Here is a 65,478-nt window from a genome sequence, read left to right on the forward strand (position 1 = left end):
AGGAGAAAAGATTAGAGGAAGAAAAGAGGAAGCTAGAGAGAAGGAAACGTGAAAAAGAAGCCAAGCAGGAGTTAGCAAAAAGGCAGGAAGAAGAGAGACTAGAGAAAGAAAGGGAGTAAGAGAAGAAAAGACTAGAAGATGAGAAGAGATTGAAGGAGGAAATCAGACAGATTGCAGAAGGCAACACAGAAGATAAACCAGAAAGTAGAATTGTTGAACTTGTCGGTGATAAAAAGAATATTTCTATAAAACTTCCTGAGTGCCAGAGTGAACAGATCCAAATAGTAACAAAGGTTACAATTGCGACATCTTATTATACCAAGACCAAGAATGGATACACTCTAAAAAGATGATTAATTGACTCTCACTATCCGGAGAAAAGACCAAAAGTTGCAAAGTAATTTGTTGTCATGTATTTTGTATGATCTTTATGTATTTTATGATGTTTAAGAATACTTTTATGTACATGAATATTCATGTATTGCTATATATTGATATTTAATGCTATTATAATATAGTCACTGGGACAGTGACTTTATTTGGCTGGGGGTAGTGTGAAGGAAACCCCTTTTCGTGAAAAGAAAGATCTAATCTTCAAAATAAAGATTTAGATTTCCCCATATTCCATTTTTTTAATATTGAGCTTTGTTTGTTTACATCACGTAACTGAACGCCAGTATAGTCATTGAATGCCGGCGATCAGCTGTTTTTACTACGTGAACTGTGACCTGAATTAATCTGAAACTGGATAATTTAAGCAGGTTTTAAATAAAGAGCAAGCTGCGCATCTCAATAAACATGCCTGTGTTTTAGATTTATACCTAGTATCTGGGCATTCTGAATATATTTTTGTCATGAAAATCAATGTGAGCGCGAAGTGCGAGCAGAAAACATTTGAAATTCCGATCTGAAAAGTGGTCAATTTAAGCACTGTGCAGGAAAATTGTGAAGTGGACATTACGGATCGCACTTAATGAATGTTGCGAGCGCGAAGCGCGAGCTGATATTTATTATTATTATTGTTTGACCTAGAACCGGGTAATTCTAAGGACATTTTGTCCTCATATGAAAATGATGACTATCTTCCTATTTCTCTTCCTAAGCACGAGATATTCCATTCTGAAAAAGGGACAATTCAATTATAAGGATTTCATGAAAATTTTATTATTTTATTTATTAATCAAATAAGCCTAATGACAGCTCGAAACTTGTTGATATCAAGGCCTGAAAACTGGACTTTTTAAGCACTTTATTTTATTATGAATAGGATGCATGCATATTTCTAACAATAAATGCGAGCGCAAATCGCGATGTCATATAGAAAAGGAATTTTAAGTAGTTTGTTTCAGAATCACTTATATTATAGAGGTATAATTACTTACTATTTAAAAATGCGAGCACGCAGCGCTGGCTATTAGGTTTTGACAATTGAACCTGAAAAATTGATATTTTTATAATTTTGATATATGGAATACACGAAAGGAATAGCTACTTAACAAATCAAATAATGCGAGCGCGCAGTGTGAGCTGAAAATGTTGATATTGAGACAATAAAACGGACATTTTACAGAGCATTTTTTTAAAATCAATTTGTAAATCAAACAAAATAATGAAAGCTCGATGTCGGAGCTGAAATATGTTTGTATATTAACTTCAAAACTTGATAGTTTAAGCTCCATATCAGCCTATGGAGCAAGAATCGTATATATCTCATCAAACAAGCAATGCGAGCGCGAAGCGCGAGCGAAAATTTGTTATAGTGATATGAAATATTTTTTAAACTTTATTTTCTAAGTCTTCCCCTCACCTTATTTTATTCACTCGTCTTTCTCCTACTTTTCCCCTTCTTTTTTTTCTCATCTACTTTCCCTTCTTTTTTTCTTCCCCCCCCCCCCCTTTTTTTTGCTCCGCCAATAGGGGTCCGGGCCCTCTTGGATCCGCCTATGTAAATTTGATAAGCAAAAAAGAAAAGGTTTTAGAGAAAATAAAGGTCGTTTTGGTGCCCCCAAAAAATAACGAGCAAAAAAAAAGGTTTTAAGACAAGCTGTTGGTCATTTTCCGTACATTTCTCTTATGTTACACACCTACCAGAATCCCCGGGGAGCTGCCTATGGAAAATAATACACACAGCAGCCCCTGGGAAAATCTTGGGGGTTCTTCAGCAAACCCCAGCACATCCGCTATCCAGGGCCATGCCCCCCTTCTCTCTCTCTCTCTCTCTCTCTCCCTCTCTGCGTCAATGAAGGTTCCTTATGTCGATTATCGAAAACATGAGAATCAGAACACGTCAATAGTAAAACTCGGTTTTCTTTCGCAATCAATTTCACGCATAAAATTTGATGGAATGAGAACATTATTTTTGGAATCAATGATTTGGTTACTACAAGGAGCTCCTTGGTTACTACAATCTTCTTGTGCTATTGTTATTCCACGCTACGATAACGAAATGTAAGACAGTTTTAAAGTAACACGTTCACTAAAATTGACAATATAGTCAAACAGTTCTTGTCGAGTTTATTATACACGATTAACATTCAGTTACCCATAAACAATTTTTTTTTTCTTCACAGTTTATTTATTGAGCAGTTGTATAGAAAGTGAGTATAAACGGAAATGATAAATGGCATGATATTGATGTAACGTCCGTTCCAAATGAATTTCCAGTCTCTTTCTACTCAGTATCATACTACCAAAATCATGCATTGGCCCGACGGACGCATAGGCTTACTGCTGTTTCAGGAGTGATTTGATTTTTATTTATTTATTTATTCTCCACTCGTGGGCTGGATGGCCCTCTTCAGCCACAGGCTGTTCTTCAGAGGGTTTTTTGTTTATTAATAAATAATTAGGAGTAACACGCTGAAAACTCAAGCCTAAAGTATAGATTTAGGTATATAATAATTTTATATACAAATAATGTTACAATATTACTATCATTTGAGGGATTACCACTCTGCAAACATTGCTGTCGATTGGATCCCTCGATATTAAAATAGATTATACATTAGACTCCTATATAATAGTTTAGTATGTTGAATATGTATTTTAAATCCTTACAAAGTGTCTTGTCATTGTAGATATTAATTTATAAATATTTAGTGTATATATATTTTTGAGAGGGGTCTAAAAAATTTCGAAGTGAAATAAGAAAGTGAAAAATAAACTCTTCAACTTCCGAACAGTGGGATTATATTGATATTGATCTCAAGCATCAAAACGAAATTTTCAATGTAAAATATAAATTTCAAAGTGATTGAGTTGCTTTCTGTTCATCAGAAATTCCAGTTGTTCATCAGAATCTGCACGCCCATTGAAATGTTGACGGCAAGGCCGGCCGCGAAAGAAAAGGCGCGGGTCGGTTGGGGTACGGCAAACAGATAGGCGAAGCTATGAAGAAAACGGGAGATGACAAAGATACGGTAGTGCCATACGATCCTCGTCAGAGGGGCACCAGAAGACATGGCGTAGAGAAGACCAAGGCCAAAGAATGGGACAATGTTCTCCAAGTCGTTGAGATGACATCTGAAAAGATCAATCGGTTGATATAAGGAGCAGTTGTTCAACAGAGTTCAACAAAAGTTATTCGTCGTGATGTTTTAAGAATAAGAGATTTTGAACATGCATGGGGAAACCTTATTCTCATTAAGTAGTGGCAGCTAGTTGAACTTTCCGATATCATTGTATTAAAAAAAATCTTTCGAAAGGGAGTGATAAAAACAGAAAAAAAAAATTGTGGTGGTTCTACAACCTTTGGCGCCTTTCCTGTGTTTATTATACGATGGCAAAACTATATGCACACGCAACAAAATAAGTTTATTATATAATCTTGATGGACAGAGGCACACCAAACTTAGCTGTAGGGAAGTTACAAATTGATGCAGAAGTTCGAGCCCTGGTCACGTTTTTCGGATGGTGACGTTAAAGGTCGGTCCCAGACGTAAATAATCATATCTGATTGATACACGTCTGACAAAACTCAAATACACACACAAAAAAACTTATCCAAATGTTGTATTCTGTACATGCATTTTGCCTTTGTTTATATGCTTTGTGGAAAGACTTTCTTTGAAAAAAAAATGTTTCCTTAAGCCCCCATCACACTTATTCCGAATCAAGCAGAATTGGCCTGAATGAAAGGACTATTGTTTGACCACCAATTGGTCATTTAAATCTACTTCCAACATCGTTCGAGAATACCCCTCGAATGTTTTGAACATGACCAAAACCTTCGGGACGGCCAAAAGAAATGACAAAAATATTTCGAATGCACTCAGAATGCAGTCAGAATATTTAGAATGCCCCTAGAATGTCCAAGAACGTAGCACGAATTATCAATCTGACTCCATTGCGGTTCATTTTGACTAGTGTATGATGATACACCTGGTCAATTTATTGAATTTCAACTCCAGTTTGATGAATTCATATGTTCCTCCCAAAAATTTCTAGATTCTTTGAATATTTTTTCTTTCCAGCTTCTGCTCGATTCCTGCTGATTCCGAATAAGTGTGACGGGGGTATTACCTTCTTATACGTTCTACGATAGGGTGGTCAAAAATTGGTTTCTTGTCCTTGAGTCCTACAATGTCCTCTTGGTTAGCAAACACCTGTATCAGAAACATTCACATAGTTGACGAAAAACAATGAATGTCCGTCATTAGTTAGCGGATTAACTTAGTCTTGAGGACTCCATGATGATGTTTTATGAATATTTTGACATATACTTCTTCATAAAGTATGTATATGTCAAAATATTGATAAAATATCATCATGGAGTCCTCAAGACTAGGCTTAACTATGATTCAACTTAATCAGAAAGAGGCCTATACCTTCTTCGAGAATTTCAATGTTACACCTTTTAATATTGTTTTGCTGTTTCGATTCACCAACCCCCGATAAAGACTTCATTGTCATGAAGGGCATTTGACGGTAAATTGCAAACTCGTCACTCACCACATGGTCTACCTTCATTTAGTCTAATGCCATTCCGTCCATCAACATTACGTCTAACAACCATTTGGTACAATAACAATTTGGTCCAATCATCACTTCGTCTAATCACCAGTTCGTCTATTACCATTTCGTCTAATAACTAGTTGGTCTAATACCCATTTTCTTCCCTACATTTTGCACAATAACACTTTAGTTTAATTAGACCAAATGGTATGTGGACTGAATGGCTATTGGACCAACTGGTTATTAGACGGAATGGCATTAGACTAAATGAAAGTAGATCATATGGTGAGTGGACGAACTGATGGTAGACCAAATGATTGTAGACGAGTTGGCAATTGGACGAATTGGCTTTAGACGAATTGGAAATAAACCCATTTGACGATACATTCTCTATGTTTTCGAAAGCGTTCTGCGCGTCGCGGTTGAGAAATCCCCTTCTATATATGCGAATTAAGTGATGGGTTCGATTAAAATCCCTTCTATAGAGACCACAATGTGGCACAATTGTTATATAGTATGTATTCAACTTCCTGTTATACTTTCAGTCATTCACCTTCACTTGTTTACAATGTCATCTTCCCAAAGCCCCCATTACCATTTTACTCCTAAACCCTGACCATAAAAGACCAACCCTCAGTGACAGTCAGCTATAACTCCAAGGAACAAGAGTTCTAAGAAGTATGACTCGCACTACCAGCCCCAGTCTCTGCACAGAGCATCACCACACCCCCTATACCAGAGAAAGTTTGATAGACAGTTACATGTAGACCAAACATAGCAAGTCTCACTCCATACCTTGAATTGTTACATCCCAAAACTGATGATATAAATAAGACTTCTTTATTACGAGACACAGACTAGATACTCGGATATACTACAACCACACTCATCCAGATAGACTGACTGACTTACATCAACTATTATACTTCTGAATATTTTTTTCCATCGCCTGTTGTATTTTGATTCTTTGTGAATGTCTACTCAACTATACTCAACTTTGAATAAATGCTTATGATTTGAACTGCAAATAACTTTCTTCAGATGTCATCCTTTATGCACGTTTCTGCTCCCAACTAAATAACCATCGGTCCCGAATACACGGCACAATGTGGACACATGTTTATAGTCAATATGTGTTCCAATCAATGACTGTATTAAAGTGGAGCATCATGCCTACCTCGTAAACTATATGTTCACGTTGTTTTCTTACCAGGTACTGTAAACAAGTTAATAAACAACCCTTACCTTTCGTGTTACACGGACATATCCTGTCATTGGAGACAAAACAACCATTTTCAGCATCACAGCTGAAGCGTAAGTTACAAAGTAGGATAACTCTTCACTCATGGTAGACGCCATTTTGATCTCCAGGTCCCGCCGAAAAAGCTGCACTATGAAGGTTGCAGGTCAAGACACCACAAAGTAATGTGATCTTACTCCCAGTACAAACCATCTATTAATATTACCTCAATGCATGCGTTTCTTAACGGAGAATAGATCAATGCGAAAAACTTTCAAGAACGGGCTTCTTAAAGTGCTAAAGTCCCATTGAGAGTCTTATGGCTCAATGGCTGTTGGACTTTGTTCAAAAGATTGGAAGCTCTTTACAACAAACAGTCGAGGGTTACCGTGTACGTGCCAAAGGGCAATTTGATAGGAATCGGAAGATAGCCCTATGAAAAGGCACGTTCGACAGTTAATTGCGCAAGGTGTATGAAATCGTAATGTAAAAAAAAATTAATAATCATGAAAACACATTCCGCTTTTCTTTTGATATATAGAGCCTATATACAGCCCGGTCAGTCCATTCTTGGGTCTAATATTCACAGCTCAATATTGAAACGTCGTTGGATAGAACAGATATGGTTTATTAAGTCACGGATGACGAAAGAGGTTAATCTGGAAAAACTATAAAGTTGCTATTTTACATTCAGAAGGTTAAATTTTATATAAAATTAACAGATATCTCTTGATATCGGCTCCGAATCATAAGCCCTCTTTGGATTATCTTTTGTAGTTATTCTTGTTGTTTAATACCTGCCTTTTCGTAGACCTACATAGAAAAAAGTCTAAGCCCATTTCGTTCAATATGCATGAACTCTTTATGAACAAATCTTCGATTGACAAAGTGCAATATAAGTAGAAGTCTTGCCCCTGCATTATGCCTGGTTATATCCTCAAAAAATTTCTTGGGAAAAGTAAGAGTGTGGAATGAGTTAAATATTTATAAAGTGAAAACATATATGCGTTTAAACTAGAAGCGGATATCTCTTTTCTGAGTAGCGACAAGAATACTGGTCTGTTTTATCATCCCAACACATTTGCGAGGGAGCGTAGCGATTGATTAAAAAAACTTATCATAAATTATATTATCAACAATATATCTCTGCGTATATATTAATCCATGTAACGAATTAAGATACGACTTGAAATGGCATAGATTAAACAAAACATTGCACTACGAAAAAACAAAAACCTTTGGTTTGATAACTTTTTTGAATAATGAAATAAACCCCTCAAAAAAGTTCTGCAACTCAAGTTTGAAGGATTATGAATTTCTTAGTGTGTCATCCTCATATATGAATATGCATTGGAAAGCATGATTAATCCTCTTTACAATGTGTCATTTGTAATGCTAATGTTATCGAGCATGGAATGCACAGAATTGATAAATAACCAGCAATGTCGTAAATTAAATGTTGCAAATTTGTTGTTTCTAATCGTGAATTTCCATTTTTTTTCGAGGATGGACAGAGTTTGAATTATATTGATGTACTGATGCGTGAAAGTCCACACATGGTGTATTCTCATGGTAACGGATTGAATGTGTTTGGAATAATTTAAAAAAAGTTTACGATGTTGCATGTACAAAAGACGGGAATGTTTGTTTCATGGTTTATGAACGCTTTCACTTCAAGCAAACACTAAATCATGCAAACAGTCGATACACATCTCTTCAACAACACAAACCACTCCTTTCAACCATAATGAAACACTAATGAAAACACTCAAACCTTCACTGTCACCTGCATCCTGGGCAGAATTCTAAAGAAATGGTTAAAACTTAAAAAAAATGCATTTTGCAACATTTCACTTCTGACTTGCCCTTTATTCAGGGTAATTGCACATTTCATTGTTAAGGAGAATAATGAAACTTTCCAATGATACCAGTTTACTTCAGTAACAAAAGATATATCATCCCTCAAACTTCAGTTGCAGAACTTTCTTTGAGGGGTCTAGTTCTAATAGTGAAATTCCATTCAATTTCAGTAAATTTTTAAAACATAACTGCGGTTCCTTTACGCCGTTGATAACATCACCGGGAAACAAATCTGACACACAAATCTCTTGTTTGTTCTATCTTTTAATTATAAGCCACTTCTATCTCACTTTTTGGCGCGTTAATGGACAACGTGCGGTGCTTATATTAGGAGAGCGTTTCATCAACATTTTTTTTTCCAACAAGTTTTTGGATCTGCCAACTTTCTTTGCTTTGATTGTCTGAGAGGCACTGTTACTGTGAGTGGGTAACTGTCCGATAAAACAGGACTTATCAGAAAAAAAACCTTCTAATAACAAGTCCTCCCCTAAAACGATGCCGCCCGTACACAGTTCTCCTCATAACGTAACACATTATGTAACAATCTTTATTTACTTCTTTATCATCATCGTCAACATCATCACCATCATCACCACCATCATCATCATCATCACCTTTATCATTACCATTATCATCACTACCCTGATCATCATAATCATCACCATCATCTCCACCACCATCATTATCACCATTCATCATCATCGTCAATCAATATCACACTACCATAATTATTCATCATCATCATAGTCATCATCATTATCATCAACATCATCATCATCATTCTCATCATTACCATTGTCATCACCAACATCATCATCACATCATCATCATCATTACCATCATCATCTCCAACATCATCACCACCAACATCACCATCATCATTACCATCATCAGCACCATCATCATCAATATCACCATCATCATTACCATCATTACCAACATCATCATCATCACCGACATCATCATTACCAACATCATCATTATCACCAACATCATCATCATTACCATCATCACCAACATCATCATCATCATCAGCAGCACCATCATCAATATCACCATCATCATTACCATCATCACCAACATCACCACATTATCATCACCAACATCATCATCATTACCAACATCATCATCACATCATCATCATCATCACCACCACCGTCATCATCACCATCATCATTTGCACCATCATCATCATCATCACCAACATCATCATCATCATCCTTATTTATTTTACCACCACCACCATCAACACACTAATGCCTCATTACAAATTCAATCGCAACACTATTAACCTCATTCTCAGTCATTTCTTGGCATGTTTTCCCTATGAACACGTAAAATCAGTTTCCTGAATCAAACATTTGGTATTTTCATATCTTAAAGCAAGGGTTACCTCACACGTTTAAAGGGGAATGAAACCTTTGGAACAAGTAAGCTTGTATCGAAACAGAAAAATCAAAGAATAAGAACAAAGGAAGTTTGAGAAAAATCGGACAAATAATGAAAAAGTTATGAGCAGTTGAATATTGCAATCACTAATGCCATGGAGATCCTCCCATTGGCAATGCGACAAGGATGTGTGATGTCACATGTGAACAACTTTCCCTTTGATGGACTATAAAATACCCCCAAAATGTATCTTTTTGCTTTTTCTTATGGTGATAGAAACTCTTTATCCATGATGTATTCTTTGAAAATCTGTATTCCATGCCCTCCAAACGTTTCATTCTCCTTTAAGGAGTGTCAGTTGTCAAATCTTTATGCCATTTAAACAATATTTTATTAAAACTTTTCACATCTCACCTTACTTCTTCATATTACACTTCACTTGTTTTCACTTAAGACAAGGAATATCATGGAATACCATGTAAGAGATTTATTAAGAAAAACATAAAATAAGTTGTCACATAGTTGTCTAAGAATCTGAGGAGATTAAAAGTGTGAACTTTAGGCAAACAAGGGATGAGGGTGGTGTTTCATTCAGCTCTTATATAAATATCTTTCTTCTTTTTGTTGCTTCCTTATATCTAAATTGAACTAAAACTGGTTATGGTAATAATGCATCTCGGAGTAATTTTTTCTGGAGACAACATTGTAAAATTACAAATGCCTATAATTTTTAATAATTATTTTCAAAGGCAATCATACTTATTTGGAAAGGGAAACACTGCCCACATCAGGCACTTATTCCGGTTGTCCTTGTAATACAAACAGGGTTAAGAAACACCACCCCCCCCCCCTCACCACCAACACCACTTAACCCTAAGATGGGGGGGGGGGCTGATTCAGCTCCCCCTCAACATTTTTCACGATAAATCCGCCGCGCAATTTTTTTTTACCGCGTCGCTCGCTGACTTTTTACTGTCAAGTCTCACACAACTTCTGAGACCAAAATTGCGACCCCCGGGTATGCGTTTCCAAACTTACACAACATTTCGTAAGTGCATGCAGACCAAAAATTGCTTAAAACGTGAATATGTGTGAATCCAATGCAAATAGTGTTTTTAACCAAAATTCATAAATTTATCATTATTTTCCTCTTACTGAAAAAACAATTTTTTCAAATCCATTGAAAAAACAATAAAAAACAAAAGTAAAATACAAAGAAATACATAAGAAATTTAGAAAACAATAAAATACATAAGAAAATAAATGCGATTTTGACATTTCTAAAAAGTATATTTGATCAGATTTCTATAAAGAGTCTGTGAACCAAAAATTAATATTTTAGGGGTATTATTTCATTAATTAAAGCAAAGTTTTGATTGTACGCATAAATTAGCCTAATCTATTATCTATGAGATTTTTCGCAGAATTTGATCTTATAGTTTGTAGATTATGCCATGGGTAACGCGCGTGCCAATTTTCGTAGCGACCGTGCGATCAACGGCCGAGATCATAAGGGGGGCTGAATCAGCCCCCCTCCTTCTTAGGCGTCAAAATAGCCCAGTCTATTTAGGGTTAACACTCCTGACACAAAAAGGCAAAACTTTTGTCTTGGTTCTTTGCAAAACAGATCAAGAGGAGGAATTATGAGAATGTGTATAAACTTTCAAGAATTTATAATATTCATATCATCCATATATAAAATTGATTGATTTGATTTGGCAAATCACCATAACATATATACAGTAGCAGTAAAAACAACAGGCTTGTAGAAGATAACCGACAAAAGCTTGAAAGTCGATTTCCTGTGGGGTCCTCAACATGTATAGAATAACAATAATAAACGGTAAAAATAATTAAATAATTCTGAGGTTGACAAAGTCAAGGCATACAAAGTACTGGTGACTTAAAAGTGATTAACATTTTACTAAAGAAAACGGCATTTAATTTTTTTTGTTCCTTTAGTTCATCTCTCCTTCCAGTACTCAGTATTAATAATGATCATAAAACAGGGATATACAGCATCTGTGCATTAATATTCCAATTGTGCATGTGTCCAACGTAAAAACAGCTGGATTGGAATACGAGATTATTTAAACACACCAAACACTGAAAGAATATTGAACATAATCAGACATACCAGGGACTCAGTTTTAAGCGGAGTGAGAGCGATCACTTGCTACCGCTCACCTTAATCCATTTCAGGAAGCGAATTTGATTTTTTTTTTGTGACATAAAATGATAAATTATGCAGAAATGCATAAAAACTAGAAATCAAACATCATATATACTTTTGTATTGTTTGTTCAACATTTTACCTCCATGTATAATCTATATTCTGGCATTACTTAACCTGCATGTAGAACGAGTGTCAGTCAATGATCGTACTGTTAGAATCAACCTTGAAAACCTCATTCTCAGTCAAGGTTTTATAAATAACACACACAATTACATTTAAGCAATAACACACAATTAAAATGAGATGAATAACACTTATATTCAGGGCATCTGATTTTTTCGGTCTCCTTTGTGGGTTGTAACTCAGTGTACATTCCTCCATCAATTTTGTAATCGGACAAAAAAAGGCTCTCTTCAAAGAAGAGCTTTTTGCGGTGCCCCCCTACCACTCCCCTTAAAACTTTTAGGAGAGCTATTTATTGCTCCCCCCCCCATAATCATAAAACTGAGTCCCTGACATACAGCAAGACAGTTGTGGCATCTGTAAGTTTTGTTTTGTTTCATATAAAGCACAATATGGGCAGGAGAGAAATGAGGAAGCTGATCACACACTATTATTTCTGCATATCAACAGATATATACATTTTTCTGGGCATGGTATGTAACAGTACTGGATACTTGCTTTATCCTAACTGCCAGTGTTGCGTGCAAAGCTGGAAAGCCACGGCCTGACATTCCGACGTCACGGACAAGGCCACATATTTGACCTCAAGGCTGACCTTGAAGACCACAATACTGACATCTGCGGATATGAGTGCAACACATGATCCAGCATAAGGCAAGCTTTATCAAAGCATCAGAGACTAACATTTCACAGAGGCCACAGAAAGCATGGATAATCTGCAGCACAACAATGAGATGCGGGCATCTTCAGCTTACTGCGCTATGACCAGCCTTCCTCTTCGTACCCTTCCCCCTCCCCTTCCTTTACCCCTCCCATCCTCCTTGCCTCCATCGTCACTCCCCCACCTCATCAGGAATCTTAGGACCACTGTCCGGGGAAACAAGGACAGCTTCAGCTTACTGCGTTATGACTGGCCTTCCTCTTCGCACCCTTCCCCCTCCCCTTCCCCCTTCCTTTACCCCTACCATCCTCCTTGCCTCCATCGTCACTCCCCGCCTCGTTAGGAATCTTAGGACCGCTGTCCGGGGAAACGAGGCCATCGCTGATCTTATAGTAGACTATGGTAGAATCGGAATCGGTAATTGCCAGAGTTAGTGCCCTCTTTGCCTGATGTTCTTCGGGAATGACTGCCTTTGATGGGGTCTTCAGGGAACTTTGAAGGTTGCAATGCTCGGTGTCTATGGCAGCAAGAAAATTTCTCAAACTGCAACAATGGAGGTCAAAGATAGAGGGAAAAAAAGAATGGAATAAAACTTTTACAGAAAAAAAAACGGATTTGACTTCGGACATCTATCAGTATTTTGAAGGAATCAACAAGAACAAATACACACAATTGACTTTGAGAAGTATGATGGAACTGTAATAAGGACCAAAAGTGAACATAATACTAATAGTAGATGAAAATTGATAATACACAAACACGTACATGTAGTAAACAAAGAAACATTGAACATAGAAATATAAATTCATTCAACAAGACAACCACGATTATTATAAGAAAATGATTATTAAAATAAAATTTTCAACAATTTATTACTTTATCTTTAAAATGAGTTTGCCTATTTCTGTTCATAATTATCTTTTTCAATTCAGACTATATCTTGCCTGCATGCCTTCTGACCTTCACGTATGCATCACTAATCATTTTATTGTTGTACACAACAATTAGTTTTCCAAAATTTAAGCATCCTTTTTTTTTGTTACATTGTAATTCCATGCTCTGCATGTATAACATAAAGAAATTATGTATTTGTATCGATTTTATAGACTCAATGGCTTTTGAAATAAAAGTTGAGATTAAAGTACCTTGCTGGAGAGAGTGAAGACTTGGCTTGAAGAGGCAAGACTGTCGTGAAGTCATCTTTCTTATTGGCTTTACCAGTGATGTACGCCATACGCAAAGACCAGCATGGGTGGATCTCCATGTGCCACCAGTTCTTTCCTTAAAAAAAATAAAATGAGACAGTAAATTTAGCACTAAAAATGCCAAAAATAGTAAATTTGGGGAATTATGTATTAGTATTAGTAAATGTAATTTGAAAATCAAAGACATTTGTTTGAATATCTTCTGTAAGAAGATATGTAAATGTAATTTGAAAAAAAATACAAAATACAAATACAAAATACAAAATACAGAATTTTTTAAAAAGGATTTCTATGAGGAAATTGCCATGTTATAAATTAATAAAATAACATGGCAATTTCCTCATAGAAATCCTAGTAGTTTTTTTCTGTATTTTGCATGTTTTGTTACAATTAGTGCAAAAGGGTAGGGTATCTAAGAGAAAATTTAAATGAAAAGGGATTTTGGACTATATTAAGTGCTACATACATCATATACAAAACAAAAATGGCAGATTATGCAAAGATGACAGCCTCTTCAAAACACAAGATCAATTTCACATTGAATTATGAAATTCATGTTCATTTCATATGATTTTCATAAATTTCTGAGGACGAGATGGTAAAACACAATGTTGACAATTTGCTTCAATAGTTGAAAACCAAAAAATGAATAACCAGGCAAGGTTTCAGTAAATCAAAATTCAAAGTATGAAAGAATCACTGTTCTTCTCCATACTTTAAAAAAAAGTTGGAGTAAATGATAAAAAAACAAAACAAGACATCACAGTTGGACGTTTCACCATCATTCCACAATGTGCATATGGCAGAGTGCACACATCATATCTCAGCGAATGAATTTGAAGTATGTCTATAAATGTTTGTGGATAACGTTTGATCAATTTTGGCAATTTTAGATACATGTACATGGACTTACATACCATTCAAAGCTTAGATAAGTTTTTCCAGATTTTTTTTTAATATTGTGGGTTTCGAGGAAGAAGGTCACAAATTGATTGAATTTGGTTAATAATTCATTCTTTTATTTCCACATTTCGTACAAAAAAATACAGAAAGGTAGTTACCTTCACAAAGATCCAGATAGACCAAAAGTGCTGAAATTATTTGTGAGGAATCATCAAAGCCCCAAGACAGCATCTCATGGTACTGCAGATGGAAAATTGGACAGATACAATACATGTATACAAATAATGAATGTTTATGAGTGCAATGGACAGAATACTTCATGAGGTGAAAGATAAAACAAATCATTCAACGAGGCGTAGACGAAATGAATGGATCATTCATTTCATCTTTCACCGAATGAAGTATTCTGTCCATAGCACAAATGAAAAGAACATTCATTATTTGGTTTATATGACGCCTAAAAATAGATTATTTTTCATATGAAATTTATTAATTTCGATGCAAAATATGCTCGGTCAGTTGAATGTCGCGTACATACAACATGCGCGCTGCAAACACCTTACTTGTAGTGCCTGCAGCGGTGTGCGCGTGCAATGGACAAAATAGTATGGATCCAAAATTGCACAGTTGATGACGTCATTGTAAAATGGACTGAATGATCGATATCAAACAACCAATCAAATGACAAGGATCTATCTAGGTGTCATATAATATAAAAATAAAACTGCATTTTAAAAAAAAAAGGTATACTAGTAACTCCCTCTTGATTTTTTTTCAGGGTGTACAAACAATTAGTATAGACTCTACTCCATTTCTAATAAAGGAGTTTATAAAATCTACTGAAGGAGAATTTAATTAGATTAAAGACAAATGTGTAGCATCTTATGTAATTTTCAATGTACTGATGTCATATTTAGGCCTTCTCTTTGATCAGCTAAGATAACCAAGAGTGCTTGATTGATCAAGACTCCAACATATTTTGTTTGTTTTATTGGCTGAAACCTCCTGAAGAATCAGTGCCAACTCAGGTCTCAGCAGTTGCTGAACCCAAGTCCGAGAGTAGAGCATGAAATTCCGACATTTTTGTAGTAATTTGTTGTTTTATGTGTTGAAAAGGCTTGAACTTGGCAGTTTTTTTAGTGTTCTTTCTCCAACTTTACTTTTTAAAAACAAAATTTTTGAAACTGATCAATTATAGAATTGCTGGTATATGATCGAGATTTATCAAGACATCTACAGAGTAAAATGCATCATTATTTCTCCTCCAAGAACAAAATTTTAAAAAAGTGTAAAGAAACAAAACAAGTGGAACACCGTTGGCAGTCTTGCCTGCACTATGAAATTCAATGTACAGCAGAATGGCCAACTTTGAAAACTAAGAAGCAAGATGAATATTTACATTGTATTTCACAAAAAAAAAATCATATGATGATAAAAGACGAAGTTTATTACCCTAAATGAACTTTGACCTCTGACCTGGAACTTGCGCAAATGATAACAAAGTGATCCTGATTACAGGTTGTGTCCCAGTTTCACCATTTACTTTCAAAGTTATAACATTTCAAAAGCTATTAAACTTAGGCCCTACTTTAAAGTTTGATTTCAACCCTCCATTTGGCCACCACTAGTACCAAATATTTGTTCAGTTTGGGTGACTGTCGCAAAAGGAACTCTTTACCAGTGCTGACCGGATAGGCAACAATAGCACACTTTCGGGGTGGCGCATTTGTAGAAAGTTCTGATACACAAATGCACATAATAATGTGAATGAACTGTATAGTGATTCTTTTTTTTCTCTATTTCATTATGAACTTTTTGAGTGAAATTAGGCCTAACCGCCAACGTAGCCTGGAAAAAAGTAAAATACTTGCATCGGCCGATAAATATCATGATATTGTCCTTGACCAAGTTTAATTATGTGCTTGACAGGATAACCTGGTAAGGATTCATGTCTTTCAATGGCAATGGTGTATTGAGTCAATTTTGAAGGAGCTAGATATGGCAGATTAGGTAATGTGTATTAAAAAGTTGTGAGCGAGCGAAGCGAGCAAGCAAAAACTTCAATTTTTATGAGAATATCCAATTTTGTGACAGATTTTGACATAATATTCAGAAAATAATATCATATTTCACTGCCCATCTGTATGGCACTGTTTAAAGGCACCATAACCTTTGTAGCACAAAATGAAAGGATTTGAAAAAAAAACACATGCTCTTCCATACTCCGGTTGAAAAAAAAATATTGTTTTTGCTTGAAGAAGGAATATTCAAAGCTAATAGAGAACATATTAAAAAGAAACAGAACAATTCAAGCAAATAAATAGATTTGAAAATGAATTTTGACCACATAATTTGAAAATTATGGCAAAGATAATGAAAAGGTGAAGAGGAAGTCTGCTGATTAGCAAGAAGTCCAATCATCATGTTTATCATTTTATGCCATTTTGGCGCAAGCCTCATTTTCATCCCCAGACAAAAACATTCCGTGTTCGCTCAAGCATGAACGAAACAGATTTTTTTAATGGCATTTGAAAGATAAGACTTCAGAAGTTCAGAGAACCTATCAACACCAAAATATAGACATCATAATTTGAAACAAACATTTTATACTATAGACTTCAAATCTGTTCCGTTTTTTTTATACGCACTGTATTTCAATTTAGTTTTTTCATGCTAAGTTAGGCTTTTCACACAGAAATGACAGAGGAAGCAAACTTCGCGAGTCGCGACAACATTCGTGTCGATCTAGATTCTAGATAAACTGGTTCAGTCAACTTCAGTGGTTGTTTTTTTCCTAGTTTTTGACATTGCTTCCAAGGGCTTACCGGTACATAACCCAGGGAGCTCCGGCCCGCTTTGTGGGCCTGAGCCCAGGAGTCGACCGCGCAAAACGAGGGAGACACTGGACTGGGGTAGATTGGGGTCTCAATACTAATCTTAATAATAGTGTGGAAACAGAAATTATGCACGTACCACGATTATATGGATGAAGGTCTATCATGAGTAACACACAAATCCTGACATCGAGGCACAGACTGGAACCTCAAAAAAACGAAATATATGGCAGGGGGTCCTAAAGCTGCGCGGGTCCTAAAGCTACGCACCACTCAGTTTTTATGGCAAATGCGCACTCTGTGTGTGGAACTGTGACTGCAGAGTGACGAACGATTCCTATTTAATTTTTTCTACAGAGGCTGCAGTAAATCTCTAATTTAATGCAGAGAAACCAATAACTGTTTGGAATTTTGGAGTTATATTCGCTTAAATTTCATTTTTTCCTATAATAATATGAATATATTTTAGAAATTGAGGCACAGGAAATACTATTTTTTTGCATGATAAATCGAGTGCGTAGCTTTAGGACCCCTTCTACATCGGGTGGCGAAATCAAGAGGTGTTCGGAAAACATGGCGGGATTTTCGTATTAGTGAGTTTTGCGATATTTTCTTCTTGGTTAATGATCTTTAGAATGTTTGCCACAAATTAGTGAAAGATATTTGTTGAAATATTAAAATTGGGATAGTTTTTATTGTTTGAAAACAAAGTGCGTAGCTTTAGGTCCCCCCATCATACATGTAGCCTCGGTCTCGATCGGCCATTTTGTTTTGAATTTTGAAAGGAGAGGTATCGCGACAGAACTTTTCGTTTTTTTAGGTTAATACTTCCAGTCTGTGCCTCGATGTCAGGATTTGTGTGTCACGATAGACCTTCATCCATATAATTGTGGTAAGTGCATAATTTCTGTTTCCACATTTTATTAAGATTACTATTGAGACCCCAGTGTCTCCCTCGTTTTGCACGGTCGGCTCCTGGGCTCCAGCCCGCTTCGCCACTTGTTCACTGCAACCACCCTGCCTGTGGGGAATCTACAGGTTGGACTATGGCATGCCAATGCTGTACACTACAGAGCACACACTTTAAAAAATGATTAAAATATCACTTTTGTGACCAAAATTACTAATTTCCACACAGTTGCAAACTTGCAATTCATTTTTCATTTGTAACTTGGAAATAATTTTTGTATTCACTAGAGCACTCAAAAACTTGAATTTTGGGCATATTTTTGTATACGCCCTCTATTGGTGGAAAATAATATGGCAAGAAATTTTGCATTTTTTTATCTCTATTTTTAATTAAAGGAAAATGAAAGGATAGATTTATTATCTGGTCATAAACTGATTACATTTCACTGATTAAAATAAAATTAAAATGAGGCAGAACGGTTTCCTATTTCCCATGATATGCCAAGTCAAATTTATCAATATTTTGATTTTGAAAGACCCGTGGAGATCGCCATTTTGCTCATCCTCCCTATATCTCTGTGGGGGGGTTGTGACGTCAGCGACGTACAACTCGGTGTCCGACCTCGGCACTCGCCTTTGATTGCTAGCATAAAATACATGGGCCAGAGTGGATCTGGCTGCCGAAAATAGGTCAGTAAGGGGCACAAAATGCAGCTTTTGCCAAATTCCTGATCCGCAGAAGAGGCCAGAAATCTCTTTAAAAATGATTGGCTGCACTAAAGGTGGAAAAAAACTACAATTCTTCCAAATTCAAGAGGAATGATGTTGTTCGTAGCGAGCATTTTACTGATTTCTTCGGCCGAGTATTGGGGCTCGAAGTCGTAGGCTCTCAGGCCTTCTAACTAAGTTCTATTTCAATACAAACGTCCGATAATACTTAAATCGATGGTAACAAATAATAAACAACGTTAGATATAATGAAATATAGCACAATTAACAATTTAACGATATTCAAACGGGATAAACAACCAAACTTCCAACATAAAAGTCAACACGATCACTCGGTTCAGGGGCCGGCGGTCGGCACTCAAGTGTTCATTACATGCTGCCGCGCACAGAAAAATCAAGCCATGGAAGTCGTGTGTTGTGGACACCAGAAGGAAGATCCCAGCACGCGCGATCCACTAGATAGAAATCCACTGAAAAATGCGGTTCACGGTGCTAGCTATATACTAACCTCGCAATACGTGTGATGAGTGGGTGGCTGCACTGTCTACGAACAAATTTAGCTTTGTCAAATTTGCCAATTTGGATATCGTAAATACATGTGTAAACATTTTCATCAAAACTCATCAATTTGTGTTTTAAACCATGAAATAATTTTAATAGCTTTTTGATAATTATTTAAAGTGTTTTATGTGTATATTATATTCATATCTTGTAAAAAAGTATCTATATTATGCAAACTCGGGGTTGGTTTCAGCCTGTGACTAGCTGCACATGGAAGTTAGTACCGAGAGCAGTTGTACGTCGCTGACGTCACGATTTTGAATGAACCTCGCAACAATGGCGATCTCCATTTAGTCAAGAGACTTTGAACGTGAAGAAGCCCAACTTTGAAGAGGTGGTACTCCACTCTGGGAAATCGGATTTGGGTATAAGTGGATTCATTTTTATTATCATTTACTTATCAATGATATTATGTGGTATTACATTTTGGGTTTCATTCTCCTTTAAGAAAAAAATAATTTAAAGAATCAAATTTAGGCCTACTTAAGAAATAAGGCCTTTAACTAAGGGCCAAGACCCAAGTTGTATGACGAATAGGTGTAATGGAAACTGTCAGTGTAAAAAAATAAAGCATTTGTCCCAAAGAAAAAGAGAAAATAAGCCAAACATTGCCATCCTTATTTTGCCACACATCGAGATATAACTGAGAACAAGGTTATATCATAACCTTGTTCAACCTTGAATGAGTGCGCTTCGCGTGCCAGAGCTCCATGGGCCTGGGTTAACCGGTACGTACTAACATAGAAAGAAAGGTGTGGGGCTGTTGACGTTGTGAATTTTATCACGACCAGAGAAATATACAACAACCCCAGTGAATAGTTGCACGTACGGATTCATAAAACGTATTGTCTGATTTGTTACCTTAGGATGATCTGAAAACCAAGAAAAGCGGTCAACTGTCACAGCTGTAGTTCCGGAATTTTGACCAGAATCCATTATTCGTTCTTGCCTCTTGGTTTTCGGAGTGACCGTGGTAGGTCTCGAAATATCTCGCACACAATATCAATAGCTCTCGATTCCCGCGAGATTTCACTTGTTATGTTAATTAGCCAAACTCTTTGACCAATCAGAGCCTGAATTGATGATGTCATATAATAATATGCACATGTTGATGTAAACACAGACATGTGTCATTCTAAATTTAGAAATGCATGGAGAGTTGCACTTGCTCTCCGATGTCGCAATACAAGGAAGACAAATTCCTGAATATATAAAGTTAAACCAATATTCACAGCAGCATTCAGTATTCCAACCGGCTGCAAGCCAAACAGGCATAAAGCCTTCTCGAAAAGGATTTTTCTTCTACTAGTGAGAAAAAAATATTGAGAATGGTTGCTGAAGCAGGAGAAATACAGGTGGAAAGTTTCCCCAAAGCCATCACTGGGAAACCACCTTCGAAATGTGCTGAAAAACTTACTGCCAAAAAAGCGGTGGTGTTGGCTCGCAAATCCAGTAGGAGAAATAAATCTCAGACTAAACCAAATCTAACGAATTCAGACAATGATACTGACATCGACAGTGACAAGAAGGAGAAAAAAAGGAAGAAATTTCAACCAGCTCCATGGTTGTGTGAAAACATGGGCGTTCAATCGGCAGCCCCAATTCGTTCCTTTTTGGATGACGCAATTGCCTTTATGGAAGGGAAAGAGCAGCCAAGTGAGGGCTGTTACAACAGGTATGATGAATCAGGATTTAACTTTGACGAGTATGAACGTGTCATGTTCCATCCAGTGAGATTAAAAAGGAAAACATGTTTAATGCACCGAGTGAAGACTAATCCCAAGATTAAGAATTATGCTACAAAATGCAAATTACAAGACAAGGTAATTGTGCAAGGGAAGAAGGTTGTGATTAATAATGGTGTGATGTCTCGACTTAGTGCACAGGATGAGGAGATCACAATAATCAAAGAACGACGAAATGACAGGACTTCTCGGAAGCTCGATCGCCTTGGTATACCAAGATACAGTGAATGGGTGCCAAAGGAGTCACAGACGGCTGAAAATGCATCGACGGCAAAAACGAAGCCAAATTACACCCGCGCAAAAAGGCCACGAAGGGGAATTCAAGTTGCCTTTCGGAAACCTCGCTGGACCCCAGAGCAGAAGGAGCAGCGAGTTTACATCCCACACGAGTTCGAGCTCGTGACCGCTCAAGTGGACCACGATGACCCCGATGAAGCGAATCTCTTGTGCTTCCTCCTTGACCTACAGCATCGAGAGATGACACCCGAGGACTACGACATGCTCCTCCAACTCGACGACAAGATCGCGCCGAAGACCATCGAAGGCGCCAAGCTGGCCTCCCTCCGAACCGTGACCGTGGTCGATGTCGCGACCGACGGCCCAGGCAAGGGTATTCCCTGGGAAGATTCGCAGTGTGCGGTCTGCATGGAACCGTATGAACAGAACCAAACAGTTAAATTCTTGCCGTGTGAACACTTCTTCCATTCGAACTGTATTGAGATGTGGCTGAATAACAGTGGTAATACCTGCCCATTGGACGGACTAGAACTATGACTATTGCATAACATAATACTCTACCTATAATACAGGCCTACACACATAATAATGATCTTTAGATATTTTAGCCAATCTTTATTGGTGGGAAAGTTCATAATATGATTGTGGGAAATGATTTTGAAAAGGATGTATTTTTCTTACTAGAAAATGAAACTCTTCAAAAAGCCATTATAGTTGTAATTATAAATGATATCAAAATTTACCCATGTCTTCTTATCAAGAAGTAACTGAACAAAAATCATTATATCATTATTTTCCGTATTTATTATCAAATTACGTATGTAATATCGGCAATTGTTATCAACTTGGGATAAAGGGGTTCTCATTAACAGTTAATGTGAAGTCAGTTTTTTTTTTTATATTGACAAAAATGAACGTCTACATACAGTACTATGTGTAAATACAGTGCCAGGTTTGAAAGTGCTTAGACAACATTGAAGGTGCTTTTGTAGATTGAATAATTGGTATTTAGAAGATCGAACCATATTCATAAACAAAATCTATAAAGCGTATCTGAACAACTCGTAGACCTAAAGTTTCAAAGCTCACGGCATGCACTGCTAACTTATTGTGCAATAAAACTAAATATGTGGATGTTTAAACATTGTATTGTCGGTGATGTAGGAGCCAAAATTGGTTGATTTTCCTCATTTTATATTACCTGTTCTCGTTTTACCCTATTACCCAAGATATTTTCTAAGAAATGTACAAAAATCTGTTTGAAATAACTACTTTATCACTCTTTGTTATCCAATATTTGAATAGAGTTCCAGAATAATTCTCTACTGCATGTAACAAAAAATAGAACAATTCTTTTATGCCTCCCTCTTGTGGCAATAAGCACTAAAATTTGAAAAATAAAAAGCAATATAAGACATTACACACAGTTTGAATGCATATTGGTTTTGTATTGAATTATGAAATCTGATATTTTACGGTCGTGCGATCATATTCGTTGTCATTACAAAGTTGTGAAAGGCGGTACGGATATTTATAAACGGATGTTTATGTGCGGAGCGGGATGGGGCAGATGTGGGTGAGGAAGGGGGTTTAGAAAAAAATGAGGAGATGGCAGCAGAAGAGAAAGAGTGGGAGAAAGACAGAGATAAGGAGAGTCGATCGATAGAGGGAGAGAGAGACGAGAGAAGGATAAGAGATGCAAGTGTATATCAAACTGCAAATTTGTCGAACAGCGACAAAAAACTATATCTCTGAAAGTTTAAGTCATTATTAATGATACCTTGATCATGTTGAATTCATTTCTAGCAGTATGCATCACTGAACAAATATTATGGTGCATGGTCCTCGAACAATCAATTTATCAGCAAAAAACTGATATATTGTATTTTGTCTTTTAATTTAAATTAAGTATTCTTATTATCACTGATTTGATATTTTTCTTAGATACATAATATTTGTGTTTTTTTCAAAACATCCCATTATATTTTCAGACTTATACGCACATACATAATACATACAATAATGGGCCTAATTACCAGTATATGATATAGGAAACAAGACTAAAACATAGAGAGGGGAGAGAGGAGAGATCGGGGGAGAAAATCATTTCAAGAGAAAACGTTCTGACGTATATAGGACCTTACTCGCCTTCTGTTTCCCACTCATCCGATTCCGACCCTTTTTAAAATTCCAATAGGCCTATATCGAGACAGGGTGGGGGAGTTGGGGAATAGGAGAGAGACGTAAAGAGAGGTGCTCTATTTCAATGCAACATGTGGCATTTGTAAATCTATAAGCATAATGCGTAAATTGAGGGAGATGAAGTCGCGTCGTTTGGGATTGCATAGGCCTAGATGTGAGCCGTATGGCTGGTGTAATGTTTTTTCGTTGAAACGATATGATATTTATTTATTGATTGATTATAAAGCGATCCGTTATCTTCAATGTACAGGGCGTATCAGACCCCCCCCCCCCCCCCCATCCGCTCTGAAATGCCTCTTTTGGAGTAGATAGTATAAAACTTCCATATATCGTAATAACAACGGACTGAGCCTTCTCTGTGTATGCTCCCCTCTACAACCCTACGTGACGAGGGGCAAATAAGCTTCCAGCTTTATGTCTCTACATCCAAGTAAATCCAAGTAAGTAAGTAAGTAAGTAAAAGAACTCCTCGATCCACTCACGTGTGAAGCCATATATACTGCCAGGAAGACAGGGCCCTGATTTCAAATAGGGGGTGCTGGTGTTTTTTTTTTCAGGAAATTGTCGTCAGAAAAAAAAAGAAAAGCCCCCGCCCCCTTCCAAAAAAGGGAGTAATTATTTCCTTCTTTGGGAGTAATAACAATAACCTTTTTTTTTCTTGTCAACTTAATTTTCAGGGGGTGCTACCTTTGGTAAATAGCATATACGCAGCATCCCTCAACCTGCAGGGCCATGCATGAAAATAACAATTAATTAATTAAACCTACATTATATACCCTTCAATAATAAGAAGAAAAAAAACCAAAGAAGATTATGACGTCTATAAATGACTGGCCTTTACATGTACAGTCCAAACTTAAACGTTATAAATTACTTACTGTTAGCAAAACGGAGATTAAAGTTTTCTTCAGAAATTGTTCTCTCCGTTTAAATATGATGTCGCATACCATCATTAGACCATGTAGACAGAATGCATTAATAGGATGTTCTAGGAACTCTTTGAAAGGAATGAACATAATAATAAAGGGGGCGTGGCGAAATAGATTGAAATACATAGGTCCTATTGCTTCTCGATGTTGCAACCGCTTGTCCTTTTCGCACGTGTTTTTTAACAATGTTGAGACAGGACTTTTTGGAAACACGATCGAAGAGATGTTGGTGATTGCGAAAGAACAATAATGACTCGATCCGCGCGCCGTCTTCTTCTCCTCGTAATTTCTTTTCCAAGCAGTCAAAATGTATTATGTTGAGGCTAATTTCTTTCAGAAAGGGCCTACTTAATGATATCTTCCATGAATGGTATTTCATAACTGATTCGGTGTCCAAACTTGTTAATTGCAATTTGATATTGCTACTAACTTTATTATGGTTCAAATTCAAATTCAAATTCATTTATTTCACTTCCATCAAACAAAAACAAATTGTATACCATATATAAAACATAAATATTTGTTTATGTTATAGCAAAAGTAAATGACAATGTCATTTGGAAAGACGGTTTTCCATGATACAGACTTAATTTTAAACAAAAATCGGACAATCACAGAGGCAACAGTGAAAGAAATTAAATTAGAGAATCACGTCTGAAAAACTAGACTATCCCATTGCGTCACTATTGAGCAACCACGGGGATTCCCCGGAGTTATTATGATCCTCTCCCGCCCATCATGCATTGCCCGTTGATAAGTACAATGACAGGCTAGGGCACAGTTTTCATTGTAGCTGTCAAACTTTGAGGAGAAAGGACCATCATGGCAGATCCCGAAGAATTTCCTGGTCGCATTACGCGACTTGACAAAAATTATGCGAACATTTCAGTAACGGGAAAGCCTGGAACTTCCCGCCTGGACACGTCCTCTGCTCGCCGCATCACAGGGTCGTACGTGGGAGACCTCCGTGACATCCTGGAACCCAATGCCCGACTGAAGGTTCGGGTTGTTCCCATGTCAGAGGAGGCGCTCTCCAAGATCCCTGATCGCATTCGGAATGCTGTCAGAAGGAATTCCCAATGGGAAGTAAAGTTTTTCAGGAAAGACGTCGAGCCAGCACCGCAGCCAAGCCGGTTCGACGCCCCAGAGAAGCATTTCACAGATCTCAGCTATTCCCTTAACATACCTCGGGATGCTATCGGCAGGATCATCTCGGCATTGCTGCAAGTCACGCAGATGCTCAACAACACAAGTCTTCAGAAGCTTCTCCCTCTTGTGAAATCGCATTTCAAAGTCAAGAATATCCCCAACATCGGCCAGCATTTAGCAGCAGAAAAGGATCTTGAAAGGATCGTCCTCTCATTTCCACAATATTTCACGATCTCATCAAGGCCCCCGGTCGTGAAGCGATCTTGTGGGTTCAGCGAGGAAGTTTTCAACCCAGCAGTCACCAAGAAAGCCCTTGAGATACAACCCGTTCGCACTAAGGGAAATAAAAGCAAACCTTCCGGAGCAACAGCCTCAGCAGCCAGTAGTCCTGTTGAAATAAAAGGTAGGCCTAAGCTTATTTCTTAAAGTGTACATGACCAAATTTATCTTCACACGTTTACAGAACGTCTGGAATAATAATTTAAAAAAATTATATCATCTACATTATGTACGGCATGGAAAGAGGGGGACAAAGAAAAAAGTGAGACAAAGAGTGAACATGGGAATTAAATGATTAGAGTACATAATACAGAAATTGTAAAAAGGGAAAGAAAAAAGGAAAATAAAACTAAATCACAGAAGATAACTCAGTCAACCAAATGACTTTAAAAAATGACAGAGAGTTTAAGCAAGAAGAAGGAAACGAAGAGAGTCCTTGTTGGTGTATGGTTTTGAAAGACAGGTGAATGCACGATGGAAAGTGTAAAGATGCAGCAAGGTTTAAAAAAGAAAGAAACCAAATCCTATAGTCAACGGACCGAATTTACAACAGATAAAGAGCGAAATGATAATATGATATAATGATAACAATAATAATCATAACAATCATACTTGCTTATTATAGTGCTACTTTCTATATCAGAAGTCTCTAAACGCTCGACAGTAATGCAGCATAATTACATTGGCTGTAACATGGGAGTTAGTAGATTCCTATCCATGACCAGGTATTCTCCTCACCTGGGTTGAGTGCAGCACGTGGGTAAACTTGCTGAAGGAATCGAACCCACGTCCCTCAGATTGAAAGGCGAGTGTCATAACCACTAGACCATGCACGACACCTCCTCATTATGCTAAGAATAATTATGCTATATTATTTTGTTGACGAAGTTACACTCCTCTCCTCTTCAATGTTGCTTATTTTCATCGCTCGCTGTGCTCGCTTGCTGGTATTTATTCAGATAAGGAAGTAAACAGATTTGGCAAGCCATGATGACATCTCAGATAGTGATCGTGTGATATAAACCTTCTTTTAAAAAGGCGCTTCAAAGAGATATTTTATAACATTATCTGAATTTCTCAACAAAATGAAAGTCTATTTAGATTTTTTTTCTTATGTTTTCATATCATTCATATCCTATATACAGTTTTCGTATCAACAAACATAAGGCGGTTGCGTTTTGGGGGCATGAATCATCATTAATGATCTATCATTGCATTTTTTTATGTTGCTGCTATCAATGATTTTTATATTTTCTCTGCAATCGCTCTCTGTATATTTTTTCATTGGAAATGTATTTTGTTCCGTGTATATTGAAATTAAGAATGTGTAAAAACATGTGCAATTATTTTTACTGCAATATATGTATTTTAATAAACCATGTATTATTTTGATTGATTGCTTGATTGTTATATTGATTGATTGATTGATTGGTCAATTGATTGATATTATTGATTGATTGATTGGTTGATTGATTGATTGATATTATTTATTTATTGATTAATTGATTGATTGATTGATTGATTGATTGATTGATTGATTGATTGATTGATTGGTTGATTGGTAATGTAACGTTTGTTAAGACCAAACGAATAATGTGGATTAAACGTTTGCTAGACGGAGGGAAAAGTTAGGGTTGGAAAGCGACCTTCGAATATTTTTTTAGCTCTTAAAGTGGTGGTCGCATCATATTTCTGTGTGATTATGATACGAGTAAAATGAATTTGAAAGGTATACCATTATTTTACATAGATCTGTTGAAGGCATGGCACGAATTGGATAAGTGTAGACATTTTGGAGGGAAAAGTAATCCCATTATTTTTAATAACAAGCGTATATGCCTCAATAATAAGACCTTTCTTTATATTGAATTATTTCAGAAAGGTATAGTTAAGGTATCGGATATAATAGTTGGAGGTCAATTAAGACCAGTTTCATACTGGTATAATCTGAAATTTTCAACTGAAAACTTGCTCAGAATTCAAAAGATATTTTCAGTAATAACAGAAGAGTGGATACAAGGTGATTTTATGGAAATGGATACAGACAACTTTGAAATTCAACTGATGATATGTGGGCATGTTCAGAAACTATGTGATGTAAAATCTAGACGAATATATGACCACTTCGTTGAACATTTTCAAATTGATTATGTATTTCATGTTACAGATGGGCAATCCGAATATGATCTGGGAATGGGGGAGCTGAAAGAAGTATTTCTGAGACTGAAATGTGCAATGCTATGCAATAAACACAGAGAATTTCAAGACAAACAATTGCATGGGGCTGTGTACACGAAAAGGGAACTTTTTAAATTTGGTTTTGAGACAGATAATTTGTGTTCCTTTTGTAAAAAAGAAGTTGAGTCCTACCAACATTTATTTTATATTGTCCTGAAGTTTATGGGAAGAGATGAGTAAAATATTTCAACTGAATGAACTTGGCAGTGACAGTTGGAAAACAATTTTCATGGGGATATCTGGAAATACTACAAGTTAGAGTAACTTTAATAAACTGTATTATATTCTTAATTAAGTATATTATTTTTAGTTCAAGAAAACAGGGAATATTGCCAACCTTACAGAAAGTGACACATTTGGTTAAAGAGTGTATAGAGATACGGAATATGAAATAGCGTTTAAAAAGGGGAAGCTGGGGTGCACTTAAGGAAATGGGAACAAATCAATGCATACCTTTCTTAATACTATGGATGTATTGGTTGCTTCATTTTGTTTCTGTTTTGTTTTGTTTATTTGTTCAAATACAGATAGTTGTACCAGAGCAGGATGCATCGTGTATGGGTGTACGTGTGTAGATGGATGTGTGAGTTTTGTGACGGGGAAGAGGGGGGGGGGGGGAGCTGTGGGTGGTGGTGAGTTGAAGTGAGCTTGTGTGAGTGTCTGGGGAGAGAGATGAGGGGGGAGGGGTATGCGGGTAAGGTGAGTGTGTAGGGACGTTTTAGGATAATAACCTTCCTCTAATTAACCTTTAAAATAATCTTTTATCATTTTTTATTCTTGTACAATTAATATGTGCATAAGAGATTATTTCTATTCTATTCAGGGAAAAAAAGTCATCTTTTACTAAAGTATGTTTTTTTATTTTGTCGATTGATATGGGTTTTCCCCTCTGCTTTCACATTGCTATAGAAGAGAAATTTGGCAGTTAAACTTCATTTGTAATCATTCTAAAATATTTGTAATCTCATTGATATTGATATATTTATTTTTTTTGTTTATTTATTGTATACATGCACATAATCTTTATGTATATGAATTGTGATTGTAAACTTATTGATTTGAAAGAGGAAGAAAATAAAATATTATTAAAAAAAAAAGTAACGTTGGTTTTTATTTTTCATAGATGTGCTGAAATGCACTCAAATCATCGAATCTGTGTCGGATTGTAACCGAGTTCTTGATCCGATTCTTGACAAGGCGAAGAGGGAGATCGTGGTCATTGGTCTCGATTGTGAAGGGGTAAGACTGGGTAAGTTGATCATTTATCATCACCTCTTATTTTCATTCTGATTCCATGGCCATACGCAGCAACATTTTGTATTGCCAATTACTTTTACAAAATTCTAGTAACCAAAATGTGCACTGCATAGTTGACCAGATAGGCCTACAATATAAATATATCTTATATTTATATTGTAGGCCTAACTGGTCAACTATACATGTATACTATATATATATGTGTGTGTGTGTGTGTGTCTGTGGGAGAAGTACCACATAATCACGGCCAAGAAAACAGCAATGATAATTCAAGAACAGAACTCATTTCAACCTGTAAACACAAGAAGAAATGTTTCCTTTCAGGTTATGGTTAACCATAGAACACCCCCCCCCCCCTATGTGTAAAACCCAATCCGCCCCAACATTACCCCCAATTCTCCTTATACTCAGTTTAAAGAAAATTGCTATTATCTGTTCACTGTAGTCATTTATCCCCCACTTTGTGTCTTTTGTTTGTTTGCTTGACTGCACTAGAGTTATTGTTCCCTTTAGCTGTACTTTAGTTCAACATTAAATTTGATTTAGTTGCTGATGAACCCTCAGGGGGAAACAGTCTGTACAACTAAAATCTAAGCAACTCGCTCCACCCTATTACTATATATATATATATATATATATATATACAGTATATTGTGAAAGAAATGGATGAAGAGAGCAATGGTAGGCGTAGCTGAAATTAATGTTCCCCAGAGCTATCTGCCCTTTGGAAAAATTGGTGATATATATAATTGGTAATATATATCTATATCTATATATATATATATATATTCGGTAGATATTCCACGTGTTGGAGTAATATTAAGAGAAACAAGGTTGAAACTTTCATGCTTTAATCCAACAAAATTTATTGAAGTCCATATATTTATATATATATATATATAGATATATATTACCGCCTCCATCAGAACGAAAGATTTGCTTATAGGACCATGTCTGTTTCTATTTACAATGACGTTAAAAACGTGAAAAAAAATATAAATCAAAGAGCTTTAACTTGAACTTGAATTAATCAATGTAAATTAGAATTGCAATACAAATTAATTCTAGTGAATAATGTAGCATGATATTTAGTATAATGTATATAAAGTAATGTTTGTAATTGATTAAACAGTTCAATGACTTACGTAATATTTCATTTGTAATGCACATACATGACATAGAGATCATTACATGATGCGTTATATATGAGTACCATAATAATAATATTATTATTATTATTGCTATTATTATAATAATTATTATTAATGTTGTTGTTATCATCATTATGATTATTATAATTATTAATATTATTATCATTATTATAATTATTATTGTTATTATTATTATTGTTGTTGCTGTTGTTTTTATTCTTATTGTGGTATGGAGTCAGATTCGCATGTGTGACTTTGTCATATAAAGATGGAATGTATCTGTTTGTGTGCAGGGACGTCCAAGGGATGCCTGACTCTTGTTCAGATCTCCACCTCGGACGGGAAAGCGTTCCTCTTCGATGCTTACAAGAATCCCAGTCTCCTTCAAGGAAATTCCAGTCTAAAGAAGATACTAGAAGACAACAATATATTGAAGGTGTGCTTAATATTTGAATGTTGAAACTCGAATAAAGGGGTGTGGTTCATTGATATATACTTGGCATCCTTGATTATTTGATTTGATTTGCTTTGAATATATTCTCATATCATGTTCACAATATAAATAACAGAATATCAGTACAATAGAAGGCAATCGATTTTAGTAATTCATATTACAGTGTGGCAATTAATTAAGTATATAGCAAAGAATGATGACAGTAGATTTATAACAATAAATGAGTGTAAAAAGCAGAGCTTGTAAAGTCTGCAGGCACCTTCATCATTTCCATTTTCAATTTAATTGATTCACTGTCTACCAAATCTTCTATTTTAATATTATTACATTTTCATCTTTCGTGGTAAGTTATCTATCCAAAGATGGCATTATACTTTGGCATGATTAGGGAATAAAGATGGTCATTTCAACATGGGTTAATGAAACATGCGCTTTTTAGATAGATTCCACATTGGTTAGTCGGGATCATAACGCCCCACGGTCTCCACGCATGTGACTTATGTTGCCCTGGGTCTAACAAAGTCAAAAGGATCGATGTGTCCAGCGTTATAAAAAAATGGGATGAAAGATTCCCCTATTTTTGCGATTTCTCCATTTTACAACGAGAGGTAGAAAAATTAGGGCGGGGGTCATTTCATATAAATACGTTGCATATGCCTAAGTTTACTCATGTTAGGTTATTATTTACCATTCTTTATCTCCTCTACCCATATATTATTGTAATTTTGTTTGACTCCGCGATACACTAGCGTTTACATAGAAAAATTATGTTTGTTATCATGGTTCAAAGTAACAACTTATCACATATTCTGGAATTTTTGTTTATTGAAATGATTGCTCGAGTTCGATTTTTTTAATGTTGATATTGCAACTGAGATAATCACCTTGCCCCTTCATTTTATTATTTGCTTTAGGTGATCCATGACTGCAAAAGTGACACATACTCGCTGCATCATGGGTTTGATGTAAAGCTTACGAACGTTTTTGACACTTCTGTAAGTAAATTTTTAAAGCGAAAATGGCGAAGCATCATTCAAATTACTGAGAAAAAAAGACAAAATCATCAAAATAATACCTTAATTCTTTGAAGATACATCAACTCTTAAAAAAATAATTTATGACTAGATAAATAGCCAGCTAAATCCAGCTACTGTACTTTTGTTGTCCTGAGAAATTACCATATTGTTATACTCAGATCTGATTACAAAGTAGTGAGATAAGTCTTTCAGCTGCATTGTCATTATTTAAGAATGTCATTTTTTTAAAGAAAAATTGAGAGACAGAAAACATGGAAAATGACGGGGCGGGAGAAAGCACTTCCTGGGCGCTGCTTGATTGTGTTTCTTTATCATTTTAGGTTCCACATACCTTCTACATAGTTATTTGGTTTCTTATTGCCGGGACCGTAAATAATTATCAATTTCGATAACTTATTTTACACCAAGCGATTGTGATCAAGTCTTTATCACTTTGCACTTCATTATTGCTCCATTTTACAATCTATCATTACCATTCAACAGTATGGCCTGAAGGCTTGAAGCCTGTAAAAAAGGTATAAAAACGTGGATATCTTTAACTATTTTCATCAAGATTGCGATGCGTACATTGATGGAGCAACTAAACAGGTGCCGATCCTACAGAGTCGGCTTCAACGCTCTTCATGAGCTACTCGGAGAAGGCGCTTCACACAAAGACGATGACTTCGTCAAGAAGATGCTGGAGACTCCTGACTTTTGGAAGATTCGACCGTTGACAGACGAGATGATCTACTACGCTTCATCGGACGCATTGGCTTTGGTTCCCAGCATTTACCTCAAAATCAATGGGTATGTTAAGCAAAAATGAATCAATGAACAATTTCAATTTGTAGCAACCTTAATGTTGTCTAGGCCTATTTGTTTTCATAAGATTATTTTGTATTCGCCTGGGGTTCAGGCTATATATGCCTCATCATGAGATCTTTGTGCAATAAATCACATACGGAAATTACATTGACACAATCTTATCAAGCCGGACTGATATAGAATGATCTTTTGTCGAAATGGAAATTACGACATTAATTTGAGCATTACGACAAAATACTTAAACTAAATAAAACAAACTTATTTGATAACGTAAACGAAAGATGTTTTTGACCAAAGATCCCGGAATAGGTATATCAATTATGTTTAAGAAGAAAGTAGTCCAGTTACTCAGTCAGCCCATTTGTTTCCATCACAGAATGCTGACACCACTTTGGCGGGAACTATTCACATGGTCCTGCAAAGACACCATGGAAAGTATCCAGAAACCCAAGCAACAGGGACATAGTCATGGTAACAGACAGGCAGCATCAAGAACCAGACCAGCTAGTTCACAAAGCCGACAGCAGAGAGCTGCATTTCTCTCTTACGGCGATGATTTCGATGACGATCCATTGTTTTAGAGAGTCGGTCTGATATTGATGACTTTTCTTTGTCCCACCTTTAATCACTGAATTCTCTTCGTATTCAATCTGGCGTTATTTTGGTTATAAAAATGCAAAAAAAAAATTACCTTAATGGTTTGAATATACCGAAGCATGAAGATATTTACAACAAGTAATGTATGCCCATGCCCCCCCCCCCAACAAAAAAAAAAGCCGACAGCAGAGGGCATTTCTCGTTTTCTGCGGCGATGATTTCTATGACGATCCATTTTATTAGAGTCGGTCTGATAGTTTTCTTTGTCTCACCTTTGAAAAAAAATAATTATCACTGAATTCTCTTCGTATTCAATCGGGCGTTATTTTGGTTATAAAAGTGCAAAAAAATATCTTAATGGTTTGAATATACCGAAGCATGAAAATATTTACAACAAGTAATGTATGCCCATGCCCCCCCCCCAAAAAAAAAAATGGCATAGGTAAGATTACCAGATGAGATGTTAGCTGGATGCAGCTTATATATCTGATCATAATTTTTTAACCACGTTCTAGTCAGAAATGGCTATATTATAGTAAATTATGACTAGACGATATGCAAATTTGACTAAAAAATTGTAATTATTATGCACCTAATTGAACCACTCTCATCAGAGAATCGTTGGTTTTTAGTAAAGGTTAATCTTCCGCACTCCGTGACAGGGCCCTGTGAACGATTTTTTTACAGGGGGTGCTGATTTAAATTAGATAAGCGAAAACAAAAAAGTTTCACTACAAAATGAAGGTCATTTTAGTCCCGAGAAATTAGACAAGAAAAAAAAGGTTTCACTGAAAAATGTAGGCTAATTTGGTTATATTTCTCCGTTTTGGCGCACCTACCAGACTTCCAGCGGGTGCTGCCTATAGCGAATAACACACAGCACCCCCCCCCCCCGGGGGGGGGAATCATGGGGTGCTTCAGCACCTCAAGCACCCCCGCTTCCCAGGGCCGTGCCCCGTAAAAGAGAATATATCGCATGCAAATTCTTACAGGATATATTGTACAATGTATATATTAAGTTTTAGTTTGAATTAAGGTTTTTATTCATGTATAATACAGAAAGAAAACTTAACGGTGTACGCAAAATATGAGTCCTAAAACAGAAAACATCAACAACACAAAATAAACAAATATGTCTAAAAATGATATCTGTGAAGGAAAGAAATTGAGATGATCGTTAGAGGGAACCAGAATGAATTTTAAGACTGATCCCGTTTTGTAGTAGTCTGATACAAATCTGCCGCTGCTGTTAGCAAAAGGACTCAAATTTATTAGTATGATAGTATAACGCCTTCATTATTTTAATAATTATCTTGAATGAGAACACTATGCTCCACACAAACCCAAAATGATTTTTGTTTTACTTTGTTACATTGATCAGCAATAGACCACAGAAGAACTTGCTTGAATATAGAAGAAATTAATTGAGAGCTTCAAACAAATAAGGAGGGGAAAATAAGATTTAAAGTTCAGGGTTTACTCAAGCATGAGATATACATGAATGTGCATTCTCGGTGAACTTCCAAACTTTCCTGTGAAATCGGTGTTAAAATAAATCTTGTATTTTTTTTTTCAACCTAAAACTTCATGTGTGACGGAATTAAGAAGAATTACTCAATAAGATTAGCTATTTTGTTGTAAATTTAAGGTTTTTTTTCATTTGAAGACATATTTTGGCTATTTAAGGAGAAACGTGCCTGGCGACTTAATGTTTGTTTATACTTTGTGGTGATTTAGGTCTATATCATTATCTGGGGAGTGTTTCATTAACATTTTCATCCAACAAGTTGTCAGATCTGACATCTTTCTCTGATGTTGATTGGCTGAGAGGTACTGTTACTATGGTAACTGTCGGATAAAATGCATATGGGACTTGTCGGATAAAACGTCCGACAAGTCCTTTCATGAAACGCCCCCCTGATCTAATTAACAATATTCTAAATTTATAGGCAATTTTCTATGTGTAATTAACCACACGCCACTTTCAGAATCATCAAAATTCGCCGTTTAGATATACATGTATAAATACGATAATACTTACCTGGCCGTGGGAGGACCATGCAGTCCGGTTGCTTTATTCAGGTTTAACACAAGTCATGTCTGTATAGACTGATACACATAATTATCATGAGAATTCCCAGACTCGTTTCCGAGCGGGCTTTCGTATTTAAAACGGTAAGTTTCACGTCTCGCGAGGAGTCGAAGTAATTATGGGGGGGGGGGGGGGGTTCGAGCAAGAAAATCCATTTCAAAATTGTCCAGTTTTCCTCCAAATTTTTTTTTATAGCAATATATAAATTAAATAGCATGCGTTGTCATTGTATTTGATTGTGATACCATTAATGCATCTCATTGTTGAGGCCGACAGAAGAAGTATGAACAAATAAATATTTGAAATTTTATCAAAATGAACTAACAATTTCTCTCGGGTCAATGTTATGGTTACCCTAAAGCATGGACCGATACACGGAGGATTATTTTATTGTTACTGGGGGTGCTGAGCATTGTCACAGCACCCCCAGTAACAATAGATAATCCTCCGTGGATAGGTCCATTCCCTAAAGCAAGTTCTAGCATCAAAGTGGCATGAAAATGTATTGTTGTATCAAATTTGCATTTTTAAAAAAGAATTATTGTCTTGTTAATTTCGTTTTTGTCTTCCGGGTGCATCATGGATTTTCATAAGATGAGAGATAATCTCATATTATGCCAAAATAAAATGGAATTGATAATTTTCTTTAAATTTTGATTTTATATACTTGTGTATATAGGTAAATTCAATTAAATTGTATATATATATTATCTTGACACATGTATTTCAATATTTCGTAATTTACATTGTCTACTATGACATTGGGTGATCTCAAGACCGGTGTTGGCCTTGGTGTTGGTGTTGAAATTTGGATTGCTTGATCCCCTAGCTCCAAAACTTATTCCGAGTTTGTAAAACTGATCCAGATCACATTATTGACATCTCAACAACTAGTGAGTGACTTTTCGGCCGGACCATCTTCATTTTATGTATGGTGTTATAATCGTGTAAAAAATGATCTAGCACCAACACCAAAAGGTCAACACTGAACTTGAAATTACCCATTGCAGTGTTATCGTGTGAATATCTTTATTCTGTGAATTTCAAAATGCCGTGATAGCTTAAAAGCACATATTGAGCAACATTTATTTTTTATGTGATCACTTGTAATTCATTAAGTGTCTTGAAAATAGAGAGAGAGCACGAACGCCAGGCAGAGAGAAAGTGTGAAAAATATGTACCCAATATTTCATCATAAAGTGTTTATTTTGTTGAGGAGATATATTATCATAAGTAAATTATCATTCATGTATGAATTTCCATTTTCAAGGGCATAAAATACCTAGACAAACGGAATCCTTAATGCATTCACATCTTTTTTTATGAAGAAATGAATCAAAAATATAATTCAGAAATGACATTGTATTGAGAGGAGTTACACTCTTAAAAACGTTGGGCAACATACGGTCCACACAACAATTGGTTAAAACTTTATCAAATTCTGAGTAGCTTTAAACCAATAATGTGTGCTTTTGGTGAAAACTACACAGTATTGGTTGAAAACTACCCAGAGTTGGATAATGTTTTAACCAATTGTTGTGTGGACCGTATGTTGCCCAACGTTTTTAAGAGTGTATACTTCAAGATAAATACACAGATTTCAGATGAAAAGGACGAAAGTGGATAAGGGGTAATAATCACTGAAAAGGTAAATGGGAGAAGGAAGCCTATAGAACATCATGAAAATACTGTGTAAAAAATAAGTTTGAGTGGGTTTTTTTTAGAGAAAGAATGCAATAAAAAATAATAAGCTATATAGGCTCGAGGATGAAGGGACAGAATTTACTTATTTTCTAAAATGAAGAAGTTAATAGTCACGATGGCTTATTTACTGCTTTCATTGCAATTTCATTGTTAATTATTAATGATTTTGAAGATAATTTAAAGCTTATATCGACTTTGGAGGCTAGCGTTTTTAGCATTTGTGTCAAAGGGCTTGGTTTTCTTTTATTCATCAAACCAGTACACTGTAGTGGGGTTTCCCATCTGGTTTTCCCCATGAGTTCATTGAAGATGGTATATCATTACTTTGGATAGTACAGATAAATCTAGTTCGACATTGCGCAATATCTTCCACTGCAGCAATGGTGGCGGTGGGGGTAAAATTGTTGATTTATTGAACTGTATTTTCCAACGTTTTCCTTGAATATTTGACCGATTTTAAGACAAAATTAATTCATTCATTAAAAAGGCACAATTCGCCAATTAACGGAATAGTACACAGTTTATTTTAAGTTATAACCCGACGTCGTTAATGTTAAAAGTACTATCCTATATATCATGAAATATTGTACATGCACACACTATGAGAAAAGAAAAGTATAAGATTGCAATGTAAATGCAACCCTGCAGTACCCTTTGGGTGCAAAGTTGCACCTTTTAGTTTAGGATGCATATTGAAACAAATCTGTGAGCTTTTGCTTCTTTTTATTTGCAGGAGTTTCTGCATTTTATTCATAAATCAATAACAAATGAAAAAAATTGATACAATAACAATGACATAAATGAGTACATTTTTGTGTGACAATAAAAATATAAATAATGTATAAGACTGAAAACTACATAAATAAAGCATGTAAAATAGTAAAGTGGGTACAAAATGCAGGGGCCAGCTATAATAAGCAGGTAACTGCTTGAAACAATAGCAGCCATGAGGGAGGGCTACATGGGAACCGTAATATGTTATAAATATAATTAGATAAAATGATGTCACGAAATAGAAAGTATGAAAGTTTAGATATTTAGTGGGGAGAGATAAGATAAAGTTTTTAAAAAGTGCGAGTGAGTGCTAGTGGGTGAGTGCAGGTGATACATTTAATAATACTTAGAAATAAGAAACTTTTTCAATGAAGCTTTAAAAGAAATAAGAGACGCGGACTGTTTAATGTTATGTGGCAAGGCATTCCAAATATCTGGACCATGGTGGCGAATTGTCTTATGAGTGAGTAATATTCTGGGGTTGGTTAAGTGGATATCTGTTGAATGACGCGTTGAATAAGTATGTATGTCTTTGTTATAGATGAAAAAATTGCGACATGGAATTGGAATGGTATTTGTAGAAAATTGAAACATAAGTATGGCTATTTGGTATGTGTTAATATCCTCAATTTTCAATGTCTTTAAGTTGTGAAATATTGGATTAGTATGTGCAATGTAATGTGAAAGTGTACAGATGCGAAGTGCTTTTTTTGAAGACGGAATATCGTTTCTTTTCTCGACTTACTTCTATACCCCCAAAACAATGCTGCAGTAAGATAAGTGGGATAAGATGAATGAATTGTAAAGCATAAATAATTATTTTTTTGAGATATAAAATTTCAATCTACAGTGCGTCTCAGAAAAAACTATACACTTTTGAAGTGGCTACCAAACAAAAAATATGTCACTATGGGGGAAAATACCTATATATATGAAAAGCCAATAACGTCAATTTTCAGATGACACCAAAAAGTTGGAAAACTATTAATGCTTGAGTGAGCACTATCCACTTAAACAAAGGGTATGGAAATTAAGCTGGGCAGGAATATGCCTTCCATTTTCTTTCAGTTTTTGAGATGCAAGTCCCTTGGAATTTGCAAAGTTGAGGGTGTTCTGATAAATCAATGATCAAGCATTATCAATTTAGGTTTTTAGAGCAAATTTCAAGAATTATTGAATTGAAATTTAATGCATGAGTGAACATGAATTTTTTTAATTTTTAACCTTTTCACATGGATCTCAGCAATGTGTTCATGGAAGGAATAGGACTTAGGTGGGGAAAGTAGGTTGGTGGGATAAGGGCCCACAGATCACTTAACCCCCTCTCTGTCTCTCTCTCTCTACCCCTTTCACCCCTCCTGAGAGACTAGCCTTTGCTAGGGTGATCAGGAATTAGCCTTTCACGTTTTTTTCAGAGGTGAGTCCTTTGGAACTTGCAAAGTTAAAGGTGTTATGCTAAATTACTGATGAATTGAGATCAGTTTTGGTTTCTTAAGCAAATTTCATGAGTTACTAAATTGAAATGTAATGCACGAGTAAACATAAATTAAAATTTTAGTGTAGCATTTTTAGTTTATTATGTGGATCTTTGCAAGTGTGCTTGTGAGAGCCAGAGTAATGTGATGGTACCTGTTACATGCAAGGGGGTGAGATAGGGTAAGACTGGGTTAAAAGGGCATTCTTCTTTGTGTTCTCTTACAAATTACAAATCATGTACTCACCCCCACCCTCCAACCCCTTCTTTCTCATGGATGGTATTCAAAACTTAAATGCCAAGTGACTAATGGTTAATGGGTATTTCTTTTCCGTTGAATGATTTTTAAGAACTTGACTTATTATGAAATAATTTATTAAAAAAGCTGAATGTTTGATAATTTATTGAAAAAGGTGAATATTTGATTGGTCACATTGATTCAGTTGATTTACTAACAAATTGTTGATTGAATGATTGATAGGTGAAAGTTGATGACCTAATTTTCAGAATTTATTATCAAATTGACAGTCCGCTCTGGACTTAATGCGTACATATAATAGCAATCAGTCTCAATCTCAACATGAGGGGGTAGGGACGGACCTGTAGAAGGGAGACCAAACGTTCTGTTGACCCCCTTTCCCATCAGCTTACTTCACATATTAAAGTCCTATCTTACCCCTATTCTCCTGACTCCAATGAACACACTGCTGAGATCCACATTGTAAAGTTAAAATGCTGCACTAAAAATTGCAATTTACGCTCATTCATGCATGAAATTTCAATTTGATAATTCATGAAATTTGCTCTAACAATTTAAATTGATAATGAATGACCATTAATTTATCACAACACCCTCAAGTTTGCAAGTTCCAAGGGAATCGCCTCTCAAAAACTGAAAAAAATCGAAAGGCTAATTCCTGCCCACCCTAATTTTCATACCCTTTGTTTAAGTGGGTAGTGCTCACTCAAGCATGAATAGTTTTCCAACTTTTTGGTGTCATCTAAAAGTTGACTTCATTGGCTTTCCATATATATAGGTATATTTCCCCCCAAAGTGACATATTTTTTGTTTGGTAGCCCTTTCAAAAGTGTATAGTTTTTTTTTAGACGCTCTGTATATAAGATCCCTATCCCTCTGGATGTCAACATACAAATATTGCGAATGTGATTGTTCCAAGTCAAATTTGAATCAATCAAAACACCTAAAAATTTGGTTTCTTGTTTTTCAGTGACGGGAATATCATCTATAAAAATGTTGTTATGAAACTTGTGTTTACTTTGAATGTTTTTAAAATGCATAAAATTTTTTTTGCTTATATTTAATGAGAGCTTATAGCTCTAAATCACATTGATAATTTCTTCAATTCTAAATTAAGGGTTGGAACAAGTATATTTAAGTCTTTGTGTGAATAGAATACATTTGTATCATCTGCGAATAAAACAAACGTTAATTTTCTAGATGCATTCGCAATGTCATTCATATATATATAAAAAATAACAAGGGACCTTAAATAGATCCTTGTGGTACTCCACATTTCAACGTGCAAATATTAGATGACTTAGATTTAAATCAAACATAATGGCGTCGATTGCTTAAGTAATCTTTAAACCAAGCGAGAACCACCCCCTAACTCCATATTTCATTAATTTACGAAGTAAAATGCGATGATCCATGGTATCGAATGCTTTCGATAAATCCATAAAAACCCTAACAGTGTGTTCCCTTTTAGATAAAGAATCAGAAATTTTGTCACATAATTGCAAAATTGCGAGGTCCGTTGAATGATTATATCTGAAACCATATTGATTAGGAATCAATGAATTATTGCTGTTCAAAAAAGAATACAAACGCTTATAAACTATTCTCTCCAGTATTTTAGAGATACCCGGTAATAAAGAAATTGGACGATAGTTTGAGATAAGACATGGATCATATTTTTTATATATTGGAATTATTTTTGCAATTTTCAGTAGATCGGGGAAAATACCACAAGAAAGTGAACGATTGAAAATATGCGAAAGCAGGGAGACTATAAAATAAATTATTTTTTTCAAAAGATAGACATTTATACCATCATGCCCACTCGATTTAGTCGGTTTCATGGACCTAACAATTTCTAAAATCTCGTTAGTATTTGTTGGATTAAAAAATAAAGAATGTTTTGGAAAATCGTTTAAATATTCAGAAAAGTCATCATCATTAGATGTTATCTTTGAAGCTAGTTTTGGGCCAATATTATTGAAGAAATTATTAAATGCATTAGCAACATCAATGGGATCTTGCATTTGTTGACCATTGTCTACGAAATTAACGTTATCACATGTTTCCTTTTTCTTACCTAATATTTATTTTATAGATTTTAATAATGTATAATTATCATCTTTATTATTTTCAATTTTATCAGAAAAGTAAGATTTGCGCGCTTGCCATATAACTGATGTTAATTTATTGCGGTATTTTTTGTATTTATTTATATTTTCAGTTGTTGGCGATTTAATTGATATTTTATATAATCTATTTCGAGTAAATATGGATTTGATTATACTTTGGGTAATCCAAGGTTGTTTGCTCTTTTTCTTTATTCGATTTGATTTTTATTAATGGCACATTTTTTTCGTAATAATAAAGAAGTTTGTTCAAAAATCTTTCATAAGAGTCATTAACATTATGTTCAAGATAAATATCTTGCCAAGATTCTTCAGCCAAATCTACCTTCAAGGATTCAATATTACGATGGGTTTCTTTCCTTCGCATAGTGTTTGACTTGTCAATAGCTTTGAGTTGGCGTTTGTCGTTTGGATACATTGCAAAAATAGGCAGATGGTCTGAAATGTCATAGTAAATTATTCCATTATTGTTATTATCAACTGCGTTAGAAAAAATATTATCAAGTATTGTATTTGATACGTTTGTAATTCTAGTAGGTTTATTTATAAGATGTTGAAGTCCAAAAGATGATAATAAATTTGTAAAATGTTGACCGACTGTATTGTAAGGAAATGATAGATCAATGTTTAAGTCGCCCATGATATAAATATCTTTGTTTTCACGCGAAATTGAATCAAGACTGGCTTCCAATTCCTTAAAAAATGTTTCAGTTAAACTGATTGATGGTCTATATAATAACACCGATTATTTTATTTTTATTTTTAGCATTAGTAATTTCTATGAATAAGGATTCTATATTTTCTAGCTCAATATCATGTCTTAGCTTGAAATTCAAATCTTTATGAATATACAAAGCGACACCACCCCCTTTACCAAATTTACGATCATTGTGGAGAAAGTTGTCATTATCGATATTGAGAATGGGAGGTGACGTTGAATGCATTCTGTGAGGCCAATGATAGAAAATGGAAATGTATTAAGAATGGATAAAAGTTCGCAAAGCGTATCAAAATTTTTCTGTAAGCTTCTTATATTTACGTGCATTAAACTAAAGTAATCTGGAATAGAATTTGGAACTGTTTTGTTGAAAGCATTATTGAATTCGTTAGCTGTATAGTATTTACTTTGGGGTGAAAAGGTTTCAGCATTCAGTAAATCTGTTGAATCAAGCATGAAAGAACAATGTTTGGTATGTAGCGAGTTGAAGAAATAACCGAAAGAGTGCTCGGTGTGTGCAAGTGCAAGAGGTGTTTTAGGCTAAAAGCAATCAATAAAGAGTCCGTATGCATGTTCACCTTTGCGTGACGATCTGACAGACTCGGGGCCTGTGCATTACTTAAGCATTGTCATAAAAAAATAATGGTTTTACAAGTCTATGAATCTATTGATATAGCTTTAATTTACCAATTTTCGTGTAAAACTATGAGGTTGAAAAGATAATTAAAAATGTTTTTGAATTAATAGAAATCCAACAGTAATTAGATTATAAATACTTTTCTATCGTTTCATGACATCATTATACCTTGAATAACAGAAGATATATCATGGAGAAAAGGTAGAGTTATAGCAAAAAAATATATATACATGTATATCATAGATTACTGGAGCCTCGGAAGAACATTTTGGGAGGCAAATATATATATATATATATATATATATATATATATATATATAAGCAATGATGTTCAAGAAATTTATAGACGCTGATGGAACTGATACCTGTACATAAAAAACCCATACGATACATGCACTGTGATGCACATGATGTATCAAATTCATGATGAACGAATAGGGGAATATGATAATCAGAGTAGATCCTGTGCATTCGTAAACTGGCGTCAAACAGCATTTTGGAATGGAAAAAAAATCCTGCCCTCTTAGAAAAAAAGAGAAAAAGATGTCATTGTTAAATGAATGTGGTTGGAATGTAAAACAAATGATGTTTAAGAATATATTTAAGTGAGAGGTGAAGCGACCAGGTGTTTTTGGAGAGACGGGCTTCTTTTCATTGGAAATGAAAGTTAGTTTTGAGGCATTCTTTGAGGAAAATTCATACTTAAAAGTAGACCCCGCCCCCTCGCTCCGTGCAGCCATGTGTGAGTGTGTGTGTGGGGCCTGCGAATTCAAGTTTGTGAAAAATAGTAAGAGGAGAAAAAACTGAGTGTAGAGACACTGGGCGAACATTGTACAGCAATCATTATTATTTCTTTTGTATCCCTTGACATGTTTTACTTTGTATGTTTTACTTGTCAAAATAAAAACAAATCCAAAAAAAATAAAAAATTATCATTGTTATTATTGTCATTATGTTGTTTTTATTATTATTATTACTAGTATTATTATTATTATCATCATCATTATTATCATTATTATTTTGATTATTATTATCATTATTATTACTAGTAATATTATTATTATTTGCTAGAGCTAGACCTCCTGTGAGTACTGAGCTGACCGGGCTTGCCCCAATGGAGCAGCAAGGAGGAGGGCACTAGGCCCCACAAGGATGTAGCTAGGAATTTCCAGTGGGTGATGCAAAACTGTACTTTAATAACCTAAGATATCGTTTTTTACTTCATTTACATTTATATTTGTAGTTGTTAGATTGATGTATATCCAAAGGAACTGTTGCTGCGCTATATAGCACCATGAGCGTCTCTGGACGGTGTGTGCGCTCAATAAGACAGCACTATTATTATTATTATTATCATTATTATTAGTAGTAGTAGTAGTAGTAGTAGTAGTAGTATTATAATTATTTTCATAATTATTATTTATTATCATCATCATCATCATCATTATCATCATCATCATCATCATCATCATCATCACCATCATCACCATAATCATCATCACCATCATCGTCATCAACATCATCATTAGCATCATCATCATCATCACCATCATTAAAAACATGTAGAAAGAGAGAACGTTAGTACGTCTGCTGTGCAAACCCTTCACTCGGGTTAAGGTCTGAATGTGCAGCCTATTCATGCCTTGTGGACTAAAGGCTCTCTCGTTTTGTATTTGCTAGTCTTCGCGTGGAGACACACTTGTTGATCAAAGTTTCAATCAGGGTCTGTGCCTGTAGACAAGTTCAATACCTAGCCCGATTGATAGATGCAGTCATTTTAATATTGTAAAGTTATTGCAAAATACATTATAATCATCTTCTGATTTTATTTTTATTAATAGACCAGTTCGTAGTTACTTCATGGACAATTTTGGTCAAATGACCTTTCATTTCTTTCACTATGATAGGCAGATTTCAAAGCAAGATATTACGTAAGCTTGCTTTACATAGCAGGATGAAGAAATTGAATAGACCAGGTGACTAGAATAGCACACAAATGAACACTTTATGAAGGTATTTGTTGCATTCCTACTTTGAATGCATATCATAGCATGTTGCACAATGTACTTGGCAAACTGTAAAATACCAGTCGTTCGTGGACGCATTGTTGTTTTTTTGTGGATGTAAATGAAAACCACTATTCAAAAGAATATATGAATAATCAAGACATCAAAGTTGGTGCTTATCTCATTAGATTTTAAACCACCATGTAACTTTAGTACAAATGACCTTCCTCTGATCATGCGTAGAATCTTTTGATCATGCGCAGAAAGGAACTACGAACTGGCTTTATTCGACAAAGTCGGTTCTATCAAGCTACTTTCGAATTTTTCTATTTTGTTATAGATTATTATGATTGACATGCGTGATGACATATTTGACTTTGAAATCTTGTGTTACTTTGTTTGTGTGAACGAAAATCCAAAAATACAAATACAAATAAAGTAAGATAAAAGAACTACCTGCATTTTCTAAAGATGGTGGGTTTTCCCACATGATGGTTTTCCCCAGCGGGACATAAATAGAAATGGAGACTAGTCTTCTCCCTTAAACGTCAATATAGTTTTTACTTTTTAAATTTCACAAAAATATTCACATCCTGGTCGGTATGCAAATGAAGAGACTGATGACATCATCGACTCTCTATTTCTTTTGTAATCCATTACATTGAATATGAAATATTCACATTTTCTCCTAGTTGCCATGTGAAACATCGTTTAATCCTCCCTGAACATCGTATAATCATCACTGATGTAACACTTTGTGGAACAAACAAGAGGGTCATTATTGTCAACTGTGTAAAAATTGAAATATCGTAGAATTCAAACAACAACAAAAAACAAAAGAAATTGTGAGGGAAATCATCGACCCTCTTATTTGCATATCATTGAGTTGTGCATAACTGTTTTGTGAAAAATAAGCAACATTTTAAAATGTCGTAACTTTCTTATTTACATCCGTTTTGATGAAATTTTCAGTGTAATGTTTCTTTGATTTTTCTCTATTTATTCAAATCAGCATTATTATAGGGTAGACTTGACCTTACGTTATGGCAGCGGCGTACCCAGGATTTTCCAAAAGGGGGGCAAATTTTTTGGAGGATATTTCGTCCGCGAACAAATTTGACAAGCAAAAAAAAAAAAAGGTCTTCAACCACAAATAAAGGATTTCGTACCAGAAAAAAAAATGGACAAGCAAAAAAAAAAGGTCTTCAAGTTAAAAAGAGAAGTTAAAAAGAAAGGGCACACGTCTGTTTTCATTGCATTTTTACATTACAAATAAATTTTGCTTCTCAAAAGGGGGGGGGGCACGTCCCATGGATCAGTTCTGACTCGTCAGGGGGGCAGGGTCACGTCCCCTGGATCAGTTGTGACTCGTCAGGGGGGAAGTCTGCCCCCTGCCCCCCCCCCCCCCTTAGGTACGCTAGTGTGTTATAGCCATGATGAACTTAACTAGAACTATTGGTCTCTCTCGATGATAGAAATGAAGTTCTGCTGGTGCTCTTAGATTTTAGTGCTGCATTTGATCTGATTAACCATGACATTTTGATAAATCGCTTGAAACATTTGTTTGGTATCGATGGGTCTGTACGGAAGTGGATATCATCCTACCTCTCACAACGTACACATGTTGTAAAGGGGTGAAGGAAGCTGTTTCCAAACCAATCACTGATATATGCGGGGTGCCTCAGGGATCGATAATTGGTCCATTGCTCTACACGCTATACAGCTCTCCAATATCAGCAATTATCAAGTCCCATGGCCTGGAAACAATGATATATGCTGACGACACTCAAATGTATTTAGCATTCAAACCACATGATCTGCAGAATGCTACAAGCAGGATTAATGTCTGTCTCGCTGAAGTTCTTTCTTGGGCCCGAAGAAATAGTTTGAAAATCAACCCACAGAAGACTGAAGTGATTCATTTTTCATCTAGGTTTAATCCTGCTTTAACACCAGCTTGTATTGAAATAGATGGGTGGATGTACATGAGACAACCAAAGCACGCAACCTTGGCGTTCACATGGATCAACACCTTCAATTAAAAGAACATGTTAAGATTATGACACAATCTGCAATGTGGTCATTGAGAAGAATTGCAAAAATTCGGAATTACTTGTGTAAAAAGACCACTGAAATGTTAATTCACGCCTTTGTTTCTTCCAGAATTGACTTTTGCAATTCACTTTTATATGGCCTGCCTGAAAAAGATATAAGAAAGATACAAATAGTGCAAAACAGCGCAGCCAGACTTATCATGCGTGCTAAAGGTAAAGATCCTGTTACGCCCTTGTTGTCGTGCTTGCATTGGTTGCCTGTACAGAAGAGAATTGTTTTCAAGATAATAGCAATATGTCATAAAACATTAGTTAGTAAGTCCCCATTGTACCTGTATAATCTGATTACTGAATATGTCCCACAAAGAAATCTCCGCTCTTCTCGCCAGAATTTGTTAACTGTACCAACGTCTAAAACATGTTCGTTTGGGGATCGTGCCTTTCAGTCAGCGGCACCTGTACTGTGGAATAAACTGCCTAATAATCTGAGGGCCATCACATGTACTTCCACCTTTCTCAAATCTTTAAAAACGTACTTGTTCTCATGTTAGATTATTTTGTTTAGGAGCGGTATGTTACAATGTTTTTTTATTTTTTCATTTAGTATTTATGTATTTTATTCTAAGTATACCTGTATTAGACTTAATTACATCTTTTGTAAAGCGCATCGAGATTCTGTAGAATATTATGCGCTATATAAGCATCTATTATTATTATTATTATTAGAAGTACTTACGGTGAAATCGTAATCATTGAGTAAGTTCGACTCCAATTTCAAATGTGCTTCTTTTCAATCGTTTACATTCAGAGGAAGAGATAAATTATATTCCGTCTTTAGAGAGGTATTCAAAATTATTGAAATTTTCCTCAAAATTCAATAGATTGTATTATTATATTTGTGTTATTTGAAGTTGTACATCAAAACGAGGGACAATAGTTTGCCTCCTTTTTTTGCCAAAAGTGATTGCGTCCCTAATTTCTGTGGTGTGCCCCGTTTTGAAGGGACGATTTCAGTTGCTGATACCATTAGCGCAATGAGCTAAACATATTGACAGGGCTGGGCGAGATATAGCATATCGGGCAAAATGTATACACAGTTGTGAGCGAGCAAAGCTAGCAAGCAAAAATCTCGTCATTTTTATTTCAGAAATCAAATTTTGTGATAGATTTTTACGTAATATTCAGAAAATAATATCATTTTCACCCTTCTCTCTTTCCTTCTTTTTTCTTCGTGAGAACAATTCAGGGGGCAAATGCCTAGCTCCTAGCCCCCCCCCCCCCCCCTCTGTACGCCACTGGCTGATACTAACTTAGCCACAATAGGCCTACATAGCTATAATTGCCACTTTTTGTTTCCAGATTTGAATAAAAATTCTTTTAGATTTTTAAATTAATCTATAGCGGGATTAAAACGACAGAATTCGATTGATCGTAATATGCAGAATCGATCTGGATTTCTCTTAAATCCTTGCAATTTTGAGTGTAGGCCTAGTAATATAGGCCTAATTAAACACGTAAATCTATCGTTTTATCGTCAATATAGATTTTATTAGAATTATAATCAGCTTTGTTTAGTGACCAGTTACTGGATTTAGAATTATATGGCTACATATTTGAATGCAAAACTTGCTGATGTATAGTTATACACCAAAAATTTAAAGTTCTTAGAAATTTGAAAAAGTTTTGATTTAGTTTAATGTGAAGTACCATAACCGATCTGGATTTGAATTGAATCCCTGTAAAGTAAAAGTATTCATGGAGCTGCGATGGCCGAGTGGTTAAGGCGTTGGACTCGAAATCCAATGGGGTTTCCCCGCGCAGGTTCGAACCCTGCTCGCAGCGATTTCTTTTTCTTTAATGCTTGGATGGAAATTGGTAACATTCTGCCAAGTCCTTACAAAACGCCCCCTCACCAAGATTAAGTTGAGAAACTTCATTTTGGAGTAACAAGTATAAAATCCCAAAATAAGGATAATGTGTCTAAATAATGGTGTAATTATGAATTTTCCAAGTATATATTTCTATTAGGGAGCAGACAGAAGAACAGTTTTGTCTAAGGGTAATAAATTTGGAGCAAAAAAAGTTCATCACTTCTGAAACAATGATGTAGCTCAATTTTTCAATTCAATTCTTTATTTCATTTCCATTCAAACATAATACAAAATAATATAAATCGGGGAAATTTTACAGATAAACATTCTTATCTCGTAATAAAGTGAGCATATAAATGGAAATGAGGGGGGTCCACTAAAAGCAATGTTTGTAAAGTGTGGACCCCCTTGGAAATGAAAAAAAATATATAGTAAATTGTCGACTTAATCATATATGCGTATACAAGAAAGAAAAAAGAGAAGGAACGAAAAGGTGCAAATCAGAATAATAAACATATTTTAAATTGCCAGATGCAGGGCTAGTCACACAAAGTGGTCTCCGCTATGAAGGATATATTGCGCATTAGACAGAAGAAAAGGAAGAGAGAAGGAATGACAAGACAAAACAAGAGACGGGACAAAACAAGAGACGGGACAAAATAGGAAGAACACGATAACATGGATAAGCATATAAGAAAAAAATGAGGAAAAGTCAGAAATTGGAAGGGCTGACCACAGACCAGCTTGATCTGGTGATAAAACGAAAGTTGATATAACTGGACAATATTAAAAAAATAAATAAAGCAATAAAAAATAATGTAAGGATGATTATCAAGATGATAATGAATGTTAGTTCCGTTGCGAAGAATTGTAGGAATAAAGCAGGAAAAGTTTGAGGTTACGTTTGAATGCATTTTAAGAGACACTGTCTTTAGGAGTTCCAGAATTTGTATGAACGTATTATTGGCCAGTAAAGTTTTATAAAGTGGTATATGAAATTCGTGAGAGTGTCTCGTGGGGTAGTTATGATAAAATTGATTTTTAGGGAACATGGTATAAAAAATATGGGGAAGTACGTTATTATTGTAACTATACATGAATTGCCCTAACTGAAATAAATACAGGTTTTTTGACTTTCAACAGTTTACTTTCAAGAAAAGTGGGTCCGTGTGAGAACGGAAAGCAGAACTATAAATAATACAAAGCGTTTTCTGTTGTAAAAGTAACAATTCATCTAATAGATATTGATGGGTATTACCCCCAAATAAGAATCCCACATAAGGAAATATCTGAAAAAAATATTATATGAAGAAATTTATCACTTTCTTCCCAAAAGGCTTCCAGGGGTCGCAAGAGGAGGCAATTTTCGATCATCATATAGGGCTATGGATGATAGATAGATAGATAGATAGATGATGTGAGAACTTATACATGTACAACAGCTTTGGCAACTCTTTTATTTAGATATAATGTAAGAAATGAATGTAGAGAACAATGGTAGGCGTAGCTTAAATAAAAGTTCACCAGAGCTATCTGCCCTTTGGAAAATTGGTGATTCCGAAAAAATGTCTGTGCCGGGAATCGAACCCGGGCCACAGCTTTGAACGCCGGTGCCCTAACGACTAGACCACAGGGATGGGTTAAAAAAAATAAATCTAAAAAGATAATGTCATGTATAAAATCATGAGCATGACATACTCTCTGAATTTGCTCATGTATATTATATTGAATGAAACCAATATAGAAACATATAGATTGGGAACTAAAAAATAGAATAACATTGTTATTCTATTTTTTAGTTCCCAATTGTTATTCTATTTTTTAGTTCCCAATCTATATGTTTCTTTATTGGTTTCATTCAATATTGGGAACTAAAAAATAGAATAACATTGTTATTCTATTTTTTAGTTCCCAATCTATATGTTTCTATATTGGTTTCATTCAATATAATATACATGAGCAAATTCAGAGATTTATAAATGATGGTCATCATTTATATACGACTAGTCTGCAAGCACAGACTCATATTTGATACTTTAAGTTTAACCAATAACATGTCTAGAGTAAAGACTATAATAGACGCCAAAGGCTCAGTCGGTGTCAGCCACATAGTGAATCTAGTCTCACTACTTCAGACTCCGCATTATGCACTATGCGAATTGCGAAAACCAAGGGTCTGTGCCAGCAGACTAATATACGACAGTGAGCGTTAACGTTACGATCAGTCAGCATGTACTCTTATCACTTGTCGTAATTATGATTCATCATAAATATTATCATGTTCGACCTCAAATTATTGGGGCTGATAACACACGTACGCGATTCCCCATCACCAGAAATGAGGCGATAATATCACCCGCAACACGGTGATTGATTGTCATGAATGAGTCCGTTATTCATGGAAACGCCAAATTATGATAACCATCACTACCATCACCATTATAATCATTGTTGTTATCATTAGGCCTATTATCATTATTATTATTATTATTATCATTATTATACTACTACTACTACTACTACTACTACTACTACTACTACTACTACTACTACTACTACTACTACTACTACTACTACTACTACTACTATACTACTATTACTACACTGTAAAAAATGAAGTGCTATTTAGTGCTTGTATAGTGACTGCACTATACGAGTGCTGATTTTTTAATTTGAACTAAAAAATCAGCACTCGTAGTGCAGTCACTATACAAGCACTGTAAGTGCTAAATTAGCACTTCATTTTTTACAGTGTACTATATATATACTATTACTACTACTACTTCTACTACTACTACTATTGTTATTATTATTATCATCATCATCTTATGATTAATCGTATGTAAATATGATGTTCGAACCTAAATCATTGGGGGAATGATAAAACAAGCAATCCCCCTACCTGATACATTGGGGGATATATCCCCACCCGAACCCCCTCCCCCTGGATCGACATCCATGGATTCACTTATTTCCATGGGTGTCGATCGGTATTCTTGGTTGGGGGGGATGATTGACACAAATGTTCTTGTGGATGGGGATCTTTCAACATTACCCCCACTAAAATCACAAGTTAGGACATTTGGGAGTGGTTGATATGCATGGTGTTTGCAGTGGCGTACCGTGAGTCACGGCATTGGGGGGGGGGGCACCAGCAAAATTTTTGAGTCACTTAGTGAGCGCGCGAAGCGCGCTCAGTTGCTAGATATCCTGACCTAATAGGGACATTTTAAGGACAGTGCCATTAAACGGATATGTATCTCACTGCTCAAATAATGCGAGCGCGAAGCGCGAGCTGAACATTTTTGATATGCAGACCAAAAAAGGACATTATAAGCGAATTTTTGTAATCATGATACATACCTGCATGTCTCGCTAAACAAACAATGCGAGCGCAAAGCGCGAGCTGAAATTTTTGTAAATATTGACCCCAAACAAGGACATGTTAAGGACTATATTTTAGGAATCCATTAAGAGTATACATATCTCACCAGAGTCATCTAATGCGAGTGCAAAGCGCTTGCTGATTTTGCTACATCTAAACACATGAAGCACTTTTTGTAGTCATTGTAATCATGATAATACGCATCTCACTCATCAAATATTGCGAGCGCGAAGCGCGAGCTGAAAATTTAGGATATTCAGACCTGAAGAGAGGCATTCTAAGGCCTGTTTGTAAGAATTCACTAAGACCATACGATACGTATTTCACTAAACAAATGATGCGAGCGCGAAGCGCGAGCTGAAAATTTTTGATATTCAGATCAGAAAAAGGGACATTTTAAGGACTGATTTTTAGGAATTCATGAAGAGCAGACATATCTCACCAATCTACTAGTGCGAACGTAAGCACGGACAGGAAATGTTTTATATTAACACCTTAAAATGGGGCAATCACTTTAAGTAGTCATGAAAAAGAACCATATGTCACTATATAAAACAATAATAAGTCGAAGTGCGAGGAAATATATTTGGTGTATATTGACTTAAAAACGTTAAACAGACAATGCGAGTACTGGGAACAATGAAGACATCTAGGCCTGAGCAAAATAAAGTTATGAAAAAATGTTTCTTATGTATTATAACATAATATTATTATAATATAACATTATAATGAACAATAATTTCTTCATTTCCACTACGTTTCTCTTCCTTTCTCCTCTTCCCCGTTTTTTTTTTTTTGGCCAGCCGATTGGGGGGGGGGGGCACGTGCCCCCATGCCCCCCGTAGTTACGCCACTGTGTTCTTGGAAATTCTTTCATTGTTGCAGTGTACTGTACTTATATAATTTTTTTGAAAATTCAATTTGTGTTACAAGTAAGCCTATTCTAAACTCATACGAAAGAAAAAATGACAAAAATTGTCTGGACCATGTACAAAGTGATCTGTTTATTGAACATGATGTATACAACTTCTCTCTTAAATCTAACCCGACTGGCAATATCTTTTTTTCTTCTTAATGCATGATGATAAAATGCAGATTCGGACAAATTAAGACTAGCACAAATTACAAACTGTGTGGCTTCTCGTGCGCCATCGGGCTTACCGTCATTCCTTATAGACGATTTTAACATGTTTTAAATGCTTTATAAGTGCATGAAACAAAAACAAACATAAAAACAATCAAAACTGAACTGTCATGTTATGATATTTCTCCAACATTTTCTTGAACCATCAGTGTGTATTTATATCAGCTAATATATGTGTTAAAATGAAATTTACGTACCGCATGAGTGTGCTCATATAGAATGCAAAACTGTCATCCCTTTCCAAACTCAAAAGAGATTTCTTTTTGCCAAAATAAGAAAAAATCAATCAAGTTTAGTTATTCAAGTCCATAACAATAACAACAATAACATGAAAAAAAAACATCCGATGTTCATATCCGAAGATACGCTTTAATAGAGAGAATTTAATGATTATTCTTTCTGAAACCATTAATTGATTTCACTTATTAAAAATTGTAAAAATATGATCATATTACCACTGGTGGGATGGATCACCCTATCAACAAAAGTTGTTTTTCGTCGGGGTCCTTTTATGTCATGTGTTAAAAAATATCATATACATAAACATTTCATTCTTTTTCATTTTGAACCTCCACCCATCTGTTCAAAAGTCCTGGAAAGAATGTTTTTATTTAATAACAATATACACAAATTGCGAGGGAAAAAAACTGATTGATGGCATACTATAATCATCACTATAATCATCATGATCAAACTTTTCATTTTTTCATCATCATTATTATAAATTTTCTACCCTAAATTATTGGGGGGGATGATAATACAGGCCATCCCCCCCCCACTTGAAATATTGGGGGGGGGGGGATATATCCCAACCATCCCCCCCCCCCCCGTGATCAGAGATCCCAAACCATAATTAAAATGAGGGACCAGAGACTAAAATAAATCACTGAAATGCAAATACGCATGGTCCATTTAAAAACAAAATCACTAACGAATCGTAACGTCAGTATCATTGTTTACTGTCTTGCGTAAAAAAATATATATATTCTCTATACTAACATATTTTTACCCTATACGCTCTAAAAATATTGGGTAAAAAATGCTCCATGTGGGTAATGTGTCCAACCAACATTGGCCATTTCTTTGGGTCATTTTTATTTATCCAGTGTGATGAAAGTTTTGCCCATTCTAAAGTAATTGCTGCTTATTTTCAATCTTACTGGACAATATGCTTCCCGCTTTGGGTAAAATACTGCCCAAAGTTGGTTGGACACATAATTACCCTCGTGCTGGTTAAAATTTTATCCAATATTTTTTTTTACACACTAACAGTTTCACCCGAATAAAAAATGATTTAAATAAAAAGAGGGACAATCACATAACGCTGGAAATATGATCGGAATCGTATGTAAATAAAATATATGATTTCATTTTTGCTAAAGTTTCGCGTATAATTATATCACAGATCAGTTTCATGTGCCCATCCTGTTCGGTATATATGCAAATGGGGAAACTAATAACGTCGTTCACTATCTTTAGTATAATGTAAAATATAACATATTTTAAATTTCTCCTTTAAAATTTCGTAGTGAAACAGGTTTAATTCCTCCCTGAAAGTGAATGGCCATTGCTCTATGATTTAGTAAAGAGTTTCCTTCCTGTCAAATCTGAAAAAAAAATGAAATAGGCCTATTGTATTCATTCAATAATATATGAAATAAATATTGAGTGAGTGATATCATCGACACTCTCATTTCTGTCTTGTAAAAAATAAGCGAAATTGTAAAACATCATAACTGTCTTATGTTACATTCGATATCAATGAAGTATTCGGCGTATGCTTTTATTTTTCTCTATCTTTTTCTCAAAATCAACTTTTGTTGGGGTGCCTCCCGGGGTGGACTTTGATCCTTTTTTCTAAATTTGCCATCTTAACATTTTGTTGCTGTCCATAAATGTGACATGATCTCCAAACAGATTATCGCACATTTAATAAAATTAGAATGTTTCAACCCAGATATAGGTTGAAATCCCCCCCCCCCCCAAGACTATTTTCTTGCATACAGTAAAATAATGGTCTCTCTTGCTATCGGGGGTAACTTCTTCAAACTTCAAGTAAAGTTTTAACCGATTTCATACTGCGCATGCGCTTGACCGGTCTCGCACTGCTCAACATGGCGACTAACGAAAAGGTAAGGAGGATTGAGGGCTTAAAATGGGCTAATTTTCACTAATGAATGGTTTTCGTGATAAATGCTAATATATTTTCGTAAGTGAATAATCAATGATGAGGTGTGAGTGTTTGATGTGAGGTGTTATTGTGTGATTTTGGCTAAATTTGAGTTGTACGAGCGTGTGGTTTACGTCGGTATTCCTCGCGAGCACGCTTGATTTTCAACGTGATGTATTGCATGCAATCCGAAAGCCAGTGCATTGGAGCGGGAGCGATCCAATGGATGGCAAAGGTCGGGGTGGCGCGCGTCACGCCTCTCCATGAAACACCTGTGAATTTCGTCTACTGGAGACTGTGATGGAAGCATCAACATCCGGACCTGGGTTGGGAAGCTAAGCTTTATTAGAGTGTGAGGGCTGTTGCTGTGTCAAGGATTTGCATCAGAAATCATGTATTTCACTATTTCAGACCACGTAGGCAGAGTTGTTTATAACCTGGTCCTAGAATGGCAATATGGGCTAGAAATGAGATGTCTGACTGATACTGCACTTAATTGGGCTTGCCTTGGTTGACCCCCCCCCCCCCAAAAAAAAAGTGTTGTCACAGAAAATATTTAACTTATTAGGCCTAGTGAAAAACTGAATGTGATCCTAAATAAATTTCAGTTAAGTCGTATGGTGTGGATGATATGAAATCTAAACATTTTTTAGTGTATTTATTGATCATTACAATTACATGAAAATATGCAGGTATTTAAAAATTTCATATGAAAATAAATATGAACTTATTAAAAAAACTGAAAAAGGGGTTGATAGACAAATGAAACCATGTGATATGACTATGTAAAAGATTTGAAAATGTAGTCTGTGTGTGCAGGTATCACAGTGTGTTGCTAATGTTTATTTGTACTTTAAAATCTGTTAAATGCATTTTATTATCCATTGTCTTAATATCTACAGGTACATGTACTATGTAGTATGTATTGATGTGTAAATATTTTACTATTCCTTCTTACCTGTGCAGGACGTCAGTAGAGGCAAATGAAATTCACTTATAAATCTAAATGGGGTTAACCTAAATGCATTTTTGAAATAACCCCAAGCATCTAAAACAAAATATTTGGTTAGATGTCGATCATTTAGGTTTCAGTATTGGACCTTCCTGCAGTTAAAGGAAGATAAGGAATATGCTGGCATACATGTACATGTCCCTTGCACTGCAGAATATTTCATGAATTGAAGCCCATCCCACTTTATCACCCCCCCCCCATCCCCATCCCCTGCTGAAAAGAAGGTGACAGATGCTACTCCAGAAGAATGGAATGGAGAAGCCCTGTAATGTATCCATAGACCCGTTTCATAAAATTTGTATGATTACATATGTTGTTGTTGTTATTTTAATTAGGCAAACTAGTCAGTTTTGACTATTGTTGCCTTGTAAATTTGCTTTCTTTTTTTTTCAGAGGAATAATTTCTTTGTTCAATAGATCTATATCAGTTAAAAAAAATTTAATTAATTTACATTAACAGTGAAAAGCTACTGAAATCTTTTTATTTGATTGGTTGATACTGTAATAGCAATTGTGCATTTCTCATTACAAGTCTGTATGAAATGGAGCCCAGGTATGTGTGTTCATTAATTCCTACCAGGGGATTAACTCTTAAAGGACAAGTCCACCCCAACCAAAAGTTTATTTGAATAAAAAGAGAAAAATCCAACAAATATAACACTGAAAATTTCATCAAAATCGGATGTAAAATAAGAAAGTTATGACATTTTTAAGTTTCGCTTAATTTCACAAAACAATTATACATGTATGCACATCCCGGTTGGTATACAAATGAGGAGACTGATGACAGCATCCACTCACTATTTCTTTTGTATTTTATTATATGAAATATGATATATTCTAATTTTCTCCTCATGTCAAGTGAAACAATAATTCCTCCCTGAACATGTGGAATTAGCATTGTTTAATACCATATGGTTCAGTCAAGTTGGTCCATATTGTCAAATTTGTAAAAAAAATGGAATATTGTATACATGTAATTCAAACAATAAAAAACAAAAGAAATAGTGAGTGAGGGACATTATTGACTGTCTCATTTGCATGTCACTGAGTTGTGCATATCACTGTTTTTTGAAAAATAAGCGAAATTTTAAAATGTCATAACTTTCTTATTTTACATCCGATTTTGATGAAATTTTCCTGCGGTGGACTTGACCTTTAAGTTTAATGGAGATCAGGAACTTGTTCTGACAATTTTTTATTTTTTTTTCCATTTTCTGATTTGTTGAAATCTAATGAAAATAAATGATATTTTCATCTGATCTGTCTTTGCTTTCAAGTTTTTTCCCAGTCAGTATTCATTTCCAGATACTTTCAAAGAAATAGCAATACATATTAAATACATATAAAGTCAAGCTCAGGAGGCCGTTTCATAAAGCTGTTTCTAAGTTAAGAACGACTTTAAGAGCGACTGGTGATCCTTTATTGTGGTAAATGATATTCACCATTAAATGTTCATTAGTGATTATTTAGCGCGTAAGAAAGGTTTACAAATCGTCTTTAAAGTTACTCTTAACTTACAAATAGCTTTATGAAACACCCACCAGGCAAGGTAAAATTAATTTTTGTTTAGCAGGTATTCTAGTGTAAACTATTTCTCAAATGAGGTTTTCATCCGAAGTGTGTCATGTAAATAAAAGAATTGGTTTCAATTTCATTTTCATTCAATTTTTTTGTCCAAAAGGAAATTTATATTTGGATTTTTTTTAAGGAGAGTTCTGCTACAACACACAAAGTTGATTTGAATAAAAAGAGTAAAATAAAATATAACACTGAAAATTTCACCCAAGTCAGATGTAGAATAAGAAAGTTGTGATATTTTATAGTTTTGCTTTAATAGTTTTCACAAAACAGGCACAAGTACATGTAAGTGTTATGCAAATGAAAGAGTCTGACATCTCTCACTATTTCTTTTGTTTTTTATTTTTTGACATATGAAATATTTTTATTGTCTTTGATTTGTCATGTGAAACAAAGTTTTATTCCTCTCTAAACATGTGGAATTACCATTGGTTTTTTTTTTGTTCAATGAAGAGGATGATTATTGTCAAAACTAAATTGTATAAATTCAAACAATAAAGAAATGGTGAGTGAGTGACATCATTGCATGATGTCACACATTTGCATGTCACTAAAGCGGAACTTTGAAATATAACTTCCTTATTTTACATCTGATTGTGATGGAATTTTCAGCATTCTGCTTGTTAGAAATTTCTTCTTTGATTCAATTAAACTTTCTTATTCAAATGATGGATAAACATATGAAATACATGAATAAATTTGATAGTTGATTAGAAATGGTAATATAAAGAAAAAGTAAATCATTAAAATAAAAACATTACATAAATTTTGCATGTACTCTAGTCCTACACCCATCTTTGATGTAGATGTATTTCTCAATACCCTGTGCATGTCCTAAAAAAGAAAGTGAGAAAATGTTTAAGATGAAATGCTCTCAAAGATGTGCACACAAATCCTTTTTAAATTGGTGAAATTCAAAGTTTCAAATTTGATTTTCGAAATTATGTCCTGTGGAAAATAAGAATATATATGAAGCTATTGATCTACGAAACACTTCAAATGGAAAGTTTTTTTTTTTTTTTTTAGATTGTCCTTTGGGCCTGATGTGGCCATCATAAAATGATGAAAAGTGGCCCATGACTGCCACGTAAAAAACGTAATTACCGGTAAATTAAAAGTACAAGGTTTTACATCATGCTAATTAGATATGAATTTACCCTAAATCTGTCCATGTTGGGAGCTAAAGGGAATGTGTTGGAGGGAAGTGAATTCCACAGCCGAGCCGTCCGTGGAATATATGAAAATTGATGAAGAGAAGTATTTGACATTGGGACAGTGACTCTGAAGGGGTGGGCAGCTGCAGTAGAGCGCGTGAAACGGACATTGGGGGCCAAGGGGGAAAGAATTCCAGACAACTCAACGGATGGTTTCAGACTTTCAGGTAATAGTTTCAGGAAGAAGTGACGGTAGAAGGTACAGAGAGATGCAACATTTCACCGGTGCTCGAGTGGATAAAGCCCAACTTTGGAAGGGTCTTCAATTCTCGGGAGGCGGAGTGCTTTCCGCTCTAACCTTTCAAGAAGTGTGAGTTCACTGGGGTACACTGGTACCAGCTTCAGCCCAAATCGGATATGCATACTCCATTAAGGGCCTAATATAAGCTTTGTAGATTGTGACTCTTTTTTTGAGCTGTGCGATACCATGCGACTCATCCTTTAGTCAAATCTTTTTGGACCACAGAAATCTGTACCAGTTGACAAATTTTGACTTAATATCAGATTTATTTTGCATATTCTGGTCTGAAGAAATGTGTTGGCTTTTGTTTGACAAGTGGACAAATGACCTAATCAGAGTCTGTACTGAAACTTTGCAGTATAAGTTATGAGATGGGAGGCCTTAACAATCCTTTCATACTATCTAAACCAGTTGCTGTAACTGCCATTTAGCTAATTTACCATTTTGTCCAATTTCCAATATCACTATACTGATTTTTTCTTATTGTCCACTTCATCCAACACCAAGTAGTCTTCATTTGGATTGATTAATAATTAACTAGTACATGTAATAACTATAAGTAGAAGTGGAAATCGCACTACCTGTGTGTTACACCAAGTGATGGTTCGACTAAAGGGTAATTAGATGGAATCGATAGTAAACAAAGTTAGTGAAGAGGGGTTTCACACGCTCACACTTTGCATCATTCAAATGACGCAGTTTGAGCGTGTGAATGCAAAATAGCTTAGTTTGGGATGTGCAATTCAAATGATAATCAAAAAGTAATTGTGGGGGTGGAGCTTACGATGATCTTTCAACCACTTCCGCAGAAAAACGTGCTATTTTTTGTTCTGTTGGCCAATTTGGCTCTGCACAAGTGATCGATTGGGTACCCAAAAGAAGCCACACCTCTTTAGTCTTATCTGTGTGAAACGCAAAACAGCAGTATCGTGAAGCCTTCTCAGTGGTGTAAACAGAAGATAATTCAAGCGTCATTACAATTCAGCTTTCAAATGACGTATTCTGCGCTCATCTGAAACCCCTCTTAGACATGTAGACTATCTGCTCGTAGATTAAAATGCTGCAACCAATTAGAGTTCATAATGTGGATGTTTTCTTGCTTATATTTGTAATTGTATATTGAAATGTATGAAACCAATTGTAAATGTTGGACGTCTATGGAAATGAAATGAAATAAAACATGCTGAAAAGTGAAATTCCATATTCTAACAATTTTTTGGGTTCACAATAAAGAGCATATCAGATTGTGTTCCAGTTGAAAACAGCATTGCTTATATGTCATGACTCATCAACAAGTGCAATAGCAGAAATATGAAAATGCGGTTGGTTTTACTTTTAGTCACACTCAGTTGTACACTTATGCCTATATCCTTGGTTAGTAAAAACAGATAAACAGAAAATGACACAAATATGCTTTTCACACTGCATTTCCTTAACCCCATACTATCCTTAACCCCGGACTATCCTTAACCCCATACTATCTTTTTTTCGATTCACACTGTCTTTCTTAAAGCTAAATTACAGTAGTTGCAGTAAAACACTAATTTCGTGAGAAAGTCTGTAAAACCAAGGTTAAGTATGACTATATCATCGTGGATCTAGATCTGGTACAGTTACATAAACTGAACTTTGTGAAATCATAAAATCTAAGCTGAAATCGATCACACTGAAGATCGCCAACACAGATAGGCACACGTGGGACAGTGTATTATTATTGCTGGAATAAAGACCCGACGGAAGTGACCGAATCCGCGCTTATTTTGCTTATTTCTCAGCAATTACACAATTTCTTCCAGAATCCTTTGGCACATATTTTTTATTCATACAAACAGACACTTGGGTGGTCATTATATTAGATTCTGTAAAAAGTCATTTTGAGATCGTTACCAGAACTGGAATTTACCTTTAACCCCGTACTATTGCTTAGCCGGGGTTAATGCCTTAACCCCGGGCAATCACACAGCTCATAAATATTGATGATTTTACCATACAGAGCGCGATTAACGTGCAATTTCGACTTCTGTGATTGGCCAATGCTTAGCCCCGCTTTTGCTTTATAGCCCTGTTTCGTTTCACACTGCATCTCTTAGCACCACAATAAGCCGGCTAACCCTGCTTTTTTGCAGGGCCAGATAGTACCGTACAATTTACCGTGCTAGCCCACTTTGCTAAAACGTAGTGTGAAAACGAAGTGGGCTAAGCTTAACCCCGGGAAATTGGTGGGGCTAAGACCCCCCCTTAGCCCCACCAATTTAGGACAAAAAGTGCAGTGTGAAAAGCATATAAGGCTGTCTGTTTTTCATACCCTCACTTATTAGCAATTAAATATACATTATGTAAGTAACATCAGAGAAGTTTGTTGAAATTACCCATATTCACATTGATTTTTGTATTCCATAGCCAACAAGCAGTAGTGATTTGCTCCTCAAATTGGCACCCTGTTCTTTGCACTACTGATCAATAGGATAAGCATGGAGTGTATTCATAGCAATGAATAGTGACCCCTGATACATGTTAGTACCCATTTTAGCGTGTCTGTGTGTGTAAGTGAGGCTGCTCAATTGATGTGCATAGGCTGTCTTCATTTGTGTGTGTGTGTGTGTACTACTACTACTGTACACATACTGAGTGCATGTATAGGCTGCAATTAGATGTCTTCATTATCTAGTGTAGGAAGCAAAAGTTAAAATTGCTTTTCATCCATGTTTTCATTAGGAGTATTTATATATGTTCAAGCATTGACACTGTTTTAACAGTAGGCCTACATGTATACATCAATGATGGCGATGATGATAGTACAGTACTTGGCTAATTCAGGGTTACATGTGCATGTCCCAAAACGATTGAAGAGACCAGAGGGGGGGGGGTGTTTCAATATGTTATCTGGCAGTTGCTATAGTAACAGACACCTTTTCTTCTTATCCAATGAAAATGACAAGTGGTCATATTACAAATGTTGAAATCCTTCCCTGGAGGGTAAAAAAAGAAAATAATTCCCCAAAATAAATTCCATCCCGACAAAAGCATTGATATTAATAGCATTAAAAAAAATATATATAAAAAGCATAACCTAGAAAATTTTATTAAAATTTGAGTTGCGTGTAACTGCAGTGTGTGAGAGTTATTAATTAAAATCAGACATTTATGAAGTGCATAGTGTTGATTTAAGTTTTGATTGATTTCACTTTGAATTGTAAGTCATAAAATGGGTTTGAACAGAAATTTAACAAAATGTCTCCCCAACTGTTTGAAGAAAAAATATGTGCATAATGATTCTTTTAGGGAACGAGTAATTGCTATATATTTAGCAAAATAAGCACTTTGCCTTCTGTTGGAAAGACAGGTGTTCATTCCCAAGCAAGCAATGTGCCTACATGTACATGTACATGCATTGGCGATTTTCAGTATCTAATAGATGTCCGTCTAGTTTGCATAAATGTGATTGGTTATTTATATGACCTATATTTATGGTATGTAACAATCACATTTTGAGCGTTTCTCTCATAATTGTTGCTTACTGTCATTAGAAGTGAAGGAACACTGACCAAGTAATTTTTATTAAAAGTTCCACCATTTTTATTTCGGGGGTACTTATTTTTCATGCTTATAAATAAGGGCCGACTCAAAACGTTTAAGCGCCGTTCAAATGACCGTTTTGACAACCGGTTTTCTGTATAATGATCTAGGGCTTAAGGGGGGAAAAACCTTCCCCAAAAGTTGCTGAAATTTCACATTTTACAACTCTTTATTCATGAAACTGTGATCGATTCTCCCCCCCCCCAAAAAAAAAATAGGCCCGAGTCATTACATTTATTTTGAAAAATATTCAAAAGCTATTGATATTAATGGACATTTTCGTTGAAGCGGCAGGGGTTCTAAAAAAACTAGTAAAAAAAAATTTAACTTCATCAAAATTGCTAAAAATATTTTGCATCTATAAATTCATGAAATGGGCATCTATTTTCCACATTTCCTTTATTTTTTTTTTATTTAGTTGGCAACTGTCTAGAAAATGAAAAACGCTCTGGAATGAGAGACACAAATTTGAGGGTCTCTGGAACTGGGAAAAAATACGAATTTCTATGGCTTTCAATTAAAAATTGGTGATGCTCAGGAATGGAAATTTAGGCTGAAAATGGGGAGTCTCGACCATGGCACATATGCATCGTACATTTATACTAAGTAACCCCCCCCCCCCCCCCCCGCGAGTCCCACATGTAGACTTTCGTGCTGTTGCAACATTAACACATGTGGGACTACAATATTTACAGATTGTACCATCATAAAACGTTATTTCAGAGTCAAGAAAGAGGTGAATATTCTTCATTTTTTCAGTAGTTTCCAACTACATCAAAACAATTTCAAGAAAATATGGAAAATAGATGGCCATTTCATGAATTTAAAGATGTAAAATGTGAAATTTCTGATTCATTGAATGAATAGATGTCATATTCTGAGATCGCTGCTCGCATGAAAAAAAGTTGATTTCAAGTGATGTTTTTTATAAACAATAGTTAAACAATGTTTTAAATGTAACAACTCTGCCCTAGTATTGAACAGTCTAATTTGCATGCACGCATACATGTAAGCCAACAAAGAATGCAATGACGTCGTAATGAACTACATAAAGTCACATTTATTTGACCAAATTGATCTTATGAATTGAGGTCTTATCACATACATGTAGCTGATTGTGGTAGTGTGGTAGGTAACAGTACTTTCTCAATAAAAATTTTTCCTCCTTTATTTTTTGGGTGAGGGGATGGGATAGATACACTGTAGTAATAATAATATTGGATGGCTTTACTTCATGGAATACCAGATAAATTCCACTCGTAGGGCACTAACTCTTGGAATATCTCTGGTATTCCATTCTGAGCCATCCAGTATATTGTATTTTTATTTTAGCTTTTGGTGCCATGGGAGTTACTATAGATTACAAAGTTGCTTTCAATATTCATGTTGATGATAAAGGGATCTACATGTGATGTTTTTTAAAGACCATATTAGGATAAAATAAACGGCTATATACACATATTATTGCAAAGCTTTCTCCTGATCTGTAAATAATAATATACGATTTGTATTGCACACATATCCACCTTTGCTAGGTGCTCAAGGCACTCCTATATTACCCTGGCTAAGCTAGTCTACCGATTTTGGTGCGCACAGCTTTTGAGGAATTACCTCCTGCCGGTACCCATTTACCTCACCTGGGTTGAGTGCAGTACAATGTGGGTAAACTGAGTTTGTACTGTATTGAGTTTGTAAATAAAATAATTACATAACATCAGTTGTGGCCAAATACATGTAAAAGGAAAGAGAAGG

The 65,478-nt window shown here is 35.4% G+C and overlaps 4 protein-coding genes and 1 non-coding gene across 6 annotated transcripts; 3 read left to right on the top strand and 2 right to left on the bottom strand.

Annotated features, from left to right (window-relative positions):
* Positions 1–1,187: 1,187 nt before the first annotated feature.
* LOC129278361 (microsomal glutathione S-transferase 1-like) lies at positions 1,188–6,873 on the bottom strand. The gene is made up of 3 exons (XM_054914552.2): positions 6,199–6,873; positions 4,522–4,604; positions 1,188–3,522 (listed from the first exon to the last, which is right to left on the bottom strand). The coding sequence occupies exons 1-3, from the start codon at positions 6,310–6,312 to the stop codon at positions 3,273–3,275; spliced, it is 447 nt and encodes a 148-aa protein (XP_054770527.2). The 5' UTR covers positions 6,313–6,873; the 3' UTR covers positions 1,188–3,272.
* A 3,041-nt stretch (positions 6,874–9,914) lies between these two features.
* LOC129277774 (tRNA-splicing endonuclease subunit Sen15-like) lies at positions 9,915–21,749 on the bottom strand. 2 transcript variants are annotated; one of them, XM_064110200.1, is made up of 4 exons: positions 20,465–21,749; positions 14,729–14,810; positions 13,608–13,743; positions 9,915–13,005 (listed from the first exon to the last, which is right to left on the bottom strand). In XM_064110200.1, exons 1-4 carry the CDS (start codon positions 20,537–20,539, stop codon positions 12,693–12,695), a joined length of 606 nt encoding a protein of 201 aa, XP_063966270.1. In that variant the 5' UTR covers positions 20,540–21,749; the 3' UTR covers positions 9,915–12,692. The 2 variants fall into 2 exon arrangements, with proteins under 2 accessions (XP_063966270.1, XP_063966271.1); XM_064110201.1 differs by having other exon boundaries at positions 21,021–21,214.
* Positions 20,932–22,122, top strand: LOC129277298 (uncharacterized). The gene has a single exon (XM_054913495.2). The coding sequence runs from the start codon at positions 20,932–20,934 to the stop codon at positions 22,120–22,122; it is 1,191 nt and encodes a 396-aa protein (XP_054769470.2).
* Positions 22,123–25,448: 3,326 nt separating this feature from the next.
* Positions 25,449–36,865, top strand: LOC129278362 (uncharacterized). The gene is made up of 6 exons (XM_054914553.2): positions 25,449–26,268; positions 29,506–29,631; positions 31,084–31,226; positions 32,159–32,239; positions 32,835–33,070; positions 33,465–36,865. Exons 1-6 carry the CDS (start codon positions 25,539–25,541, stop codon positions 33,667–33,669), a joined length of 1,521 nt encoding a protein of 506 aa, XP_054770528.2. The 5' UTR covers positions 25,449–25,538; the 3' UTR covers positions 33,670–36,865.
* A 12,427-nt stretch (positions 36,866–49,292) lies between these two features.
* TRNAS-CGA (transfer RNA serine (anticodon CGA)) lies at positions 49,293–49,374 on the top strand. Its single transcript has one exon. It is a non-coding gene; the product is annotated as a tRNA-Ser (tRNA).
* The last annotated feature ends 16,104 nt before the right edge of the window (positions 49,375–65,478 follow it).

Source organism: Lytechinus pictus, chromosome 15, assembly GCF_037042905.1.
Source record: "Lytechinus pictus isolate F3 Inbred chromosome 15, Lp3.0, whole genome shotgun sequence".
Taxonomy (NCBI): domain Eukaryota; kingdom Metazoa; phylum Echinodermata; class Echinoidea; order Temnopleuroida; family Toxopneustidae; genus Lytechinus; species Lytechinus pictus.

Coding starts and splice junctions, on each gene's coding strand:
- LOC129278361 (XM_054914552.2), bottom strand. CDS start 6,312: ATGGCGTCTACCATGAGTGAAGAGTTATCCTACTTTGTAACTTACGCT. Junction 4,605..6,198: donor ATGTCCGTGTAACACGAAAG/GTAAGGGTTGTT, acceptor TTTCTGATACAG/GTGTTTGCTAACCAAGAGGA. Junction 3,523..4,521: donor ATCGTAGAACGTATAAGAAG/GTAATACCCCCG, acceptor TGATCTTTTCAG/ATGTCATCTCAACGACTTGG.
- LOC129277774 (XM_064110200.1), bottom strand. CDS start 20,539: ATGGATTCTGGTCAAAATTCCGGAACTACAGCTGTGACAGTTGACCGC. Junction 14,811..20,464: donor GGTTTTCAGATCATCCTAAG/GTAACAAATCAG, acceptor TTCCATCTGCAG/TACCATGAGATGCTGTCTTG. Junction 13,744..14,728: donor CTATCTGGATCTTTGTGAAG/GTAACTACCTTT, acceptor ATTTTTTTTAAG/GAAAGAACTGGTGGCACATG.
- LOC129277298 (XM_054913495.2), top strand. CDS start 20,932: ATGGTTGCTGAAGCAGGAGAAATACAGGTGGAAAGTTTCCCCAAAGCC.
- LOC129278362 (XM_054914553.2), top strand. CDS start 25,539: ATGGCAGATCCCGAAGAATTTCCTGGTCGCATTACGCGACTTGACAAA. Junction 26,269..29,505: donor TAGTCCTGTTGAAATAAAAG/GTAGGCCTAAGC, acceptor TATTTTTCATAG/ATGTGCTGAAATGCACTCAA. Junction 29,632..31,083: donor TTGTGAAGGGGTAAGACTGG/GTAAGTTGATCA, acceptor GTTTGTGTGCAG/GGACGTCCAAGGGATGCCTG.